The 72,089-nt window shown below is 36.1% G+C and overlaps 1 protein-coding gene and 1 non-coding gene across 3 annotated transcripts; both read left to right on the forward strand.

Annotated features, from left to right (window-relative positions):
• Positions 1-24,544: 24,544 nt before the first annotated feature.
• NFKBIZ (NFKB inhibitor zeta) lies at positions 24,545-35,486 on the forward strand. 2 transcript variants are annotated; one of them, XM_012544476.2, is made up of 12 exons: positions 24,545-24,935; positions 27,614-27,753; positions 28,433-28,463; positions 28,574-28,683; positions 28,777-29,600; positions 30,659-30,764; positions 31,182-31,328; positions 31,558-31,621; positions 32,374-32,543; positions 33,168-33,278; positions 33,392-33,559; positions 34,084-35,486. In XM_012544476.2, exons 1-12 carry the CDS (start codon positions 24,632-24,634, stop codon positions 34,135-34,137), a joined length of 2,229 nt encoding a protein of 742 aa, XP_012399930.2. In that variant the 5' UTR covers positions 24,545-24,631; the 3' UTR covers positions 34,138-35,486. The 2 variants fall into 2 exon arrangements, with proteins under 2 accessions (XP_012399930.2, XP_012399931.2); XM_012544477.2 differs by having other exon boundaries at positions 28,577-28,683.
• Positions 27,321-27,455, forward strand: LOC111719683. Its single transcript, XR_002769702.1, has one exon. It is a non-coding gene; the product is annotated as a small nucleolar RNA SNORA2/SNORA34 family (small nucleolar RNA).
• Positions 35,487-72,089: the final 36,603 nt, after the last annotated feature.

Raw genomic sequence — 72,089 nt, forward strand, 5'->3', positions numbered from 1 at the left:
AATTAGTAAAAATGTCAACAAAAAACAAAAGTAGTTTGAAGGTCCTGCAATGGGGCATATGTGTAAAATCTATCTTCCAGTCCTCCCCTAAATAGGCTCTAACTCCTTGCTGGGTTCAGCGTATTCTAGAAACCAAAGTTCATCAGGGGCTTGCTATTGGGGGGCTTACCAGATATCAGGGTATCCTGTTAGACACCCCTGATTTGACTTTCCAAGTGTATTACACACTCAACCCTGTCCCCTCTACCTCTCAGTCGGGTGACATTATTCACAATTGTGAGGAAGCTTTAGATAAAATGCTTTTCTAAATTAGGCAGGGGCTAAGGGAATGCTGGGGCCGGTGTCAGTTTAGCTTTCGGGGTCCTAGAATCCAGATTCTGCAGAAATCAGCCATGCTCAGGAAAGTACATAGCTGTTTCTTTGAGTCGGTTCACTGAGTGACAAGATAGTCTGCTTTCTCTCTGCTATGAGGGAACAATAGGAGGTGGGAGTTATTTCATGGCCCAGATACTTAACAGATTGACAGACAATGTGGGCCTTAAACAAAGATACTCTATAGCTATGGGAGCTTGTTGAGGTCAGGAACCGAATGTTGAGGTGTAGACCACATGTTGAGGTCTACATTTAGGGTACCTAAATGAAATTAGGGTTTAGTTAAGGTCTAGTGGCAGGTTTGGGGTACAGGGAGTCAAACAGAGTTCCCCTGCAACCCCCTTAGATTCGGCGCAAGGATACGGCGGTATATGAGGTCTAGAAGCGTCACGGATTCCCAATAAAAGCATTTATTAGCCCAGAGAGCTAGATTAATAAAAGAGGTTTATTACTGAGTTTAGAAGTAGGAGATAGGTGAAGGTAGAGATAAGGAGGGCACTGGACAGAGGGTCCAGTGGGCAGAGGGTCCTCACATGGCGACCATGTTTGGAATCTCTGCAAAGAGGGGTTCCCAGTGTGGTCCTTTTAAGTCGGAGACTTAGCTCGAGGGACTTTGGGATGTAGCCCCAGAGTTGGCTCAGATCCAGGTGGGGCTGGGACAGGTCCGGATCTTCTATTGGAATTCAAAGGGACTAGGATTTGTGAGTCAAAGGGTAATTTACATTAGCTAGGGGGGTTGGGAATCAAAGATTGGAATCTTTCCCGTATCAAGCTCATAAAGGGTTTTTATGGCAGCACCCAGAGAATCCTCCTGGGTTGGGCTACAGATCAGGATGTCATCAAAATAATGGATGAGGCTGCCGTTAAGCAGATCCAAGTCTCTTAAATCTTTAGCTAAATGGGGAGGGGGTGCTGCCTCAGAAGCCTTGAGGTAAGACTGTCCATGTTAATTGGTGGGGGGTTAGATTCCTCCAGATTTACCCATTCGAAGGCAGAAAAAAAAATTGTGACTCTTTCTGCAGTGGTACACAAAATCGAGCATAAGATCTAAAGTACAAAGTCATTGTGTGTCCCCTGGCATCTGAGTCAGGATAATATAGGGATTAGGCACAATGGAATGAATAGGAATAACCACCTCATTAACAGCTCTGAAGTCTTGTAGGGTAAGGAAATCCCCATTTGGTTTCCTAAAGGGAAGGATGAGAGTATTACAGAGTATGAGTATTACTGGCAAAGATTCAAAAGCTTGTGCTTAAGAAATTTTTCAGTCAGGGTTGCAATCCCTCTTTGGCCTCCAGCTTCTTTGAATACTGGCATCTGTGAGGGAAATGCTGGGATCCCATAGGTGCACTAAATCTGGGGCAATATGAATGCCCTGCTGTTGGATTCCTGGGTCCCAGACAGGAATCTCCTTCCTCCCAGATTTCAGATGGAATATGGGAAGGCTTTGAGAGAAGCACAAAAAAGTACACCCAGAAGTCTGAGAAGGGAAAATTGGAAATCCTAATTTTTCATCAGGTTATACCCACAAGGGGAGAGGACAGGAGGAGATGATAAGAAAAGAGTGTTTGAACAGCAAATCATCAAACTGGAAAGGCAGAAGGAAGGTCTCAGAACAGTTCCTAAGTTTGCCTTTGATTCTCATCACCCTTTTGGGGGAATGATGAGTAGGGGCAGAGTATTGAGGCAGGACAGAATACAAAGCCCCCATGTCAAGGAGAAAGTCAATGGATTTATCTACTATATCCAAAGTTATCCTGGGTTCAGCCATCATGATAGAGTAAGGAGGAGTCTGGCCAACCCCAAGCCCTCCTGGTCCTGAAGAGACAGGAGGACAAGGCATTGGGAAGAGGCAGCTTGACTCCTCTGTGGGCAGTCTATCTTCCAGGACCCCTCCTGTTTGCACTTAGGGCATGGGCCTGGAGGTGTCCTCCAAGGACAGTTTTGAGACCAATGGCTCTGGCCATGGCATCTGAGGCATGAGCCCCCATGGTTTCCAGAGATGGCAGCAGCTGCAAATTGAGCCTGTTCTCTGTTCCTAGCCCCAGCCCTGCAGCCCTGATCCTCTGCTCCAGTTCATTCCCTATTATTAAAAACTCCAAAGGCTGTTTCCAACAGCTGTATCTGGGAAGTGTGAGGACCCAAGACTAACTTCTGCAGCATCCTCCAAATATCTGGTGCAGACTGACATAAAATGCTTGCTGAGGACAGTGGTCCTCTCTGGAGAAGTGTGGTCCAAGTTAATATATTTCTTTAGAGCCTCTACAAGGTGCCCCTGAAAGAGGGCAGAATATTCCTCAGCTCCTTGGGTAACTTCCTTAAGTTTTTTCATAATTAATCAGCTTCTTAATTTCCTTCTTTTAGTCTTCAATTAAGCAGACCAGAAAATGATCCCTTCTCTTTTTCTCTCTGCTTCCCTCCTCGTAATCTCACCTGGGATCTAAACTAGGACAGCAGTAGCCCCTGGTGGATATCTACCAGAGGAAAAAGAGGAGTCAGTCATATCACCCCCAAACTTCTAGGCTAAATCTCAGATTTTCTTTTTCTCCTTTATGGGGCAGCAAGAAGAGATACTGATATTAACATCTACCACCTAAGATCAAATTGGAGGGAAATGGCTTAAAAGCCCTCAACATAGCTAACGACCAAATTTTTCCTTAATTTGGGAAAGGTCTGACATTGAAAAAGGCATATGCATCCTGAGTGTTCCACTCGGATAGTCTGCTACTTCTCTCAATGGGCAGACTTTAGGAGGGGTGCCTGAATCAGGATCCTGAGGGAAAGAAAAAAGGGGTCCTGCTCCTTGTATGGGAGGGACTGAGGAGTGGAGGTGGGAAGTTTCAGAATCTAGCTCAAAAGGTGAGGATCCAGAGGATCTGTGGGAAGGGGACTGAATTGAAAAACATTGCTGACATAAGAGCTGGATCTTGATAAGGGAGTGGTTCTGGAAGGGATTCTCAGGCCACTTGTTAAGGACTGCATGAGGGAGCAGACAGAGAATCCTGGGTCCCTGGAACAGCGGAAAGGAAGGGGTCATCTAGGAAGTCAATGTCTACTTTCAATTCCCTTACAGTAAATTTTACCAGTAATGTCATGCAGTGCTATCTTAATTTAGGATCCTGAGACAAGGTTATATAAGCTTGGACATATGGAACTTCAATCCACTTGCCTTGTCTGTGGCAAAACAAACCAAGCTGCAGGATAGCATTGTAATTAATGGACCCATTAATTAATTACAGCCCAGAGGTGGGCTGTCCCATCTTTACCATGAACCTTAGAATTCCTAGTCCTATAGGACCTCATTTCCTTGGTATCCCAGGGAGGGTGAAAAAGTCAGGGGGGAACTACTCCAGGATTTTCAAGAAATTCCAAATCTGGGTGTCTCTAGTCAGGAGCATGGAGCTCCTGATGATCCAACAAACTTCCTAGGTGCTTGGGGTATCCCAGCTACAGGATAGGCGTGAAAGGAGGCTTATCTTAATAAGGAGTACATACAGTTTGGGGCTTTTCATATGGGCCATTAAATATTGAGGTGTAAGGCACCCCAACAATATTAGGGTTTCAAGGTCAGTATGGAAAGAATTTGCAAACTCTGTCTCCAAATTAAGAGGCAAAGATATACAATGAGCTAAGTTCCAAAAGAAGTTAGCAAAGAAGCAGGAACAAGAAGATAAATTTATAGGAAAAAGATCAAGTGCTTCTTGTCACTGATTTACTAATTTTATGGTTTAGAAATAGAATTGAGGAGTGATCTGAAGTTCTATATGTCCAAAGTGAAGTTGAGGAATGGTCTGGTATGCACTTCATTATTGTCTTAAAAACTTATTACTGACTCTCAGATTGTTATCTGACAGCCAGCATTGTTTGTGAAACTACAGCACTCCCAAGACCAGGTAGCCTTAGAGTTATTGCTATATTCTCCCTAGGAGCATACCACATCAGTGATGATAATACTAATAATGATCACTTCCATTTACATAGTACTTTATGGTTAGAAAGTGCTTCTATACATGCTATCTTATTTCATCTTCAAAACTTCAATTTTATGTAAATGTTATTATATCCATATTTCCTATAAGAAATTTAAGGCTTAGAGAGGATAAATGACTTGTTCATTGTTACACAGTCAAGTAAATATTGGAACCAAGACTCAAAATCAAATCTTTCAATTCCATGTCCAATGCTCTTGTCCTAAAGATGTAGAGGGTGGTCAAAGATATTTATCTTACCTCACATTTTTACTTGAGGCTAGAACTATTGTGGTAGAAAAAAAAATTCTTAACATGACAAATAATATCTATCTAAAACGAAAAGACAGCACTCTGAGCAATGGAGAAATGCTCAACTCTTCTAGCATATGGGTTAAAGCAAAAATGTTTATCATCATCACTACTATTTGCCACATTACTACAAAGATTAGCTATAAGACAAGAGAAGAAAGACATGAATGAATAGAAAGATAAGACATTAATAAGAAGTTGAAGGAACAAGCTTAGGCAAATAAGAAACAAAATTTTTACTTTTTGAAAATGATAGAATTGTATATCTAGGAATCCTTAGAGATTCAACTCAAAAAGTGGATCCACACAGATTGTCATCTTTTTTGTAAATTATAAACACAATCCAATAGCAGAAGACCAAGATAATTCCATTTAACTACAAGTTGTATGAAAGGGAGTCCACTTACCGAAATACACATGCAGTAGTGAAATTAATTACAACTACAAAACTTTCTTTACAGAAATAAAGAGACCTGAATAATTAAAGACATATTAGTTATTCATGGTTGGGTCATGTCAATGACCCAATAATGAGAATTCTACTTAAAATAATTTACTTATGCAATACCATACCAATCCATCAAGAGCTAAAAAATACAGAATTCATATGGAGAAACAAAAAGTCAAGACTCTTGAGAGAAATAATGAAAAAAATGGAAAGAATAAGGGTATAGCCATATGGTACTATACCATGCAAGAGTAATCATCAAAAGTGGTTGTTATTGGCTTTAAAAAAATTAAAAAGTTGATCAGTGGGACAGATTAGGAACACAATATCCATAAATGAACAAACACAGTGGCTTTGTGGTCAATAATTAGACAATCAAAATGAACTAAGTACCTAGTATATACCAGACAATGTATTGCTTGCTGATAAACAAAGAAGGAGAAAAACAACCTCTGCCTCAAAGTGGTGTTCGTTTTGATGGTGGTGGTAGTGGGGAATGTAAATAATTAATCATATACAAAATGCATGTATATAAAATAATGTGAGAAAGAAAGTCTGTAAGAACCGGGGGAGCAAAAAACCCAAAAGACCTCCTGTGGAAGGTAGTGTTTAAGTTGGTAAACTCAAAGATCTCAAATACTGGGGTAAGAGTTCACTATTACACAAAAGTTTCTTAGAGAACTAAAAAGTAGGTAGGTAGATATTAGGTATAGACCAACACCATACCATATATCAGCATTAACTCTAAATGTATATATGACCAGGATATAAATGTCATATCATAAACAAATCAGAGGAACAGGAAAGGATATGTCTTTAACAACTATAAAGAAAGGAAGAGTTCCTGATCAAATAAGGGATAGAGATGAAAGCAAGACATAAATTGTTGGTTTTAATTATACAAAATTGAAAAGGTTTTGTACAGACAAAATCAGATCTGCTAAAATTAGTAGAAAAACAGTTACTTGAGGGGATAAGTTCTTTGATAAAGTTCTACTATTAAAAGTATATTGGAAAATTATTATTGTATCTTTGATTGCAAAGTTAATAACTTGCTTTTAATAGTTTTGATCTCTTTAATAATATTTTGATTACATAAAAATTGAGATTTGTTTCACTAATGGTTTGCTGGTAGAGCTATGGATTTATATAGCAGAACGTTTTTAACAATGCATTGATTAGGCTTTAAACTGAAATAAATGAAAGAAGTTAAAGAAAACTCAGCTACGAAAGTATCAATAGCAGCATTTATGGCAAATAACTGGAAACTAAATGGGAAATAGCTGAACAAAATATAAATGTATTGTAAATGCAATGAAATATGATTGAATGTGAAAAACTTATGAAAAGAGTAGGGATAGAAACCTTGCCCCAAACAGTATAAATAAGAAAGCCCAGCTTTCAAAGTGTTTGAATCAAAAAATCAAAAGTATAAACCAATATAAAATGAATCCTTAAAAAATTTGAAAGGAACTGAAGTAAATTGGTCATTGGAAGTAAGCAGATGACATCACATAGGAAATATTTTGTAAAAAGAATCAGTCATACTTTGTAAGGAAAGCAGTTTGGTAGGAAAAGAGAATATATAAAGGGGATTAAAGTGAAATAAGACTAGAAAGATCGACTGAAGCCAGATACAAAGGGCTTTATATGCCAAACTAGAGAGTTTATATTTTCTCCTAAGGATAATAGGGAACCAGTGAAAATTTTTGGCAGAGGACTGACATTTTTAAATTGAATTATAGGAAGATTATTTTAGGAGCTGTGTGGAAGATGAATTGGAAAGGTGATAGCCTGTTAACAGTCCATGTAAAAAGTAGGAGGGCCATGTGAGAGATGAAAGAAACAGAAAGATAGATGCAAGAATTGGTATGGAAGACTCAACAAGGCTTGTGTTTGGTTGGATATGGATGGTGAGTGAGAGGGAAGATTTGCAGATGATTCTGAGATAATAACCTGGAATGACTAGAAAGTACCTCTAGTTTATAGATGGGTTTAGCAGAGAAGATGTTGAGATCTATAGTGGATACATTGTATCTGAAATGCTTAAAGGGAATTTGAGTAAAAATGTCTAGCAGGCAGTTTATGATGGTGGATTGGAGATACAGTGTAGTTGCATTTTATATGAATAGTTAGATTTTAAAGTAAGAACAAGGTGAGAATTAAAAGAAAATGGTCTACTGAAAAGCAGATGAATCTTGCTATGGAAATAATTAAATATAAATTTTATTTTTTCACAGAACTCACTTAAATTATTGCCCAAGAGACAGGCAGGTACCAGGGCTTCTTAGACATAACAGACAAGAGGAAAAATACTCCTGACAATGCTTGATATATAAGCATGATTATGCAGCTTGCCCTAAAAGTTTCAGTGCAGTTTTAAGCTTTAATAATTTCAGAAGTATAAATGTTACAAACTTACAAAAGTAATTTTGAGGTTTAATTATTTAAATTTCACTTATACTTATTTAGTTTTTTTTAATTTTGAATGATAAACTTTTAATTTTAATAACATTTTCTGGGTGATACTTTTTCAGAGCAGTGGATCTCAAGAAAGGAGCTTGCTTGACCACCTTGTTCACTAAATCTATCTCTATTTGACTTGTGCAGTCATATCAAAACTGTCACGTATGTCAAAACTTCGTCCTTTGAATGATCTTCAGGCTGGGATTATAAATGTAGTGCTTTTAGTGATTAAACAGCACCTGAAGAAAGTTTTTACAAAGTTCAAAAACTGGTCAAAGAAATCTATAACACAAGATAGTAAAATTTTAAATAGCCTTTCGAATAAAAAAAAATAAATTTATAGCATTTAAATTTCTGAAGTAATTAAAGTTTAATTTTACATAATTAATATTAAAGTTTAGTATTGACTTTTGGGACAATCCAAGTTAGTAGTTGATTATAGTACAGCATATCAAAATTTTTTTTCCTCCTGATGAAGCCAGAGGGGACACAAGGAAGTCACAGGGAATCTGATGGACATTCTTGTAGAAGAGGAATGCTTAGAAGGCTAACTAAGGCTGTCCCTTTCATTAGCTATATTAGGCTAAAAAGAAGGGATAGCTTATCCTTGGTCATGTTGAAAGAAATTTCTGGAATCACTCTCAGGTAACTGAGATGCTTATGCTATGAGAGATATGGGAAATTTGTACTTACTGAGGGAATTCTATATTCATATTTCTTATTCCTCTTTAGATCATATCATAGAATGATGGTCCCTTTTCTTTTTCTCTCTCCATTTCCCCTTTCTCCTCTCATTCAAGATACGTAGTTGAATTGGAATCTGCACAAGTTAGATGTGTGTTTGATACAAACTATATAAACTTGAAGATCAATTGAATAGAGATTATTATTATATTTATGGGAGGTGATAGCACTATAAGAGAATGTTAAGAAAATCAGAAGGTCCAGGATGGAGATGTGGAGGACATTTGAAATAAAAGCTAGCATTTATATTATGTGTTAAGTTTTGCAGAGCTCTTTACTATCCCATTTTATCCTCACTACTCTGGAAGATTGGTATTATTATTATCCTCATATTTTCAGGTGAGGAAACTGAGGCATCCAAGTAAGTGACCTACCCAGGGTCACATAGATAGCAAATTTCAGGGATTGCATTTGAATGCCCTTCTTACTGACTGCAGGTACAGCCCTTTGTTGATTGTGCCATTTAGCTATCCATTTTCAAAAGGTGGGACCTTGATGCTATCCCCATGGAGAAAGAAAAAATGACCATATAGGCAGGAAAATCAGGAGATAGCAAAGCCATGAAAAACTGAAGAAGAATAAAGTAACAAAGAAGAGGAGATGATTTACATCAGCAGCACTCAAAGTTTTTGGTCTCAATACCCATTTTATTCTCTTAAAATTATTGAGGAACCCTACTTCATCAAGAGTTTTTGTTTATGTGGATTATATATGTTGATATTTACTGTGTGATAGATGAAAATGTCTTAATATTATGCAAATAGTTTTGACCTTATGGATCCCCTGAAAGGATCTCAGGGACCCCCAAGCCTCCCTGGACCACATTTTGAGAGCAGCTGTTGTAGAAGATGGTGCTTGAATTGAGTCTTGAAGGAAGACAGTCATTCTATGAGATAGAAATGAGGAGGAAGCATATTCCAGAGATGGTAGAAAACCAAAACACAGTCATGAGAATGGGAAATGGAATATCATGTTTGAGGAACAGAGAGAAAGCCAGTTTAGTTGGATTGCAGAGTAGGGGAGAGGAAATAATAAAGACTGATATTGGAAAGATGGCTGGAAGAAAGGCTTCATATAGGCGAATATATTTTTCCTAGAGCCATTCATATTGAGTAAGGGTGTTGTGATTAGATCTACACTAGGAGAAAATCACTTTGGCAAGTAGTGCGTAGGCTGGACTGGAATGGGGCAAAACTTGAGACAGGTAGACAATTAAGATTGTTGCTGTTGCAATAATCTAGGCAAGGGTTGATGAGGTGTAAAAAATTAGGGTAAATAGGAATTGGATGTGAGACATGTGAAAGAAGCAGAAAGAGTAAGATTTGGTAACTGATTAGATAAGTGGGATAAGGGAAAGGATTTGAGGATAATACTGACATTAATAACTGAAGAATGGTCACACATGTGTTAGAAATAGGAAAGTTTAGAAGAAGAGTGTCTTTGAAAAGGGAATTAGGAGGAAAAGCTAAAGCCATTCAGATTCTTTGTGATCCTTTCCTAGATATTTACCAGCCCTTTCTTAATAATCAGTACCAAAATTTTCCAGAAATTGAAGTCAAGTTCTATAACTTATAATAAGTAGACTATTCTAACTTTAAAAAAAAATCTGAATATGTGTCCTTCTTCAATTCCATAGAACCTTTCTCATTCTTCAGGATCTTTCAAAAATAACTGATGATGGTCTAATAATCATAGCTGTCGATTATTTTAGTAGCTGAGGTTTTCTAGCTCAGGATTTCTTAAATTTTTCCCAATTGTACCCCTTTTTGTTCAAGACATTTTTAGATGAACCTGAATGTATGGTATGTAAAATAGGTATACAAATCAAACATTTACTGATAATTTTGCGATGTCCACATTCAGTTATATAATTCCAAATGAAGTTGTGACCATAGTTAAGAAGCTGTGATCTAGCTCATCTGGATCTAAATACTTGAATCCTTTTAGTGTTCTTTTGTTTTTGCTCTACTTAATTTTTGGTTTCAAGTATCTATTAGTTATACTTATTCTTTCCTTTCAAGCCCAAGGGCTATTCTTCTTAGCAAAGAACACAAGCAAAATAAACATTGATTAGTCCTCCTGGTTCTCTGTTGTCAGTTATCATTGCCCCATTCATTCCAAGGTGCAGCCTTTGATCTTTTTCCCAATATAAATAACTCTTCTCCCTTCAAAATGCCCATTTTGCTGTTAGAACACTTTCCATTTTTCCAGCTGTTTTTGTTAAATAATGAATTCTTCCCCCAATAACTGGGATCTTTAGGTTTATCAAAGACTAGGTTACTATTCTCATTTACTTCTGTGTATTGTGTAGAATGTATTCCACTGTAGTCTTATTTCTTATGTCTTTTTTGATTTGTATTCTGATATTTAACTGGAGACTTCAGATTTATTTGTTTGTTTTTTTCTAGTTTCTAGTTTTCTAGTTAGTTCTAGTTTTCTAGTTTCTAGTTCTAGTTTTTCTAGTTCTAGTCCATCTAGTTTCTAGATGGAATCTAGTATAGTTGTTGTTGCATATTCAATTGATTGATCTGCTCTTTTTCTCTTAGATTGATATAAACATGTATAGATCTAAGTTTTCCCTTGAGTATTGCTTTGACTATCCTCATAAATTTTGGTATGCCATTTCATTCTTATCTTTATCCTTAATTAAATTATTGTTTCTATGATTTGTTCTTTGATGTTATTAGGATTAGATTATTTTAATCCATGTTTCCAAGGCCCTGTATTGAATTTAACTTAATTTAATAATTGCAAATAATTGCATTATGTTCTGAAAGGATCATATTTAATATTTCTGCTTTTCTGTGAGGTCTTTTTGCCCTACAATTCTTAAAGTGATCTTTTCTCTGTGTATTTTCTAGGTAAGTTGTTTTTTCCAGAGATATTTCACATTTATTCAAATTTTCTTTTAGTTTTTTTTTTTTTCTTAATGTCTTGTGGAGTCATTATCTTTCAATTCTAATTTTTAAAGAGTTGTTTTCTTTGGTAAGGTTGTGTAACTTTGTTACCATTTGGCCAATTCTGCTTTTAAACAAGTTTCTTTAGTATTTTTTGTGCCTCTTTTTACTAATTTATTAATTATTTCCCCCCCAATTTTCTTGCATAAGGCTTATTTCTTTTTCTTTTCTCGTTTAACTATTTTTCTCTAGTATTTTTACTTGAATTTTAAAATCATTTTTGTGTTCTTAAAAACAACAACAAACTCTTCCTTTTAGCTCTCCTAGGAATTTTTGTTGAGCTTGTGTCTAATCTGGATTTTTCTTTCAAGCTTTGCTTTTAGATGCTTTCAAGTTATTCTCTTCTGAATTTGTCTTGAGTTTCCAAGTTGCCATAGTATATTTTTATTTTTTAAATTTAATTTTAGATCAGTTCTATTTTGTTGTTGTTGTTTGCTCATTTTCCCCCTAGCCTGTTTCTTTGGACTTTATGTTAGAGATGGAATCTGCTTATCCCTGGGAAAGATGACTATTCTGGCTTTTTATGTCCTGATGTTGCTTTCACAGCTGGGTTTGGAGACCTATAAAATTTGGGCTTTTAAAGAAGTGTGATCTGGAGAGACGTCTGCCATTATCCTCCTGGTCTGTTCTTTGGTTCTTATCTGCGTAGGGCTCATGCTCCCTCATGACTGCAACTGTTTCTCTCTGAACTGGAATTGTGATCTAAGTAATGGGTGACCGAATCTCCAAATGGTGTCTGATCCTTCACCTAGTGCTAACACAGATATCCCCTGGGACCGCTTTACGAGAGGATGTTCAGTCCCTTTACTGTCTCCCACTGCCACCTCTACTGTTGTACCTCCAAAGCTCATATAGCTGGTGCTATTTCCCCCATACTAGATATTTGGATAGCCTCCACCATAGTGTTTGTAGACTTTCATTTATGTCTCTCTAAGTAGACCTTTATTTATGTCTTCCTAAGCTGCTGTGGGATATAAAATTATAAATAATGATTATAATTTCTTGTTGACTTTTCTGCATAGATTTTGATTAGATGCATTTTAAAAAGTTGTTCGAGAGGGTGTATTGGGAGAGCTTGGGAAAAATATTGTTCTCTCTCTGCCATCTTGACGTCACTCCCAATATTTGGTTTTCTATTTCTATTTGAGTTAGATAGTATTAGTCTAGATTACTGTATGAAAAGATTATGCATTCAGCTTTCTTTGGCCCCTACCTTGCAATGTGAACATCATCAGTTCTATCCAGCACTTCTCAGCTTCCAATCTGTGGTTATTTCTACCATTTGCATGGAAGATGATTTGAACTTCACCTTCACTACTAGGGAGACTTGACAAACCTTACACTTGGAAATGATACCTCCAAATTAGGGCAGCATTGTAACTCAGAACACTGGCTCTGCATGGGTACAAAGTTCACCCACTCATGTAGACACTCCAGAGCAGCCAGCCTCTGGGTCAGCTGTGGAACAGGTAAGTCCCAGTGTTTTATAGGGAGGGGAAGTGTCTCAGCTGATTGCTTTTCTATTTCTGATGTCAGAGTTAGGGTGAGGCTGGGGAGTGGTCAGGAAATGGCACCTGACTAGCAATCATGAAATATTTAAGGAAGATTTCAGAGAAGGAATGCAGTGTGGCTTTAGCAGAGACAGCCTATTGCAAGAAAATTGTATACCCTCCTATCCCCCAAGAGAGATTCTTCTCCCACTCCCCCAAAACCCCTCCCCACAACATTACAATTGTCAGTTCTCTTTACCAGTTACCTGACTCATCATAGGGTTATAGATATAGAAATGGTAGGGACTTCAGAATACATCTAGTTCAATCTCCTCATTTTTACCGATAAGCAATGGAGGCCAATGGCAGTTAAGTGACTTACTCTAGCCCATGAGGCAGTGTCACAGATGGAATTGAAACTAGCTCTTCTGACTCCAGAATCAGTTATGAAACAGGTAATCCACTTCCAAAATAACTCAAAACTAAAGTAAATATCTTTGCATGATCATATTATAGAATAATAGTTTGGAACATAAGCTTAGAGGTCATCTCAAGTATTGTAATATGATTAGTGATTGGATTTGCAATCAGAGGAATTGCTGACTTTTAGTCCCAACTCTGCTACTTAACTGCTTGTGTGATATTGGGTAATTTTCTTTTCTTTTCTGGGCCCCATTTCCTCATTTGTAAAATGAAAGTGTTGGATTAGATAATGTCCAAAATTACTCCCAGCATTGAATCTGTTATCCTTGTCCAACTTCCCTTTTTAAAGATGAGGAAACAGTTTTAGACAGGTAGAGTCACTTGCTGTCAATAAATAGTCTGGAAAAAGAAACCTGTTATAATCTCTAAAATATTGCAATTTTATTTTAAATATAAATAACCAGACTATTTATACTAGTTGCCTCAAGATAAAGGAGTGATGAGCTGATGGGGGGCATCTTATTCCATTTGACTAATTTTTATCTTATTGCTGGTTACTGGAGCTTATGTAAAAAAAAATAATATCATGTGGAAGTTCTTTGAGAAGCATAAATTGCTATGCATATATGAATGTACATGTATATGTATATTTTATCTCAATCAATCAATAAAAACTTTTAGGTACCTATTCTATGTGGGTACCTGTATGTAGCTAAGTGTGCACTTACTAGCTGAGTGACCCTGGACAAATAATTTAACTCTGTCTCAGTTTGTTCATCTGTAAAATGACTTGGAGAAGGAAATGACAAGTCATTCCAGTATTTTTGCCAGGAAAATCCCAAATGGGGTCAAGAAGAGTTGGACATGATTGAACACATGTATGTACCCAGTACTTATAAATGAAAGTTATTATTAAATGTATTCAATACAAATTAGTTCATTTTCCTAATTCAAAATTTTCTCCTTAGTTAAGAGAGGAAGTCTAAACCCAAGACTAAGAGTTTAAAATGATATTTAAGAGAAGGTACAAATTATTTTAGAATGTTTTTTAATCTCAATTATTAGTGCCCAGAGCATTGATCTTGGAAGGCAGAAAACTACATTCAGCTCCTATGTTTGATAGATACTGGTTGTGGCTCTATGGTGATCCTTGTCCTCAGGGGATTTTCTAATTAAATTGCAGAGTAGCTGCAGATTTGTATTGGTAGAAGAAGTATCTTTATTAGTAATGACATACACCAATGACTATATACCAAAATCAAAAAATTATAGTTTGCTAATACAAGTGCGGATAAGGGAGTTGTATTCAGAAGGGGTAGGAAATTGCTAGCTAGTGTGATTTCAGGAATCCTGTGATACCTTCTTCGCAGTTACTCCATTTCCTGATAGCGTGTAGGCACTCTGAAACTTTCTCTGGGAGATTTACTTGATTGTCAATCAAGTCAAGATTGTCAATTGTCAATTGATAAAAATTGTCAAATTGAAGGTCATTGAGTAAGCTGTCTGAAAACACAAATACTTTATTCTTTTTGATAATTAATTATTTATTTTTCTTCTGCCTGCCTCTTCCCACAACTGAATAAAAATGGAAAAGGAAAAACAAAGTTTCTTGTAACAAAAACATATAGCCAAGCAAAAGAAATTTCCCTTTGTCCATATCCATGTCCAAAAATGTCTCTTACTTTCTCTTGAATCCATCACATATGTCAGATGGTGAAAAGTCCAATTCTTCAGCTCTCTGGAATCAAGTTGGTCACTGCAATGGCCAAAGTTCTTAACTCTATTAAAGTTGTTTGTTTTTATCATGTTGTTATAGTATAAATTAGTTCTGTTTACTTTATTACTTTACACCATTCTTCTCAGGTTTATCTGAAATCATCTGTTTCATCATTTCTTATGGCACAACAGTATTCTATTTCCCAATTGATGGATACTATCTTATTTTCCAGTTTTTTGTAGTCACAAAAATTGCTGCTATAAATATTTTTGTGCATATGGATCATTTTCCTTTGGGGTATAGTCTTGGTCTTGGTATATCTAAATCAAGGAAAATTTTAATGACTTTTGTTCCATATTGCTTTGCAGAATGGTTAAACCAATTTATAGCAATGCCAGTAATGCAGAATGTGCTTGCTTTTCTACAGTTACTCCAACATTTATCACTTTATTTAAAAAAAAATCATTTTTGTTAATCTGATGGTATGAGGTAGAACTCTGGATTTGTTTTAATTCCACTTTCTCTAATGATTAATGATGGAAATTTTTTCATATGGCTGATAGTTTGGATTTTTTTCCCTTGAAAACTCAAATAGGCTGATATTTCAGGCTGAACTTCTGCAATTGTATCAGATAATTAGCTTTCTTTACTGGCAGCTCTAGGAAGAAAAATATGGTAAGTAGGAACAACAAAAAGGAAAATAGAGTTGATATGTAAGGAAGGTAATACAGAAAAAGCATAATAATAACTATAATATCAAGATCTAAAGAACATCTAGAGTTTGAGTATAAATGAGTAGAGAAATGTAAGAAATACCAAAAAGGAATAAGATGGAGCAATGAATGGAGCATCAGGTAGACTTGGAGTCAGAAAGATCTGAACTTAAGTCCTGTCTCAGATCCCTTCTAGCTCTAGATTAGTCATCAAATCTTTTCATGCTTTAGTTTTCTTATATGCCAGATGAGAAGATTGGATTCTATGGTTTCTAAAGTGGCCTTTGGCTTTATAATACTGTATGGTCCCAAGGCAAATAATGTTCACCAAATATTAGGCATGATTTTTGATCAGGGACTAGTCCATTCAGTGGAATATGAAAAACCAGGAACAAAGTACAGAAAGCATTAGGAGCTGTAACTAGTTAGCCAATCATGGGGCTAGGAAACAATGAGTAAACAAGGAAACATGAGCTTGGATTCCATGAAGCACCCAAGTAGCAGAATGATGCTTTCTTTCCATAAGGACTATATGGAGTCATTTATTCTCTAAGCCTTCCTTACTCACATAGAGTTGCTGAACATCAGCTGGTACTGGCAGGGTGGGAAGGTTGTAGTGAGTAGCATGAGTAGCAAAGTGTGTGTGTGTGTGTGTGTGTGTGTGTGTTGTATATGGGTGTGGGAGTATAAAATAAAAATGGAAAACTCAGGAAAGATGTGATACTGAAGACAAACTTAACCTTTACTTTCTTAGTACAGGTAATAATAATAGTAATTGACATCTCTATGGCCCTTCCCAATTACCAAATGCTTTTATATACATGATTTCATTGATTTTTCAAAATAGCTCTGTGAGATACTTTAGTATAATTATTATCCCTGTCTTAAAGAAAAAGAAATTGAGGCTCAAGGAGGCTTCTTGATTTCCCTAAGGCCATATAACTATAATAACCATTTTTATGTGGTATCTAAAAACTTTCAAAATCTTTTGCTATATCATCTCAAAGAGCTTCCCAATAACTATGAGATAGATGATATAATCCCTATTTTATAGATAGGGAAACTGAGGGTCCATATGAGGTAGATGATATAATCCCTATTTTATAGATAGGGAAACTGAGGGTCTATATCTACCCAGTTAGTAAGTATAAAAGGTAGAATCTGAAACCAGGGTTTCTTGACTCAGGCCCAGTACATTATCTACTTGTTTTCCCATGGTTGGGGAGGACACAAGAAGGGGGCTGTAATCTGCATTAATGGAAGGAATACACACACAGGTGAGATTATGTCTCTTGGACCCAATGAACATTATTATGCCCAATATTCATTTTTTGTAAACTAAAGACCAGGAAGCATCCAAATGAAGAGTAAAGGGTTTGCTACACTGCTTTATATACAAGCTCAGGAAATATACAAAAGAAAGAACTAGTCATAGAAGATAGATATGTTTTTTTTATTTAGAACATTTCACAGTAAACTCTAAATATTAGCTCATCAGGATAAGGCTCCTCTTCTCCTTGCTCCCTCCCCCTCTCTCCCCAAGTCTTCTCATATCTTATGCTCCTCTTCTACATCCTCTTTACTCCAGTGACACTGCCCTCCTGGCTATTCCATATACAGGACACATCATTATTTCTCAGCTCCAGGTGTTCTCTCTGGCTGTCCCTCATGACTGGAATTTTTTCTCTCTTCATTGCTACCTATTGGTTTCCTTCAAGTTTCAACTTAAATTCTGTCTTCTACAGAAACCCTTTCCTGGTCTTCCTTTATTTTATTATCTCTTGTCTTTGGAGATTGATGATCTCCAATATTTTCCATATATATATTTGTACCTTTGTATGTTGTCTCCCCCATTAGGCCGTGAGATCTTTGGGAGCAGAGATTGTCTTCGCCTTTCCTTGTGTCCCTTGATCTTAACAAAATGCTTGGCAAAGAGTTAATGCTAATAAGCTAATGAGTGTCCAGAAGAGTATGACTAAGAGGTCTTTGAGATAAAGGGACCATTGATTTAGATGGTTTAGATGGAATGTGGTTATCTAGTCAAACCCTTTCCTTTAATAGATGAGTTAACCAAGGCCCTGAGAATTCAGTGATTTTGCTGAACATAGGAAGTGCCACAGCCGAAAAATGAATCTAAATCCTCTGACATCAGATCCAAAATGTTTTCTATTGTACCAAGTTGCAATATTGATTGAATGAAATGGAGATGTTTAAACTGAATAACAGATTTAGTGGGAATGTGACAGCTTTCTTCCCATAGATGAAAATATCTCACATGTGAGAAGGAATAGACATATCTCCATGGCCTCAGAAGGCAGAACTAGGAGCAATTGGTGCAAAAAGACAATTTTAGATTTAGCATAAGAAAAAATTCGCTGACAATTAGAACTAACAGTGGGATGGGCTGCCACTTGGGAAAAAGAGAGTTCTTTGTCACTAGAGGTCTTAGACAAGAAGCCAGATGATCCCTTATAGTTTATACTGTAGATGGGATTCATGTTCAAGAATAGATTAGGCTAATTGATTTCTGAAGTTCTTTCAATTCTGAGATTCTAGGATTAATTTATTGCTGTATTGGCAAGATGGAATATTGTGAAGCAACCATGAAGTAAAGGTAGCAGCACCACTTCTTGGACTGAACCAGATACATAGTTTATTTGGATCATGTAATCATGAAACCTAATGAGGAAAAAGAACATTTCTTCATACATAGAACTTACCTCCTTGGAATTTAATGGATTTTAGAAGGTCTAGTAAATTGAGCTTATAAAATGAATCTTCCCTTGTTTGGATCTTCTTCATACCCTCTCCTACAAAGTTGAGACATTTTCATGAACCCCTGAAAAGTTATTATCTCATAGTTAGGACCAAATAAACCAAACTACAGATAGATAGTTCTTGCTTTATGTAAGTAGACCTTTCCATAGATTTCCATGTAAAGTGATTTTTATATAAGGCAAATTTACCCCTATTGGTTCACTTATTTAGCCTCTATATCAATGGAATGAACAAAATAATACCTTTATGCAAGTCACTAAAATGAAGATATATTAAATACTATACCATGGTAATAAACAGATATGAAATGAGAGCAAAGTTAATGATAGTGTACAGAATACTGTATAGTAAAGTTAACATAGGTGTGCTGCCCCTTGTTCATCCACTGCATCTAGCCTTTATCACAGGCCTATATATCTTTTTTTAATGAAACTATCAAGAAATTTTTGGACAGTGTCTCTTTTTTCCCTTGTATGTCTGACCATAGCAAGCAATAGTATCCTCAATTAATCTGTAGACTTTTAAAAATTTTGGAGTATTCTTTCAGAATTCTTTACATAAAGTTACATTTATATGTTAATTTATGTAAAGTGAGAAATGTCTGTATATAGTGTTATATCTTTGTATGCCTGAGTAAGAATACACCCCTTAACTTTATAATAACAACCCAAAATGAATGTTCTGATATAGGCCGACCTATTGTTATATAATGGAGATACTAAATGGCTTCAAAATTTATTCATGGAGGAAAGAACTAGATTGGAAAAATATACTGGAAAGCTGTACTACTTATTCTGACCACCAGTTGGCATTCATGTTTTGCTGCAGCAAAAGAGCAGGCAACAAAAGACTTCAAAAGCATTTATTCAGTCTCTTGTTTGGGCTAATGACTATCATCACTGCCAAAAAACAGATGACTTAGCTTTTATAAGGTACAAATATCTTTTGCTAACCATGACATAAACTATGATGTCAGATACTTTACTAATTCACTTTTCTTTGCTGAATCAATATCAGTTAACATTCATAAATAAATGCTCAAAGAACTTTGAATAGAATGTTCTAAAAGTATCTTTTTGTTATTGTATATTTAACTGTTTATGCCAAAAATTTGAGGTTTTCTTTGATTACATTCTTTGTGTGTGTGTGTTTTGTTTTTTTTTTGTCGAATTCCACATATACTACAATTTTGAGAAATGTTTTTTATAAACTAAGTAGTATTTTGGGAGGGAAATTTTATTTTTGAGGAAAAGTTAATTTTGAATATCAAACATATCTTTGGATGGGACAGTTTTGTCCTGTAGATGAAGGAACCTCACTGGAGGGAGGAGGAATAAACATATCTTCCTTGGCCCCAGAGAACAAGAATAAGAACAATGGCTGAAGAGATAAATTTGGATTTAACATAAGGAAAAATGTGCTGATAATTAGAATTGTACTAACAGTGGAATGCGAGATAGAAGACTCTCTATAACTGGAGGTCTTTGAGGAGAAGCTTCTAAGGTCCCTTATTAGGGTATACATGGAATTCATGTTCAGGAATACGTTAGGCTAACTGACTACTGAGTTGGTCTGTTCTATTAAATACAATGTGCTAATGGGTGAAACAATTAAAAAATGAAATTCTAAATGTCTTATTTGGCTTCTTTCTAGATTTTTAATTTCTGTTTTGTTTCCTAGGCTAACAATATGTGAATATAAAATATGTACATTGAGTGAATACTAATGAAATTTATAGTGAAGTAGCTTAGTAAAATTATGTAATACTACATGTATTTTGCATGCATCTGTTTCAGACTTTTAGCAAGATGAACAAGAATTGGGGGAGGGAAGTATGAAGGGAGCAATCAAAAGCATCAAAAGCAATATGATGAAGGACATGAGAAATGAGGAAATACAGGATGTCCCAAAAGTCTTAGTATAATTTTAAACTTTTAAGGCTTGAAAGTGCTTTTAGGACTCTTGGGATAGCCTATATTTACCTTGCAAAAATTGTCTTTTATTCTTTTAAGAGACACTTCCCAGCTTGAATGAGGGTCTTTTGTAGCTCCAAGCCCTGAGACATAGGATTTTTCTCACAATAACTGAGACTTGTGGGTGCAAATATATTTATCCTCATTTTGTAGATGTGAAAACTGAGGAGGGTGGAATGACTTCTTCATGCTAATAAACCTTAGCTCATGTGAAAACTGGGGTTCAAATCCAGGAATATCTTATTTCAAATACAGGACTTTTTTTCAGAACACTTCATAGTTTACAATGATTACTGTCAGTTTATCATTCACTGATTTAGTCTTCAGGCTCTTGCAATCTGACTTCTGACCTACTTTACTGAAGCTGCTCTTAATTATCTGGAGTGGCTATTCTGATGGTCTCTGTCTTCCTGACCAACATTTTACAGTGATGACTATTTCTGGATACTCTTCTGCCTTTTGGTTACTATGAAATTATTCTCTCTTGGGCCATATCCTATCTCTTGGATAATCCTCCTCTGCTTACATAGCTGATTTATCTTTCTCCTTCCACTCTCTAAATAGCAGAATTTTATTCTCCTCCTAATTCTGTTTTTTTCTTTCTGCAGTGGAAAACCATCCACCTTCTATTGTAGGCTAATCTAGGAGGCTACTTTCCCTGGAGAGAAAACCTATCACAACATCACCCTGGAGTATCCATCTCACTGGAGAATCAGTTAGTCTCTCTACTCCCCGCCTTTTCTCCCCTTGTTGAGTTTCTCATAGAGCCTTCATTTTGTGGAAGGGTCTGATCCTGATTGTTTTCATTCTCCTCCCAGGCTTGCTCCTGACTTTCTAGACTTCAAAACCATGCTCTTCCCATAGTACTTTCATTTTCTTGCTATCTAATTTATAAAGTCTTTTGGCACAATGCTCATACAATTGGAGCTTAATAAATCCTTCATTGACTTTTTGTGTGTCTTCTAAGAATAAAGCTCTTTGAGGTCAGAGAATATCTTTCTTTTTGCTTTAGTATCTATCCCAGTTCTTGCCACATGGTAAGTACTGAATAAATGTTTTTTTTTTTTTTTTTTTTTGTCCCTCCTTCCTTTCCTTCTCTTCTTTCCCTTCCTTTTCCTCCCCCTTCCTTTCCCTCCTTTCTCCTTCTCTTCCTGCCTTCCTGTAGTTGTCAAGCTCAAAGAGCATCAAGAGACTGAAGAGACTCACTCTGCTGTTTCCTACTCTTATCAGCTATACTTCCACTTTATCCTTCACACAGGTACTTGGCCATTCATCTCCACCAATGAGGAGAGTCCTATAACAATAAACTTTGGGGACTTGGGTTAGTCATTAAAAACATCATTCAGAGAAGGGCTTCAAAGACTTCACCAGACCGCTAAAGGAGTCCAGGACACAAAAAAGTTTCAGAACCCCTGCTCTATATAGTCTCATTTTTTCCAGTCTGTCTCTGTTCTACTTCTTCCCTCCCTCTGCCTGTATCTTTCTTTCTGTCCTCTCTCCCTTGATAATCTCATCTGCTCTCCAAGATTTCAGTGATTTCTTCTATGAAAATGATGTTTCTTTTTCATTCTAATAGGGAACATTTACTACTATTTTCAAGATACTGTGCTGGTCAGTAGGTTTATTTTTTTTTTTTTTAATTTTATTATAGTAACTTTTTATTGACAGAATCCATGCCAGGGTAATTTTTTTTTTTTTTTACAACATTATCCTTTGCACTCACTTCTGTTCTGATTTTTCCCTCCCACCCTCCACCCCCTCCCCTAGATGGCAAGCAGTCTTATATATGTTGAATATGTTCTAGTATATCCTAGATACAATGTATGTGTGCAGATCCAAACAGTTTTCTTGTTGCACAGGGAGAATTGGATTCAGAAGGTAGAAATAACCCGGGAAGAAAAACAAAAATGCAAACAGTTTACATTCATTTCCCAGTGTTTTTTCTTTGGGTGTAGCTGCTTCTGTCCATTACTGATCAACTGAAACTGAATTAGGTCTCTTTGTCAAAGAAATCCACTTCCATCAGATTACATCTTCATACAGTATCGTTGTTGAAGTATATAATGATCTCTTGGCTCTGCTCATTTCACTTAACATCAGTTCATGTAAGTCTCTCCAAGCCTCTCTGTATTCATCCTGCTGGTCATTTCTTACAGAACAATAATTTTCCATAACATTCATATACCACAATTTACCCAACCATTCTCCAATGGATGGGAATCCACTCAGTTTCCAGCTTCTAGCCACTACAAACAGGGCTGCCACAACCATTTTGGCACATGGTCAGCAGGTTTATAAAGACAAATATAAAAACTGTCCCTTTCCTCTAGGAATTTATAATCTGAATTTCCACATGGCTGCAGTTTTTTGCAGTGTTCTTTAGGATCTCAAGTTTAGTAGGTTCAAATTTGAACTGATCATTGTGCTTTCCCCAATCTGTTTATCTCCCATATTTCAGTCATCCAGGAGCAGAACTTTTAAGTTTTCTTTTCAACTCTCCTATCTCTCACTCCCCACCCCCACCTCATTTCAAATTACATATTTATAAAGTACTTAGCATCGTGCCTGACACACTGTAGGGAGGTATAAAAATGCTTATTCTATTGTCTTCCAGAAACTTCATCCTGTCAATCGCTAAATCCTGTTGATTCTGTTTTCACATCTTTCCTCTACTCATTTATTAGGACTACAATCTCCTAGTGTAGGCCCTTATCACCTCAGCCTTCCACTATTGTTTTAGCTGTGGAGACTAAATCAACCCCTTCCTCCTCCCTTTCCTCCTAACAAACAAACAAAAGACAACTACTATTGACGCTCCATCCTTTTTAGGATCAAATGTAAACCCTCCTATTGCAGCTCCATGATCCAGCTTCAACCTGTTTTTTCAGTCTTTATTTGGAATTATTCTTTATTTTTCTCAGTCTGCTTCTATTGGTGCCCCCCTCCCCATCTTATTCGGTCCCCCTTTCCCTCCGCGAATTCCTTGGGCTGCTTCTAATGGCCCGAGGACATCAGCTCCTCACTACCAGGCGCTGACATTTTTTCTCTTCTTTTAACTCTGACCCAGTTCAGAGGCCATGTTGTCCATGACCGTCTTTTCCGGTCCCCCCTAGAACGTGTCATTTGTCGTTGTCACACTTCACTGATATGGGACGGATCTGTGTGCGCGTCTTGGCTGGTTAACTCGTCCCTTATAGGGACATTGTTAGTACCGATCAATCAATCGAACAAAAAAGCATTTGTTAAACTCGGGAAGAGCGTTGGGGATTAAAAAGAAAATTAAAATAAAAAATCCCGGACCCCAAGAAATTCGCTTTCTAATGGGAGAGTCAATGACAATTAAATAAATACAGTTTTTATAGAGTAGTCCGTGGATAATCTCAAATCCAGGGTGGGGAGTGGGCGAGCTGCTCTCGGTGAGGAAGGCCCTAGCATGGGGAGGGGGTGGGGTCCTGTAAAAGGTGGGGGCTGAACTGGCTCGGAGGAAATCAATGACACTAAGAGGCAGACTCCGAGCCTGGGCGACGCGGGACCCAGCCCAGAGCGGAGGCTTCGTGGACGTTCCCCGAAGTGAGTTCCTGGCAGAAGGGAGGGCCGGGCGCGCTCAGGCTCCTCAGGCTGCAGGGACAGCTTTGTGGGCTTGGCCAGACAGCAGCAGAGAGAGTCGGGTTCCCGGCCGCCTCTCCGCCCTCCCAGCCCCAGTTCGGGGAGTTCGCGCCAGGTCGGCAGCGAGCGCCCCTGCAGCCTAGGAAAAGAGGAGAGTGCGTGGGGGCAGGGAGCGGCAGGTGGCGGCCAAAGGCAATTCGGCCTGGACTCGGAGCGGGCTGGGCGGGACCCCGAGGGGGCGGGCCAGGGAGGGGGAAGGACGGATGAGGGCGGAGGGGAACATTGCCTCATCCTGTACATTTTACGGGAAACCTCGTGTGCATCCGGAGGAGGAGCCGCCGGGCCGTCGCCCCGCGCGGCCGCCCAATGGGCAGACTCGTCTGGGCTGGTCCGGCCGCCCCTCGCCCACCTCTCCGGCCCTCCGCCCGCCTATATACCGGGACGTTCTCGGGCGCGCCCAGCCCAGTGACTACCTCCCAGTTCTCTCCCCGGCGCAGCTCGGCGCGCAGCCCCAGCCAGCCAGCGCCCGGCGCAGCCCCAGCAGGCCAGCCAGCGCCCCGCGCCGCTCCAGACCGCGTCTGCAGTCTCACTGGTGCCGGGGGTGTGCGCGGGAAAGTGGCCAGTGGGGGCCCCGCCGGGAGCGACGCGTGGCCTGCCCGCCAGCATGATCGTGGACAAGCTTCAGGAGGACGGCCGCGGCGCGGAGGGCCTGCTGGACGGCGCGGCCGGAGAGGGGGGCCTCATGACCAGTCCCCTCAACCTGGCCTATTTCTACGGAGGTTCGCCGCCGTCCGCCGCCGTGGGGGCGAGCGAGGCCAGCTTCTCGTCGTCCGGCCACTCGACGCCGGGCTCCCCAGGCTCCGACTCCTCCGATTTTTCTTCCTCTTCCTCGGTGTCCGCGGCCTCCTCCTGCAGCGCCCCGGGAGAGCCTCGGAGCCGAGGGGGCTCCCGCGCGGACCGCGCGCCAGGTAGCCCGCGCCCCGATCCCGTGACCTGGGGACCGCGCCCCCTCCTGGGGGGCGCCTGGGGGAGGGGGAGCGTGGCTCCGAGACGCGGGAACGCGGGGATGTGAGGGGGGGGCGCTTGGCGCGAGCTTCATGAATCTTTATCCCCCCCTGACTGGGGGAAACTGAGCCCGGGGTCGCGGAAGTGACTGGCCGGGCTGACGGAGCCCGCCTGGTCGTGTTCTTCAGTGTTTCGGTTGCCCCAAGGAGAGCATAAGGAATTTTACAGGAATGGTTTGTGCCTATGAAAGTCTTGTATTTTTCCGAGTTGTCATAAAAACACATAGGTGCAATGTCTAGGAAACCGTAAAGCACCGAACCACATAGAGCAAGATCATAAAGGAATATACTGCATGTAAATTTGTGATGTGATCACGACAAATTTGGGGCATTATTCTAGCTTGAATTCTGGTGCTGTCAGTTACATTGATATTTAGTTACTCAGTAATAGAGCGACTTAGAATGATTTAACCGGTTCTCCTTATTTTAATTATGAATCGGATCTACAGTGTTTTCCTCCACCTGCCAGTTCCATGATAATAAACCAGTTTAGTTTTCTTAAGGAAACCGGTTTTTGCTGTTTTGAGGAAGGAGGTCGGGAGGTGGTAGTTTTCTAGGAGAAATAAAGATGCAATATCATTCTTATTGTATGTAACTCTGAAAATTGCTGGTTTAAAAGAAACTTCTTTTGGCTGTTTTCCCCCTTTCCTACTGAGTTTATTGAAATTGCTGGCTTTATAATTTTTTATGAAATTTTTCACTTGGAAGTCTTGTTTTTAAAAATCACTCAGTTGGCTTATTTTAATAAATTATGGCTATTCATTAAATGTCAACTAATAGGATTGGACGGGTATCGTGGAGATTATCTAGTCCTCATTTTACAGATGAGGAAATTGAGGACCACTTTGGAATGTGCAAGGGCCAGTGTACAAATTAAGATAACTGTGCCTTTCCCCCCTCACCCCAATATCTTCTAATCCAGTTCCATTACTCAAGTAGGCAATACTGATAGGAAGATTATGAACGTTTGGGTTTTGGAATTTGAGTTTTTTCCTTGACTTTTTTCCTTTTTCAGTTATGTTATAATAATAATGTTTTAAACCAAATTTTTTTTCTTTTCCTTCCACTTTTGACTACTGCCATGCCTTGGTGTGCCTTAATCCCTAAAACTTTTCATGTCAGATTTTGTATGTAACCTCTTGTGTCGTTTCAAAGCTTAACAAAACAATCTCATGAACTTTATTTACCCACCATCCTCTGTTTTTATCTTTCCTTCTTTCCCCTCTTCAAATCAAGTGGCTAAAATGTTCCACTTCCTGGCTTTTTTGCTTATTTAATGAACAACAAGTCTAAGAGGTTATGACACAAGTGGTCATAAGTGGAACGCTGAACTCATCTCTGTTTCTAACATTGTCAAGTTTTGGCTCAAGTTCCAAAACAACAACTTATTTCCTTTTTACTAGGAAGACCAACAGATGGTTCTGAAAATTTTTTTAGGAGGGGAAATCCTCGAGTGTTTTTTTTTTTTTCTTTAAATATTAGTGCACAAATGTAGATTTCTTTGTAAATTGAGATCACTGGAAAAATTCTGTTTTTGTCAACCTTATAGGGGGTTAATGCCCGACATTGATCTCCAGGGGAATATAAAAACCTTTATTTGCCTAGGGGATATCAACTAATAAAATTGCTTTAATCCTTATAGCAGGCTCATGTGATAAGGGGATAACAAATTTTTTCTTGTTTTATAGAAGATTAGAATTTGAGAGGCAGACCTGGTTTATATCCTGGTTTAAATAACTTATATCAAGGGTTGCTACCATCTTTTTTGTGAGGGAAGAGCTATTTTTAATTTTCTCAAAGCTTTGAGATTGTGTGTGTGTGTTGTATTTGATGGTGATAGTAAGGAGTCAGGAGTAACAATAACAGCTAAATTTTATATGAAGCTTTAAGGCTTGCAGAATACACACACACACATAGATGTGTATATACATGTATGTGAGTATTATATACATTTATGCACACTATGTTTACATACACATACACAAAATACATATGACACTCATTTGACCTTTATAAAAACACTGTGAGGTAGACAACTATTATCATCTCCATTTTATGGATGAGGAAACTGAGACTTAGAAGTTTATTTAGAACAGTTTATCCAGGGTCACATAGGTAATAGGTATGGGTGATTGTTGAGTATTTAAAGCCAGGGGATATTTACATCAAGGGGCTTAACAGCAATAGCTTCAAGATAAATCAGTTGTCTGGCCCTGAATCAAGGCCAGTGATTTGCTGTAACTGTTGTCAGGCCCTGAATCAAGGCCAGTGGTTTGCTGTAACTGTTGTCAGGCCCTGAATCAAGGCCAATGGTTTGCTGTAACTGTTGGTTTCAAACAGGAGCCCAGAAGAATGTCTCCCCATGGTCTGTTGGCTTTTCTAAATTTGTAGTGGGAATGGCCAATTCAGTTGGAAGAGACAATTACCAAAAAAAGAAAAGGGAAAAAAATGGTTTACCAGTAGGTCTTGATCTATTGGTTGTTTTCCCTTATATGTCATTGCATAATAACTTTAGAGGTTATTTAGATTTTTTTTTTAAGTTGGATAAATTCAAATATGGTTTCTTTTTTTCCCTTGGATAGGTGAGCACCATATGGCTGGTGGAAGACAACAGAGAGGACCCTTTCAAGGTGTTCGTGTGAGAAATTCAGTGAAGGAACTCCTGTTGCATATAAGAAATAATAAGCAGAAGTCTGCTGCACCAGCTGTGGAGGATTTCAAGGTGATGCCTAGGTTATTGTTTTTTCACATGGATTCTGTACTTACAGTATGCTTCTAACTGGATTCACTTAATAGGATGTGAGAGGGAATTTTCATGGAAGGAGAGATAATAATGAGGTAGTAGTGAATTAGCAGCACATTAAAAATTGGAAATTAAGTGATTGAACCATATTCATTTAAACATGAATTGAGACTAAGATGAAGATGAGGGATGAAGTTTGTGAGGGGGTAGAAAGCAAAGATGAATGTTAATGAATTGATGGTTGTAAACTCTAGCACTGGATTAATTATTTGTACTGAGAAGTGATTACTTCCGTATCTGTATAAATATATTCTGTATATGTATTATTCTGTATAAATACTGAACGTATTTAAAAGAGCTTTCATCAGATGTCTTTTTGGTTGTGTTGTGGAGATGATCCTTGCTGTGAAGATGCAAGCTCCTATTACCACATTTGAAAAGTAAAGGCTTATGACTTTACTTTCAACAACTGATCTGAACTAAGTACAGAAAGGCTTCTTACCAAGTTGTCCCTAATGTGATGTCTGTTTTGGCCATAGGAAAAAAGACATCATAAAACAAGGCTGTTATTTACATTGGTGGAGGAAAATGTTTACACTAATATTTCTTTAAAACTTAAGGCATGGAAAATTAAATGTGTTTTTCTTTCTCCTTGTAGGCACAAAGTGTGACAACAGAGCCATTTACTGGTAAGAGATTTTAGTATTATAGTCTAGAAAGGTCTTAAGAGCAAAAAAAAAACTTTGCTGCCTACATCGAAGAAATTTTAAAACAACTGATTCAGAATTCTCTTTTTCAGCAGAGCTAAAGAATATATTGGCACATAGTGGAAAAAGAAAGGGGGCTGATGCTGGTTCTGATGGACCAGCTTGCAAAAGGCCAGCTGTATCTTTGCACACGCAGTTTTTGGTAAGTTATTTCATATCATCACCTGTGAAACAAGTTACCTATTAGCTTTTTACTTTGGACCAGTTTCAGATATGATAATTTTCTTTTTTCCAGACACCACCTCAAACTCCAACTCCTGTGGATAGCATGGAAGATGTTCATATTAATGAACCTAAACAGAGCAACAATTCTGATCTGCTTCAGAACATTATGAATATTAAAAATGAATCCAATCCTGTTTCTTTGAATACCGTTCAGTTTAGCTGGATGAGTCCAGTGGTTCTCAATCAGAGCTCCCCTAGAGAGCAGTATCAGGATTTCCATGGAGGGCAGACTCTCACTCCACCACAGAAATACCAATCATTCCAAGTGAGCAGTTCCCCACAAATGATGGATCAGTCTCAGATATATCAGTTTTCTTCACCACAGAGCCAGGATTTGCAACAGCCCTATGGTCACATTTCAGTCCCAGAATGTAGTCCATATGCTGGAAAACCTCCTTCTCCTAACTATGAACCAAATTTATTTGATGGGCAAGAGATGCTATTCTGCTCAAGCCAAAGCTTTGCATCTCTCCTAAATAGTCCTGGGGAACCGGAGAATATTGCTCTTCCCATTCAGACTTCACCCAGTGCTCAACAGCAGCAGCAACAACAGCAGCAGCAACAACAGCAGCAGCAGCAGCATAGACACTCAAATGAGATTAACATCCAGAATTTTAACCTGGGGCCAAGCAATCCCTGTGATGTCCTGAGTGGCCAGGATCTAGGTTTGACACCTTTAAATGTTTCCCTGCCACTCCAGAATGTGACTGGAAATTCAATGAACACTACTCAGTTAGGAAAGTCCTTTTTTCAGTGGCAGGTAGAACAGGAAGAAAACAAACTGGCTAATCTTTCCCAGGACCACTTTCTTTCCAAGGATGCAGATGGAGATACGTGAGTACAGCTTCTTATTTTACATAATTAATTTTGGCAATAATGACTAAACATAATAATTTGTTTGGAGTAGGGAGCCCAGAACTCCTTTGAATGTATTTGCTGTAATAAAGATGCGGTTTAAGTGGTTTAGAGGTTAGTGGCTATAAGAGAGTTATTAAGAATCCCCTTTAAATCGGCCGCAGGTTTTAGGAGTGAAAGAATTCACTCATTCCCGAATATTAGTTGCAAAATAAAAGTTTATTGTTAGATAGAAATCAGTTTACCCAGAGACTGACTTCCATAGTGGCAGATCTATGGAAAATGGAGTTATACACTGAGAAATGCAGTTTTCAATTCAGAGAAGGTTCTGGCAGTAAAGGGAGCTACCAAGGTCCATCTGCAAAAGACCTTCTAAGATGGAAGCTATTATATTGGGTCTTAGTGGGGTTTGGGACAGCCGGGCAGAGCAGAACCAGTGGGGGCTGGGGCAGCCCAAGCAAGTCAGACCTAGTGGGGCTGGGACAGCCCAAGTTGGCTCAGACCCAGTGGGGGCTGGGACAGCCCAGATTCCCTATTGGAATTCAAAACTATGCTTTTTGACCAGCATTTGTAATTGAATCAAAGTCCCTGGCTTCCTGGAAAGATCTTATCTAGGGAGGATATGCCTTCCCCCAGAATCGACTGAGAATCTGAAAGAGATTACATATCAATAGGAAATAACAGTTTCTTAAAGGAACCACAACCAGTTTCATTTAGATCCCAGTGTTCTTAAAGTAAAACTAGTTGCCCTTGAAGATCATATGACCTTCTTTAAAAATAATTAAAATATAAGTGTGTTCTGTGGATTGTTATATATTTAAAAGGCTAACACAGAATTTATCTAAAAAACAGATTGTGTGTCCCATGGATTATTTGCTTTAGTCGAGTATTAGTAAAATATCTGAAGGGATCATGCATATATACTGTGCTTTAGATAAGTTGAGTAAGTTTGTCCATTACAAAATAGAGGGGGCAGAAAGATGAGTAGACCTAAAAGAAATTTATTCTCTCTTTTTTTTTCTCTGCCTTTTCTCCAGGTTGCTTCACATTGCAGTTGCCCAGGGACGAAGGGCTCTGTCTTATGTTCTTGCAAGGAAGATGAGTGCTCTTCAGATGTTAGATATTAAAGAACACAATGGCCAGGTGAGGTTCTTGCCAGGTGTCTGAAATAGACATTGGGCTCCTGGTGGGAGGGAGATCTTTGGGTTTAAATGCAGAACATGATCTTTGAGCATTTACCTTATATACTCAGGACCCAGCAAGGACATTAGCCTAGGTTTTGAATAATTGCTGAGACTAAAGAGAAGCTGTAGAGCAGTAAAACTAGTACTTCCTTGTCTTTATACACATTGTTTATTAATCAGCAAACACCTGCTAAACACCTACTGTATGTGAAATACAAAGACAAAAATGCAATCATTCCTGCCCCCAGGAGCTTGTTAGTAGAGTTTTTTTTTTGGACAGATGGGGAGAGGCCTCTTATTTCAAGCCATATTTCCTGTTAAAGTAATTGCATGAGAAAAACAAACATTGACATTTTTTTCCCTTCTCTGACCACAGAGTGCCTTTCAGGTAGCAGTTGCTGCCAATCAGCATCTCATTGTGCAAGATCTTGTGAACTTGGGGGCCCAGGTGAACACTACGGACTGCTGGGGAAGAACACCACTGCACGTCTGTGCTGAAAAGGGCCACTCGCAAGTCCTTCAAGTAAGGAAACTATCTGGACTAGACACTGCTCTGAATGGTAGAAGTGTAAGCACTAGTATTAGTTTCTTCTCTCCCTGGGGAACCTCTTTTAGACTTGACCAGACTCTTTATCATTTGGTTGACCTGGGAAGTTAAGTTGAGTGTTCAGCATGTACATAATTGTACTTTTTTTTCCACTTTCAAAGCCTACTGTTAAATATTTGTTTCTATTTTAAAAAAATTTTTGCAGGCAATTCAGAAGGGGGCCATCTGTAGCAATCAGTTTATAGATCTGGAAGCCACCAATTATGATGGTGAGTGTAATTTAAAATTTGCAAGCTTGCTTGTTAAAGGCTGATCAGAGCTTATGGAACTAATCTTAGGCAAGTCCTCTGCTTATTAAATATTATATAACTGAGGATGTGGAAAGACTAATCTTTTTTCATGGCATGCCAGGTACAGTAACAATAACTGCAGTTTATTAGGGTGTAAGCAGGGTTTGTTAGGGTTTGGGCAGCTGGGTGGCACATACTAGTAGATAGAGCACTAGGCTTGGAGTCAGGGAAGATTCATTTTCATGAGTTCAAATCCACCTCAGACACTAACTCTAACCTAGTATCTGGCAAAGTTAATTGACCCTGTTTGCCATAGTTCCTCATTTGTAAAATGAGATGGAGAAGGAAATGGCAAACCAATCCAGTATCTCTGCAAAGAAAACTCCAAATGGAGTCATGGAGAGTTGGACACAAGTGAAGTGACTGAATTACAACAGAATGCTTGTCTCTTTTTTTTTTTTTTTAAAAGAGACTTATTAGGAGGCATCATAGACAATAGAACTAATTGAATTATTTTCCAGATAAGGAAATTGAGTTTTATAAACAGTTTTTAGAACATCTCAGTTCTGACTCTGGAAAATGACAGGGCTGGACAGTTGGACTCATTCTAATTTTGTATTCCCTTAAAACCCAGACTTATATCATTAATTACCATATGAATACCTGGAGAGTTTCCAGACTTTGGAGTCAGATGAGTCGCTGCTTCATGATTTTGTGATTTCTTGCTTTAGGTCTGACTGCTCTGCACTGTGCGGTGGTGGCCCACAATGCTGTGGTTCATGAGCTCCAGAGGAACCAGCAGCATCACTCACCTGAAGTCCAAGAGCTTCTTTTGAAGAACAAAAGTCTGGTTGACACGATCAAATGCCTAATCCAGATGGGAGCCACTGTGGAAGCTAAGGTAAGGTTATAGAAGGTAACTTGGGTTCACCAGGCAGGTAGCCTGGTGAAATGTACAGGGGCTGGGCAAGATTATTGACCTCTATGGGCTTTAATTACTTCATTTATAATTAGGGGTGGGAGATTTGACTTAATGGCCTCTTTATATTTTCTTCCTACTGTGAAATCTGCAATCCTTTGGCCTCTGACGTAGAGAAAAAATTTGGTTAGTTATGACACTCAAAAGTTCATGAGTTTTTCCCTTAAGCTTTATGAAATGTTCCATTCAGTATTGTGTAATATCTGGAAAGATAGCAAAGCATCTTTCTTTAATTGTAGACAAATACCTCATAACATTTTTTGTTAACTCTTAACCTTACATTACTTCTCCCTTTCCTTTTCCCTCCCAAATAGCTTATTTCGAATTAGATTATTCTTAATGGAAAGGAAGAAAAAAAATCCCACTTTCTCTTGAAATTCAGATGGAAATTTAGTCTTTCTTTGTCATTCACTAGGGAAGGTTGCATTTTTCATGGAAGGGAGTCTTATGAATAATGAGTGTTAGGTTCCTCACTTATGTTTGTGTTTTTTAGAAATTGGCACAGAATAAATGTGTTGATATTTTTCCTTTCTTTCCTTTGATTAGGATCGTAAAAGTGGTCGAACTGCACTTCATTTAGCAGCAGAAGAAGCCAATCTAGAACTGATTCGCCTCTTCTTGGAGCTACCCAGTTGCCTATCTTTTGTGAATGCTAAGGTAACTTTCTAAAGCTTCCCATAGCAGAGAGCTGGCAAATAGGAACAAACCTGGCTCTGGAGAAAAGTCTCTCACACTGATAGATGCATATTATTTCATTTCTTCTTCCTCAGGCTTATAATGGTAACACTGCCCTCCATGTAGCTGCCAGCCTGCAGTATCGAGTGACCCAGTTAGATGCCGTCCGTCTGCTGATGAGGAAGGGAGCTGATCCAAGTACAAGGAACCTAGAGAATGAGCAGCCAGTTCATTTGGTTCCAGATGGCCCTGTTGGAGAACAGGTAATGGCAAAATGGGAAGGAATAAATTTAAACCTTTAATTCATTTATATTTAATAAAACATGTATTGTATGTTTACTATGACCAAGGCTCTGTGCTAAGCTCTGGTGATTTAAAAAAAGGCAAAAGGCAGTTCCTGCTCTCAGAAATTTATATAGGTTTTGTTAGAGACAGCAAGCAAGCACGTATTGTACAAAGCAAGCTATTTATGGCACAAATGGGAAATAATTAAAAGAGGGGAAGTACTGAAATTAAGAGGTTTGGGAAAGGCTTACTGTAAAAGGTGTGATTTTTAGTTGGCACTTAAAGGAAGCCAGGGGAGGTCAGTAGTTGGAATGGAGGAGGGCAGCCAGAGAAGATGGCATGTTATATAAAAGATGAGAAAAGGTTTATTTAGGACACTTATAATTTATAGCTTAAATTCTAAATAGCTCAGACAAGGTATATGAGGAAGGAATGCTAGTCACTTAGTTGCATTACCTCCTTAAAGAGAGAAACCTGATGATGCTTTTTTTTTCCCTCCCAGATAAGACGGATCCTGAAGGGGAAGTCTGTTCAGCAGAGAGCACCACCATATTAGCTCCATGTGACCTGAAAGTCTATAGTCAACACTCACTGTCAGTTAGGCAGTCCTGAAGTATCTGTAAATAGACCATTTGCCTTGTAAATGGCAAATGAAAGTTGTTTCTGTGAAACAAAGGCATTTAGTTCACTATTATATAGTGGGTTATGTTAAAAGAGAAAAATTTTTAAAAATTATTTCCTCTTAACATATTGGAATTTTATATTCCCAGGTGGCTGGGAGTTAAACACTTGGACTTGTTATTTTTTAGTGGTTAAATTGACGAGGAGAAGATTTTTTAATTTGTTGTATGAGGCATTTATCAGTTTGTTGGGGCCAGTTTAAAAGTGGATACTTCACCAAAAAACAATTTTGGGAGGGGGAGGAATCAAAGCATTTAGAAGAAAATGAACCTGAAAATATAATTGTTGCTGCACTTTAATTAACATGGTACCACACAATTAAACATGCAACATTAATATAGGTGTTTAGCCTTATGAATGATACAAACACACAAAGGTGGTTGAAATTTGCAGTGTATATATTTGCCCTTTTTGTTCAAAACTAGATTAAATGTACATATGCTGCTAAGACAAATTACTACTCCCATTTTTAAGTGAATAAAGATTTTTAAAAGTAATTTATTATCACTGATACATATCTAAAGAAGCTTTTGTTTTTGAACCAACCAGCAAGTTTCTGTAACAAAACTAAATGGAGTAATTGGATCACTTCGATGGAAGATAAACCATGATTTTGAATGTGATAATGCTGCTCTCATTCACTGAGCTTCTAATAATTCTGCTTGTAAGACCATACTCTTGAGGAAAGCATTTCTTTCCTCCAAGGTTTTTTTTCTCATCTCAGAGGAATGGCAAAAGACAAATCAGCATCAAAACAATGTTAGTCAACCCGATTTTTTTCTCTCCTTAATAAGTGTACTCATGATAATGTATAGTCATGTTTTATATATATTGTATAGTGAAAAGCTTCCTATTTTATTTTTCAGTTAATTGTTAATATACTCTGTTAACACTGCCTGATCTCCAGGGTGGGGAATTTAACTTGTACAGCTATGATTGCACACTAATTCTTTCTAATGGATTTGATTCCTTTAAAAAAAAAATTTAAAAAATGTTCTTAAATGATGGGAAACATCACATGTGACTGATCTTTGTGACTAATCTAAATCCCTTTAAAAAGATAACTTTTGGTTTGATCACATTGTTTGACCAAGTATGTCTTGTAGACAAAAATTAATTGTAAACATTTGGTGTCAATGAATGTAGTTGTGATGCATATAGTTAAGTATACTTTGAATAACTTTGTATGAATTTAAATAAAATTATTCAGTTATTCTACTTCCTTCAAAGTATTTTCTTTTGTCTGGAGGGATAGCAAAGATTTCTATTAGATTAGCTATTTAAACAGATCATTGACTTTGTTGGAGAAAATGAAATATTAAATTGTTGTCACTATTATGTCCACCCCTTATTGATTATCAGATGCTAAATGTATATGGCAAGCAGTTTGTGTTTTGGAAGTTTGTATATTAAAGTCTCTTAAATCCAGCCAGAGAAGATCTTGATGAGTTTTGGATTTTTTTTAGATTTTTGATTACTGTAATTTTGTTGGGGTAGGTGGGAGATGCTGAGATTTAGGGTTGGGGTAAATGATTCTTCTGCACTCTGCTATCATACCTTTCCTGAGTGCAGGAGTCAAAAGGACCTGTGTTCAAATCTGCCCACAAACATTACGTGATCCTGAACGAGTCACAATCCTGTTTGTCTCAGTTCCTTATTTGTAAAAATGAGCTAGAAAAGAAAATGGCGAACCAACGCCAATATCTTAAAAAAACATCAATTGGGGTCACATAGAATAGGACATAATCTGAACGCCACCTACCAATGATTTGGAACATTTTTCTTATTACTGTTAATCGTTTGCAATTCTTTAAAAAATATTTGTGCATATCTTTTGACAATTTATCTACTGGCAAATGGATTGTGATCTTACATAGTTCTGTTACTTGCATATCTGACTTTATTTAGAAATATTTAAAATAAAGTTGTGTTGTTTTGTCTTTCCCAGTCTTTCCCAATTTTCTTAATTGTGTTTTCACATAGTGGACATTGGTAATCAGTGTATAAAGATCCCATCACCTACTAGCTCCTCTAAGAACTGTCTGACTATGACTTTCTTTCCCTTTTTAGAAGGAAGGGAAAAGCTAAAATTTTGCAATGGGTAGGAAACGTGTATGAGGGATCATAAATCATAAATCTGTAGGTATTTTGTTTGTAAAGGGCAGTTGAATATATTACACACATACACAGAGAAGGAAACAAAATCCCTTGCTTTCCCCAGACTGAGATTTGAAACCAACCCAAAAGATTTTATTGTGAAATTTTATTGTAAACTCCCCCAAATCGGGCAAAAAAAATAAATAAACCAAGTGAATCAGGACTGTCATGAACTAGCAATGGATTTGGAAGAAGACTTGGTAAGGGAATGTTTTTTTTTCAAAGAAGCTTCAAGGCATTTTTCTGTTTGTAGGGTAGGTTCATTGGAACCTCTTCCCCCAAAGGGTGAATTAAAGACTCAACTAGACAGAATAGGTCCTGAAGAGAAGAATTTTGGGGTTTGTGGTGAGAGTGAGATAGAGGGAATAGTTACCTCATTCTCATTCACTTTTAAACACAACAAAAAGTTTTTCGATTTCAATTTAAAATGATTTTATCTTTTATAATTGTTTCTATTCCTTGTTTGGTTTAATAATTCACTCGTAGTCATAGCTGTAAAAAGTACTTTATCTGGTCTTCTAATTTTTTTAATGGTATGATCTTTAATATTCAGTTCACATGTCCCTTTTGAGTATCATTCAATATACTATTTGTTTGAATGCTGTGGATAACTTCACTTACCTTGGCAATATATTTGCCAGGGATGTATACACAGGTGATGAGATTAATATCTATACTGCTATAGCTCAATGTTTGGGAGGCTCTGAAGGAAAATGTAAAACAAGTATTAGGCTGCCTGTCAAACTGAAGGTCTAAAAAGCCATTGTGCTTAACTCAGTGTAAGCCTGTGAAAGCTGGACAGTGTGTCAGTACCATGCCAGCTTCTGTTTGAATTGTCTTGGGAAATTCTGAAGATCACCTGGCAAGATAAAGTACTAGACGCTGTGTTCTTTTCCTAGCTGAACTGCCAAGCATTGAAATTCTACTGTAGAAAGGCCTTGTTATTCAGGTATCAGAAATTTGTTTGCCTAAAATACTATTTTATGAAGAATTTATACAAGACAAATATTCATGTGGAGATCAGAAGAAGCAACCCAAAGACACTCAAAAACTCTCTGAAGAACTTTGGAATAGATTGTGAGATAAGGCATTAGGGCAGGACCACCTGATATGGCATATCTACATCAAAGAAAGCACTGTCTTCCATGAAGGAATCAGAATTATCGTAGCTCGAAAGAAATGTAAATTTAGAGCTATCTCCACCTCATGTTCGTGTGAATTAATTGTGACTAATCTGTAATGGAGACGTCCAGACTTATATTGATCTGATCAACCAGAGTCGGACACGTTGTACCTTGATCCCAACCCAGTGATACCATTCTGGTCCTACTTAAAAACAAAGAACAGCCGTTTTGAATTTATTGTGGCACATGGTATAAAATGTTGGTAAAGATATGTGTATCCAGGTTACTTTCTAGTTTTCCCAACAAATCTCATTAAATATGGGGTTCTTTGTGACTCTAACAATGAGATGATTCAGGCCAGTTCCGATGATCTTGTGATGAAGAGAACCATCTGCACCCAGAGAGAGGACAGTGGGAACCGAATGTGGACCATAACGTAGCATTTTCACTCTTTTTTGTTGTTGTTTGCTTGCATTTTGTTTTCTCATTTACTTTCCTTTTTGATCTGATTTTTCTTGTGCAGCAAGAAAATTGTATAAATATATTTGCATATATTGGAATGAAATATATTGCATATATTTCATAGAGAAAGTCACATGTTTAACATACTGAATTGCTTGCCATCTAGGGGAGGGATGGGGAGAAGGAGGGAAAAATCTGAAACACAAGGCTATGCAAGGATCAATGTTGAAAAATTATCCATGCATGTTTTGAAAATAAAAAGCTTTAAAAAAATAAATAAATATGGAATTTTTTCTCTGTATTTTATATTTCAAGTTTATCAAACAATGGATTATGAAGTTTAATTATTTTTTATTCTTCCTTATCTAGTCTATTTCATTGCTCTATCTTTCTACTTTTTCAACCAATCCCTGAATAGGCTTGATGATTCCTGCTTTACAGTATCAATTAAGTTTTATAAACTGCATTCCTCATTTCCTATCTTTTTCTTATTATTCCCTTGATGTTCCAGATTGTTGTTCTTTCTAATTAATTTCATTACTTTTTTTTGTAGGGTCTAGCTCTCTTAGATAATTTGATTGCCAAACATAAAAATCTACAAATTACCTTTTGTCTCATTTTCTTTTATATTAACACGCCCCAATAATGAATATTGAATACTTCACCAATTATTTATTTTTCTTTATACTTTAAATATTTTATTATTATGTATCTACAGGTATTGAGTATACTTTGGTAGACTGAATCCTAAATGCTTTATGTAATATTTTGAATAGGATTTCTCTTGCTATGATTCCTTTCTGCATTTTGATATTGCTACCAATGCTACCAATTTTTGTGGATTCATTTTGTAACTTGCTACTTTACTGAAGATGCTGTTTCTTTGGTGATTCCTAAGGAAGTGAACCATCATACTATCAGCAAATAAGGACAGTTTGTCCCCTCTTTGACTGAATTTATTTTGATTTTAATTTCTTTTTCTTTCTTCTTGTAATTGCTAATATTTCTAGAACTATATCAGATAATAGTGCAGAGAGAAGGCATATTACTTCTTTTATTGGGAAAGTTTCTGGTGTTTCTCCATTGTATATCTTGAATGCACAGTGTGGATATATGCTAGTGTTTTCTCATTCTAGTTTTTGGTTTTAGATATTTAAAAAAATCATATTAAAAAAGATTCTTCTATGCTTTCCAGGGTTTTCAGAATGAACAAATGATATATTTTATCAAAACTTTTTCTGAATTTATTGATATAATAGTAGGCATGCCACTGCTTTTGAAGAAACATTTCTTAGAAAAGGAGATTTTTATATTGTTCTGTGAACTACTGATACCTTGATACTACTTGCAAAGTCACTGAGAGGTTACTTGCTCTTATATATCTTTAGAGAATATTGTCAATGTGTAGAAGCATTCTTTGATTGATATCTTTTCAATTAGCACTATTTATTAAATAATAATATTACAGTCTTGTTCCCACTAAAATATGAGATAGAATCTTTTTATAAAATTCTCACAGTGTATTCTTTGAGGTTCTTTTTCCCCCTCTTCTGAATACATACTTTTAGGTGATTTGACTTGATTTTTATGACTTTATGAGTTCAGAATTCCTCTAGTTTAATATGTCAGTTTCCTAACTTGGTGCTTGATATCCTGGCAAATCTAGGTATTTATAAATGTGACAAAGTCGGTATTTTGGTTAAGTGGCTTTACTTTTGTACCTAACAAAGTATCTGAAGATAAAGTTAAGATCCTAAGATAGAATACTGAAAGTGTTCAAGGAGAGGCAGTGATTTTCCTGTCACTGATCTTTAAGTAGAGTTAAAATTCCCCATTGTATTTCTTTCTTCTCCTCTCCCAGAGAGCCATTTTAAAAAAGAAATAAAATACCTGCTTGACTTTCAAGGTTCTGTACTATCTCACCCAACATAATATCTTCCATTTTCTCTGAGCATACATTTTCTATTCCACTGAGGCAGACATTCTTACTTTCCTCCAGATAAGTCACTCTTTTACTCTATTCTCTCGCTTTTTTATCATCCTGGCTAAGTCCTTCAGAATCCAGCTCAAATATCATCTCCTTCATGAAATTTTTAGGATTCTAGACTGATCATCCAGTCCCTTTTCTCAACTGAGACACTTTTGCAACCAGGACATAATTTTCTCTATATTTTATGTAAATCAGGAGCATCATGGTGCAGAGGGAAAAGTCCTCTACATCTCTTAGGAAGCCGGAATTTGGATCTTGGATCTTATACATACAATTTTTTCCCCTTAGCCTCTGTGAGCCTTAGTTAGCTTATCTGGGAAATAGGGATAATATTATTCACATTAAAGTCAGAATATTGGCCTAGGAGGGAGGCAGATTTTTTTGGTGTTGAGTTGTTTCAGTCATGTACAAGTCTTTGTCATCCTATTTGGGTTTTCTTGGCAAAGATACTGGAGTAGTTTGCCATTTCTTTCTCCAGCTCATTTTAAAGATGAGGAACTGAGACAAACGGGAGTTTAAATTCTGCCTCTGACACTTAGCCATATGACTCTCTGCCCGTCTATGTATCTTATACAATTGCCAAGGGTTTATCTATTAAGTCATAAGCAAAGTAAAATGTGTTGGTGGAGGAATTTCCCTTCCCATGGTTATAAGAAAAGTGTTACTCCTTCCCCAAAATAACAAAGGATAACAGCATCTCCTCATCTTTCTTTAATATTCATTGAACTCCAATTATTTGTTAAATATCTACTATGGATATGACTTCCTTGACCCTTCTCTTTGACTACATATCATAACAAATCTGATGAATGTGATACACAGAATAATACCCTTTGATCCCTAAATTTGTTGTTTTGAATACCCAGAAAGTATTAACAGATGACAAAAAAAGCTACCTGAAAAAAGATTTTCATAATAGCATCATACGTAATTATAAAAATATCTAAATCTTCCATGGGGGCAGTGGGTGATAGTTAAATACATTGTAGAACATTAATATAATGAAACTTTAGTACAATTAAGGTAGATAGGAAAAAGGTATGCAAAGAAAGGGCTAAATAAAATAAAGCCAAGCAGAAAATGCAACAACAGAAGAATGGAATTAATACTGTTTTCTACCCCAAGGATAAAAGTAAATAAGAGTGAAATGGACAAAAAAGTCAAGTAAGGAACTGGAGGAAGTGATTGAAAAATGACTATATTTTGTGCCTCAAAATCAATTAATATAAATGTAAAGTTACTAAACAAGTTTAGTTGGATATGTTTATATTTGATGTTAATTTTTAGATAAAACATTTAAAAAACCAGTTTAATTTCATACTTCTCCAAGATGTCCATAACTAATAGAACCTATTCTCCAAGTATCTTTTACTTTGTGTAGTCATAGATTTAAAAGTATATCTTTTCATACTATAGTGATTGATAAAGTAATTTTGTATTTCTGAGATGATATAATTCTTCTACTCTATTATATATCAAAGAGTTGCATAATTGGAAGGGACTTAAACTTTTTTATCATACTCCAAGTGAATGATAAAGTTCTGTACAGTTTATTGGTTATCTTGCCTGGATCGTGCAAGATAACTTATTGGATCTGTATTTTTAAGTCTTAAGCTTAAATTATAATTGACACAGTAAAAAAATTGTTTCTTCTTTACACTTAAGAGATTCAGATATTTTAAATGATTCTATATATTGTTTATTTGCTAAAAAGAGTGCTATTGCATATTTCTCAAACCCAGTTATTGTAGCCAATAATATTTTTCTCTCTTCTGATTGTAGAGTGGTAAATTATTTATTAGTCACTAACTATGTACCAGACACTTTGCAAAATATGGGAATACAAACAAAAGGAAAAAAATAAAGATAATGTCTTTCTACAAAGAGCTTTTCTAATGTGAGAAAGAAAACACTTGCAACAGAAGGAAATTGGGGAAAAGTCAGCAATGGATCTAAGACTATTCATGGATAGATTGGATACTTTTTGAAATGATGGTGCTGAGTAGGAACTCACCAATCAGAGGAGGGGACCACAGGGCAGAGGCATTTCCAGAGTAAGAAGGTGGTTGCAAGGAGGCAGAAAAGTCTAGAGAGTCAGAATGTTTACCAGATAAGAATGCTGCTTTGAGTTATGGAATCTGATCAATCAACCAAAGATATAAACTAGTTGCTAAAAAGCCCTTAATTTGGATGATGTGAAGTGCTTTGAGACACTGGGTAAAATCCTAAAGTATATAAATTAAGATTGAAAGAGATTCCAGTACTGAAGTGGTCCTGGTTCAGGAGGGCTATGAGAAGGCATACTCTCCTTGCACCCACACCAATGGGCAGTGAAGCAGGGATGAGAAAGGGGGAGTGAGCCTAGAATGAATATCATAGTGCCCCTTCCACCATCTATGGACATGTCATCAGAGTGATCAGACTAGTAATAAACAATGCATCCTTCTGGGGTGACTTCAGGGAGCTTGAGTTTTTAAGGGTATAGAAATATGCAGTTGTGAATAATAGAAATAACTCAGAAAAGAGCTATACCTAAGGGTTACTTCATGAGGCTCCACAAAAGGGAGAAAAGTATATATAGTGATTAGAGGTTGCAACCCCTTTGCCCCATGTTTCCTTTTAGATTGAGCCCACTTTCCCCAACAAAACTATGAATAATTGTAGGAAAATCAGCAGGAAAGATTGTTTTGTTTCAACAATTTAGTAAATACTTTTAACCACAAATTAATTAACCCTGACTGGTTAATTGATAATTAGTTGGGAGCATAGAAAATGGGACTTAAGTGTAACAGTACTAGAAATCCTCCCTCTTTCCCCAGCTCCTTATAATTATTCTAGATATTGTCATTGTCTACCTCTCCTTCTCCAAGAGGAGATGATCACCATTATGAAGGTGATTTAAAGTCATTGTCCTTCTTTCCTCAAGAGTCATTCAGTCCAGTGGCAAGACAAAAATCAAGATGATTGATGATGGCCCCAATTATCCTAAACCCTTGTAGGAGAAGTAATCACCCACCCTCTGGAGATATGATCTGCCAATGTTGGTGGGAATCTGCAGAATACTCCTATAGTAGATGCTATACTAAGAAAAGGAAAGAATGAAGTACAAGTCTAACTAACAATATGCGGAAATAACCCCAAAGTCTTTCTCTAAGGTATTGACTTGTCCAGCACTGGAATTTTCCACATGGAAATTATATGACTAGTTGTGGATATCACGCAGGGGGTTCCTGTTCAGGTTCAAAGTAGATTGCATGACTTTCCATTGTGAAATTCTATGATTAAATCAAGGGGATGTAGGTATTGATCTTCTGCAGCCTCCTTAGAAAGGCATATTTGGAATGTAACACAATCCTCAGCAAATATTTATTAAACATTTACCAATGGTTATACCCTGAACTAAATGCTGAGGGTGAGACAAAAATAAATGAGGGCTCATCCTTGCCTTCAAACGAATAGTCTAGCAAGGGAAATAAGACATACAAATAGCTATAATACAAGATAGATTATATTAAATATTACGTTACACATGCTAGCAGAATTTGAAACTTCACTTATTTTGGGGGAGTCCACAGTATAAGTGATATGAAAGTGAACAGTGAGAGAAAGCTGGAAAAGTAGGTTGGAGAAAAATAGTTGAGGGCTTACACCATACTTGAGTATATAAAGGACTGAACACACATTGTATGTGAAAACAGTTTTAAAGCATGGGATTGAAGAGGATGGTATTGTGATCAGAGCCTTAAGTTTTGCAGCACGACACCCTGGTCTCATTTTCTCAGGGCCAGGCAAGATATATTTGTCCCTCTTAGTTCTAGGGGATAATCCTGTGGGGATTCAAATTTATTTCTCTTCTCCACTGATAGCTTGAGCCCCCATCAGCTATGTTCACCTTATTGTTAGAGGCCTATAACTAGCCCTTCAGTTCTAATTGATGATGAGCTTTTATGAAGTGATATATTCTTAAAAGATATAGAAAGAACAAAAATACCCACATTTTTCCCCAATATCTTGGGAGCATGCTCTCCCCACTAACACTTTGGTCTCTGGGACAATGGAGTAAACTCAAAGCTTAGCTCAGGTACTATTATAGCATGTGTTCCACCAACTTCATGTTCAAAAACAGCATTATTTTCTGAATAAATCCTCATCTCAGATTTCCTTGGCAAGGATACAGAAGATTACTCCTTGCTCCTTGAGATACTGATGTTTGAAATGCAAGAGTGCTGAGTTGATTTGGGATTTTGTTGGCAAAGATAGTAGTTTGTCATTTCCTTGTTCAGCTCATTTTACTGATGAGGAAACTGAGGCAAACAGGTTGGGTGACTTGCCCACGGTCACACAGTTAGTAAGTATCTGAGGTCAGATTAAAACTCATAAAGCTGAGTCTTCCTGTCTTCAAGCGTGGGATTCTATCTACTGAGCCATCTAGCTGCCCTGAAACATCGAGCTGCCAAGTGATTCCTTGGCATGTCAACTCTGCCATTAGGCTTTTATAATATTGTAGTATTTTATCTAAATATTTAATTAGATATTATTAGGTATATAGTAGCAAACATTTTAAATCTTATTTTATGTACACATTTATTTAGCTATTATATATCTATAATATTAGAAATTTTAGATATTAATATTACCTTATTATTTTGTTGAGAATATTTTACCTAAATACTTATTTAGATAGTAGGTATGATGGCCTTAGCTAGTTCAGATATTAATTATTATTTTATCTAATGATTATTACATATTGTGGCATATATTTTAAATATTTTATGTTTCATTTATTATTTTATCAAATTATTTAGATATTAAGTATGGTATTTGAAATTTAAAATATTACATATTTAGGAGCTAATATTTGAGATGTGCAACAGAAAAAGATTTCAAATAGCTTATTTATATAACAAAATTCTTCAAACATTAACTGTCATATGGGATAGAGCATTATATTTAGATACTGGAACTAAAATCCCCAATGCAAGAGCAGTAAAAAAAAAAATGAACATGCTAGATCAAGTCTTTACTAGTCTTTTTTCCCTTTACCAAACCATCTTATAAAATTTTAAAAATAATTATGTGTATGTAAGTGGATATACCTGTGATTCATAGAGAGCACTCATTTTACAAAACTAAAAATGCCTCTTTATAAGATGGAGATGGAAAATTGACTTCTTTCATGTAGAGAATTTGGCAAGAAATATTTACAAGAGACTAAATTGGTTAACTAGGAAAATATTTAGCATGTGTATTTCTTAAATCTTATGTTTCCCTCTAAAGGTTATATATTTTTTAATGACCATGACCACCTTTGTATATGCTAAAAACTTGCACTAGGAACCTTAGGAAATTCAATGAATTTTTTTGTTGTTGTTGTTGGCACAATAGATTCTCCATTTGTTTCTACTTTTTGTTGTTGTGGTTGTTATCTAACGGAATTGTTTACAGGAGGCAATGTGATATCATGACAAAGTGTTGGATTGGGGATTAGGGAATGTGGGTTCTAGTATTAGAATGGACACTGAACAAAAAGCCAGGTGTGGAGGAAAGTACTCTAACCTTGGAGTCAAGAACTTGGGTTGAGATGTTGGTTCTGCAGCTGGACAACAGACTAGTAACCTTGTATGACCTTAAGGCTGTCATTCTCTCTGGGACTGTTCCCTCACATCTAAAAAAAAGTTAGACTGAATGACTTCTGAGCTCCCTCCCAGCTCTAAATAAATGATCCCATGATTTGTGTTCAAATTTTGGCTCTGAAACTTCTTAAACAAGTGATCTTGGACAAATCCTTTAACTCTATGGATTTCAGTTTCCTCAAATGTAACATGAAGGCTTTAAAATTTTTTTTCCCCAGTTATATGTAAAGCAATTTTTAACATTCTTTTTTTTTTTTTTTTTAAATTTAAGTTCCAAATTCTCTCTCTCTCCTTTTCAAACTTCCTCCTTAAGATGGCAAACAATTTGATATAGGTTATACATGTGCTATCATGCAGAACATATTTCCATATTAGTCATGTTATGAAAGAAAACACAGATAAAAAAAAAAAACCAAACCATGAATAGATTCAATCTGCAATCAGACTCTCAGTTCTTGATCTGAATGTGGATAGCATTTTTTATCATGAGTCCTTTGGAATTGTTTTCCATCATTATATTGCTAAGTCTAACTAAGTCATTCACAGTTGATCAGTATACAATATTTCTATTATGTATAATATTCTCCTGGTTCTGCTCACTTCACTTTGTATCAGTTCACATAAGGCTTTAGGTTGTGACTTTGGAAGTATCTTCTAGTTCTAAGTCAATTATTCAAAATCACTTAATTTCTCTGAGTTTTTAAAAGATTCAAATATTGCCTTTAAGCATTTTGTCACTTCTTCAGGAAAATAAGCATAGAATCACAGAATTCTAAAGTAGGATAGTACACTGGGAGTTATCTAGTTCACATTTCCCTAAATAAGATTTTCTTCTGCAATACAGCTGACAGCTAATAGTGTGATGTAACGGAGTCATTCTAAAAGTGTGGTTTAAGGACTTCTGGGGGTCCTGGAGATCCTTTCAGGACTTTCTTGAGGTAAAAACTATTTTAATAATAATACAAAAATGTATTATTTCTTTTTTTGAAATTCAACTCAAATTTTTTTTTAAATTAATGAAAAACTGCTCTCCACTTTGTCACCCCTCCACTAAAAGAAAAAAAAATACTGTTACTATTAAGGACCATGAAGAGCTTCATTCTACAGGTCTGAGTTAGTCCTCCAGCAGCCACTGGCAGGTGACTCCCGTATCACAACATGTTACAAACATATATGGTCAAGCAAAAGAAATTCCTCCATTAGCCTCATCCAAACAAAATATCAGTCTACCCTCTGGGTCTAACTTCCTCTGTCAGAAAGTAGATAGCATGGTACATTCACTTCTCATATGGTAAATATCAATAGAAATAATGCACAGAAATGAAATCTCTTTGAAAGGTTACTCAGTAATTTTTAAGAATTTAAAGGGGTCCTAAGACCAAAAAGTTTGAGATCTCTGATGCTGTGGATTGAATCCTGAACTTGGAGTCAAGAAAATTTGGGTTCAAATTCTATATAAGACATTTCTTAGTGTCTGATCTTGAGTGAGTCCTTTAATTTTCTGATCTTCAGTCTTCTCATCTGTAAAGTGAGGAACTGATTTGATCTTTGGGGTCTCTTTAAGCTCTAACCCATTCTTTGCTTGAATATCTATAGCAAAGGGAAACTGTTAGCTCCTAAGGCAGCCCATACCAACTTTGGGTGGAATACCGTTCATTGTTAATGTGGGAAAAAAAAAATTTGTCTTTGGTATTTTAGCCAAAAACTGTCAGAAACAATTTATTATATAAGCATTCCTAACTGAAGAGACCTGAATGGGCAAAGTTTCACAGATAATTGAAATTCTCTCTCCCTCAAGTAAGTTCTCATTACATTTCATAATAGTCTTTAAAACAAAAGATAAAATCCCACTGCAAAGTGAAACAAAAAGTATACAGTTTAAATTTAATTTTTGTTTTTTTAATTTTTAATTTATCAAATAGAAGTGTAACAATGCTCTCACCCTTAGTGAAAATAGCTTTCTGGAAGCCAATCACTCCCTCTTTATTCTAGAATTTCAATCTAGTCAAAGATAAATGAAAAGAACTTTCTGATAATTGTATCAAGCAAAGACATTTCCACTCTTAATTTGTTCACATAAACGATTCCATGTCTCTTAGGGTCCTTTCTTGGAACTGTCATCTCTTCAAGGAAGATTGATTAGGTTTAGATTCAGATTTCGGACCAGGAAAGGGTCATATATTCTTTCTCAGTCCTTTATGATGTAAGCCTTAATACTATTATTTTTCTACATTTGCCAATTTTCTACATTTTCCATACAAAAGGTATGGAAAAACAGCTGGACTAGTAGTAGTTTGGGATTTGCTTTTTTCCCCAGAAAAACAAAATTATAGTTCCTACCCTCAAGAAGATCATTTTATCAGAGAGAGATAACATACAAACAATGATGTGTATGCAAGATATTTGCAATGTAAAAGGGAGGTAATTTCAGAGACCAGGCACTTTCAATGGCTGGTCAAGAAAGTTGGATGATTTGAGTTAAAACTAGAAGGAAGCCAGGAAACGAAGGTGAAGAGAGAGAGAGGTGTCCCAGGCACAGACACAGTCAAGGAAAAGGCAAAGAGCCTAGAAAGAGTGTCAGGAGAGAGTGTTGTGTCCAGGAAAAGGCAATAAGGCCAGCATTGCAGGATCATAGAGGACATGATCAGGAATAAAGTAAAAGATAGAAAGGGGTCAGATTGTGAAGTGCTTTAAAAGTGAAATGGAAGAATTTTTATTTGATCCTGTATTTGTGAAATTAATTTTTAAAAATTCAAGTAGAATAGGCTACAAGATATGTAGTTTTTAAAAATTAAAATGGATACTATTTGACAAAAATTTCTGGGAAAATTGGAAAATAGTATGATAGAAACTAGACCAACATCTCTCACCTTATAACAAGATGAGGTTGAAATGGGTTCATGATTTAGACATAAAGGATGATACTGTAAGCAAATTAGAAAAGTAAGGGATACATCTTAGAAAAAGAAATAGAACAAGCTATTAACCAACTCCCTAAGAAAAAATCCCCAGGACCAGATGGATTTACATGTGAATTCTACCAAACATTTAAAGAACAATTAACTCCAATGCTATATAAACTATTTGAAAAAATAGGGACTGAAGGAGTCCTACCAAACTCCTTTTACGACACAGACATGGTACTTGATACCTGAACCAGGTAGGCTGAAAACAGAGAAAGAAAATTATAGACCAATCTCTCTAATGAATATCAATGCTAAAATCTTAAATAAAATATTAGCAAAAAGATTACAGAAAATCATCCCCAGGATAATACACTATGATCAAGTAGGATTTATACCAGGAATGCAGGGCTGGTTCAATATTAGGAAAACTATTAGCATAATTGACTATATCAATAAGCAAACTAACAAAAACCATATGATCATCTCAATAGATGCAGAAAAGCATTTGATAAAATCCAACATCCATTCCTAATAAAAACATTTGAGAGTATAGGAATAAATGGACTTTTTCTTAAAATAGTCAGGAGCATATATTTAAAACCATCAGTAAGCATCATATGCAATGGGGAAAAATTGGAATCTTTCCCAGTAAGATCTGGAGTGAAGCAAGGTTGCCCACTGTCACCATTATTATTCAATATTGTATTAGAAACACTAGCCTCGGCAATAAGAGTCGAGAAAGAGATTAAAGGAATCAAAATAGGCAGTGAGGAAACCAAACTATCACTCTTTGCAGATGATATGATGGTATACTTAGAGAACCCTAGAGATTCTACAAAAAAGCTATTAGAAATAATCCATAGCTTTAGCAAAGTTGCAGGTTATAAAATAAATCCCCATAAATCCTCAGCATTTTTATACATCACCAACAAAATCCAACAGCAAGAGATACAAAGAGAAATTCCATTCAGAATAACTGTCAACAGCATAAAATATTTGGGAATCTATCTACCAAAGTCAGGAATTATATGAGCTAAATTACAAAAAACTTTCCACACAAATAAAGTCAGACTTAAACAATTGGAAATATCAAGTGCTCCTGGATAGGTCGAGCGAATATAATAAAGATGACAATACTCCCTAAACTAATCTATTTATTTAGTGCTATACCAATCAGACTTCCAAGAAAATATTTTAATGATCTAGAAAAGATAACAACAAAATTCATATGGAATAATAAAAGGTCAAGAATCTCAAAAGAATTAATGAAAAAAAAATCAAATGAAGGTGGCCTAGCTGTACCTGATCTAAAACTATATTATAAAGCAGCAGTCACCAAAACCATTTGGTATTGGCTAAGAAATAGATTAGTTGATTAGTGGACCAGGTTAGGTTTACAAGACAGAATAGTCAACTATAGCAATTTAGTGTTTGACAAACCCAAAGATCCCAACTTTTGGGATAAGAATTCACTATTTGACAAAAACTGCTGGATAACTGGAAATTAGTATGGCAGAAATTAGGCATGGACCCACACTTAACATCGTATACCAAGATAAGATCAAAATGGGTCCATGATTTAGACATAAAGAACGAGATTATAAACAAATTGGAGGAATATAGGATAGTTTATCTCTCAGACTTGTGGAAGAGGAAGAAATTTGTGACTAAAGACGAACTAGAGACCATTATTGATCACAAAATAGAAAATTTTGATTACATCAAATTAAAAAGCTTCTGTAAAACAAAACTAATGTAAACAAGATTAGAAGGAAGCAACAAACTGGGAAAAATATCTTCACAGTTAAAGGTTCTGATAAAGGCCTCATTTCCAAAATATATAGAGAGCTGACTCTAATTTATAAGAAACCAAGCCATTCTCCAATTGATAAATGATCAAAGGATATGACAGACAATTTTCAGATGATGAAATTGAAATCATTACCACTCATATGAAAGTGTTCCAAATCATTATTAATCAGAGAAATGCAAATTAAGACAACTCTGAGATACCACTACACACCTGTCAGATTGGCTAAGATGACAGGAAAAAATAATGATGAGTGTTGGAGGGGATGTGGGAAAACTGGGACACTGATACATTGTTGGTGGAACTGTGAACGAATCCAACCATTCTGGAGAGCAATCTGGAATTATGCCCAAAAAGTTATCAAACTGTGCATATCCTTTGATCCAGCAGTGTTTCTACTGGACTTATACCCCAAGGAGATACTAAAGAAGGGAAAGGGACCTGTGTTTGCCAAAATGTTTGTGGCAGCCCTCTTTGTAGTGGCTAGAAGCTAGAAACTGAGTGGATGCTCATCAATTGGAGAATGGTTGGGTAAATTGTGGTATATGAATGTTATGGAATATTATTGTTCTCTAAGAAATGACCAGCAAGATGAATACAGAGAAGCGTGGAGAGAATTACATGAACTGATGCTAAGTGAAATGAGCAGAACCAAGAGATCATTATATACGTCAACAACGATACTGTATGAAGATGTAATCTGATGGAAGTGGATTTCTTCAACAAAGAGACTAATTCAGTTTCAATTGATCAATGATGGACAGAAGCAGCTACACCCAAAGAAAAAACACTGGGAAATGAATGTAAACTGTTTGCATTTTTGTTTTTCTTCCCGGGTTATTTCTACCTTCTGAATCCAATTCTCCCTGTGCAACAAGAAAACTGTTTGGATCTGCACACATACATTGTATCTAGGATATACTAGGACATATTCAACATATATAGGACTGCTTGCCATCTAGGGGAAGGGGTGGAGGGTAGGAGGGAAAAATTGGAACAGAAGTGAGTGCAAGGGATAATGTTGTAAAAAAATTACCCTGGCATGGATTCTGTCAATAAAAAGTTACTATAAAAAAAAAAATGACCAAAGGCAACAAAACTTTGTTAAAGATTAAAACAATTTTTAAAAGTTAAAAAAAAAAAAAAAGAAAAGTAAGGGATACTCTACCTGTCAGATCTTTGGAGAAGGAAAGAATTTATAGCCAAAGAAGAACTAGAGAAAATTATGAAATGCAAAGTGGATAATTTTGATTACATTAAATTAAGTTTTTTTATGCAAACAAAACCAAATAAACCAAGATTAGAAGGGAAGCAAAAAAGCTGAGAAACAATTTTTACAGCCAGAATGTCTAATAAAAGCCTTATTTCTAAAATATAGAGAGAACTGAGTCAAATTTAAGAATACGAGTTCTTCCTGAAATAATAAATGGTCAAAAGATATGAGCAGGCAATTTTCAGATGAAGTAATTAAAGCTGTTTATGGTCATATGAAAAAAATGCTCTAAATCACTATTGACTAGAGAAATACAAATTAAACTATCTCTGAGGTATCACTTCATATCTATCAGTATTGGCTAAGATGACAGTAAAAGAAAAGGGTAGATGTTGGAGGAGATGTGGGAAAACTGGGACATTGCATTGTTGGTGGAGTTGTGAAATGATCCAACCATTCTGGAGAGCAATTTGGATCTATGCCTATAGGGCTATAAAACTGTGCATGGCTTTTGATTCAGCAGAATCACTACAAGGTCTGTAGAACAAAGAGATCATAAAAGAGGGAAAAGGACCACATGTGCAAAAATGTTTGCAATAACCCTTTTTGTAGTGGCAAAGAGTTAGAAATTGAGTGGATGCCCATTAATTGGGGAATGGCTGAATAAGTTTTGGTATATGAATATAATGGAATATTATTATTTTATAAGAAATGATGAGTAGGCTGATTTCAGAAAAACCTGGAAAAACTTACATGAACTGATGCTGAGTGATGTGAGCAGAACTAGGATGTCATTGTATACAGTATCAACAAGATTATGTGATGATTAACTGTGATAGACTTGGCTCTTCTTAGAATGTATTGATCCAAGACAATTCCAATAGACTTGGAATGGAAAATGCCATCCACACTCAGAGAGAAAATTATGGAAACTCAATGTAGATCAAAGCATAATATTTTCACCTTTGTTTTTTGCTTTCTTGTCTATTTTTCGATCACAACATGGAAACATGTTTAAAAATATTGCACATGTATAATATATATCAGGTCATTTGCTGTCTTGGGGAGGGGGGAGATAAAGGAGAGAGGGAGAAAAGATTTGGAGCAAAAATTCTACAAAAATGAATGCTGAAAATTATCATTATATATATTTGGAGAAGTAAAATACTATTGAGAAAAAATAATAAATTAAAATGGAGAGCAATCAGAAGTTATTAAACTATTGCTCAAAGGATATAAACTACTTATATCCTTTCACCCAAAGATATCTCTACTTGAGAATCTCTGGATTCTAGAATGTTTATAGTAGCTCTCTTTATAGTGGCAAAGAACTGGAAATTGCAAGGATGCCCATCAATTGGGGAATAGTTGAACAAGTTATGGTATAAGATTGTGATGGAATACTACTGTATTCTAGGAAATGATGAGCTTGATGATCTTATAAAAACATGGAAAGACTTGCACAAAATAATGAAGAACTAAATGAGGAAAATCAAGAGAACACCACATACAGTAACAGCAATATTGTTGTTAGTTTAGTTTAGCTTTGAGCAAATAAGTTATTTTGTTCACTATAAATGCTAAAATTAACCATAAAGGACATGTGAGGAAGGAACTGAAAATTCAAAGAAATATGAAGAGGCATTAAAAACCCAGAGAAAGAATAAAATAAATCAAATTATTTATAAAATAATTTTTCATATCTATCTATCTCTCATCAATTCATATTTATTTGTTTCTAATGGTAGCCATCTTTAGTGTGGGAGAAAGAAGAAAAGAGAAAGAAAAAATTTACATTGAAATTTTGCTGTATATTTCAAAGGAATAACCGAGTTGTGTATAGTAGATTTGCATGTACAATCATCTTTTTTATTGTACTATTTTGTAGAAATGCTTGTCTTATTCCATAAATTAAAATAAATAGAAAATTAAAATAGAGAACTTTATATTTATTCCTGTTAAATTTAATCTTATTCAATTCTGCTCATTATTCTAGTCTGTTGAAAATCTTTGTGGATGTAAACTACATCATTCTGTGTTGGCTCTCTCCTTCCTATCATTAACAGTTTTGAAAAATATATCCTCTATAATTTTATTTGATTTGTTGATATCAGTGTGGAATAGAACAAGCCAATTGTTGCATCCCTGGGTCACTTCACTGGAGTCCTTCCTTCATTTTGACATCAACACATATGATAGTCAACTTAGTTTGGGTATGTCAGTTTGGAGTTTACCTCAACTCTATTTAGCTAACTTGCTTAAAACTTGTTTAAAAGGGGAGAATGAGAGCTTTTGTCAAATGCTTTGCTGACATTTAAGTTCATTCTATTAGAGAATTTTTCTGATCCACTTTCTAGTGACTTTGGTACTTCATAATTTCCTTAATGAGGATACTTTGTCCAACAGTACAGTTTATAACCCAACTATGCTTTCTTTTCATTCTTTGCAACTCTTATTCAAGTTTTTTCATGTAATATCCATTGGAGATTCATCTGAAGTGTTGGAAACCTTTTCCTTAGTTCTAACATTCCATGAGAGCTGTTGGCCTTTAAACTACCCTCGTGTTATCCCTTGATCTTATGCTATGATCTTCTCATATCTTTCCCCTTATCCCTTATCATCTGTATAGTATCTTTTAACAAGTTATTCAGCTGAAGTCATCACTGGTGATGTGATACAGATTACTTAGTCTCACCATTTACCACTTCATTACTCATAGGATCACAGAATTTAAGAGCTGGAAAAGACCTCAGGCGCAATTGAATACAACCCAGTCTCTACTATAACACATCCAGCAACTGGATAATCCAGCTCTGCTTGACGATCTTCTAGGAGGGGGGATTTACCAACTGTTGAGGCACCTATTGCACTTTTGAATGGCTCTAACTGTCAGGAAGTTTTCCTGATATCAACCTATATTTGCTTCTTCTCAGCTGCCACTCATTCCTTCTAGCTCTGTCTTCTGGGCTCCAAAAGAACACATCTGAACACTTCAGATACTTGAGAACAACTATTATGTCTACCTCCATCCTTCTTTTCCCTAGGCTAAATATCTTCAGATCCTTCATCAATCCTCCTATGATATAGAATCAAGGCAGGGCCTGATATGTTATTGTTCAAACAATTTAGTCATGTCCAACTCTTTGTGACTTCATTTGGGATTTTCTTGGCAAAAATACTGGAATGGTTTGTCATTTCTTGCTACAGCTCATTTTACAGATTGAGGAAGTGAAGCAAGAGGGTTAAGTGACTTGACCAAGATCATGTAGCTAATAAATATCTGAAGCCATATTTGAAGTCATGAAGAATAGTTTTCCTTATTCCAGGCATATAATAAATGCTTGCTTGCTGAGAGACTGATTGATTGACTACACATTAGGTATAACATATAGGCTTTCATTATTTAGTTATATATTAGCCAGTCTCTGCAGTCCCTTTCAGTCCTGAGATTTTTATGATTTTGTGTTTTTCAGTTCCAAGGTGAACCATCTTAATGGACTTTTCTGTTCAATCAACTGCATATTATTCCACTTGCTGTGGATCTTCTGGAGTTCCTGATTTGAAGTCTCTTCATGTGTACTCTTATTACCTATTCACTTATCTTTAGTTTAAGTTTCTATTAACTACTTGTGCTTATTCTTTCTAGTCCATAGATGACTTCAATACTCATTAGAAAATTAAGGCTAAAAAGAGGTCGTAGCTCCATTAGGGAACTACAAAATATTAGAAATCCAAAAGGCTACCACTAAAATGCTTAGTGTTTTCATGTCTCTATTGTTCACTTTAAGGAGTACAAAAACATCTTTTTTTTTTTTCCTCTCCCTTTCTGGTTCAAAGAAATAAGCTTCTACTAAAGACCTGCTGTTTTTAGCACTTTTGCAAATGTTTCATTTGATGCTCACAGTAAACATGTAAGTTAGGTGCTATTATTAATCTAACTTAATGGTTGAAGAAACTAAAGTGGAAAGAATTTAAATACTTATATAGCACCTATTATGTGACAAGCACTTACAAATATTATCTCATTTAATCTGAATTGAAGGAGGCAAAAATTAAGTGAGTTGCCTGGAGTCACACAGACAGTAAGTGACTGAACACAGATCTTCTTGAAGCCAGGCCCAGCACTATGCCCCTCAAGGATATTTAGACCTATGGTTGTATTGATACAGGGAACTCCCAATGATACAGGCAACCATTAGAAATAAAGAAGAGAAAGACAGGGAATGGGAACAGCAAATATGAAGTTCCCATTGGTAACTAGCTAATTCTAAACTTCCTCTCCCTTGATGGAGAAAAGAAAGGAAAAGAAAGACAAAGTACTGTGTTCAATAAGGACAGGGGTATGCTGGAGTCAGTCCCTACTACTTCAGGAAAGTGGATTATTAAATTTTCTGTGTTAGCATTTGTACCTTGGAAATTGATGCTAGAAATTGGAGCTTAATTTATAGTTTTATTGCTTATTTAAACTTAAGAAAGTGATGGAGAAAATGTTAATAATGCAAATTAAACTTAAAAATGTGTCATGCATATTTTTTTCCTTTGGAGAGCTGGCTGTTAAATATTTACTACACCCTTGTACAAGGATCCTAGAACTGTTTATATTTTACATCTATTACAAAGATATCTCACTGCACTTTTAGCCCAGGGCTCTTAGTCATAAGCTGCTTGACAAGTGAATTCTTGGTCCTTCCTATTACAAATAATTTTTAGTTTTAGAGACTTTATTCCTCATGAGAATGCTACTGTTATACTATCGTGGTTTTGGTTAGTTAATTCTAGATGTGTCTGCTTGAAAGAAAATGAGAATTTGATTCAACATTTATTAATTAGAATTAATTTATGAATTTGCTATATGTAAGTTACTATGCTGGGTTTGGAGTATATGATGAAAAAAATGAAACATTCTTGCCCTCAAGGAAGATAAGTTGCTTTCACCTTTCTATAGAGCTAGAGCAATGGTTTTGGAGAAAGACTTCTTTCTCTTGTCCATGAGAAGCTGGAGTAAAGGGGAGAAGTATTAGAGAGAATTTCTGCTGAGGGAATTCCTTTAACTTTGAACGTTAAGACCTTTTGGAGTTAAAGATTCCTGGTAGGAATATGCCTTTTTAAAAGAGTTACATTGATTCATATATCTCTCTCAAGTCTCCCTTAAAACAAACATACAGATAAGAAAAATGAATCCAACACTTGACTCTAATCAACAAGATATGTCTCATTTCACACTTACAGCATGTTTAGAGTACTAGATGGAGTTAGGAAGTTCAAATTCAACCGTAGATGTCTATAAACTGGGCAAATCACTTAACTTCTGTCTGTCTCAATTTCCTCAAATGTAAAATGGAATAATAATAGCTCCTACTTTACAGAGTTGTTGGAAAGATAAAATGAGCTAATGCTTGTAAAACACTTTACAAACCATATAATGCTTTGTAAATACTAACTATATCATCATTACTATTATTGTTGTTATGTTTGACATGATATTCCCTATTCCACATTTATAGTGTATTTTCTCTCTGTTGAGAAGATGCATTGCTATTTCACCATCAATCCTTTGAAATCACGAGTAGTCACTGCACCAATCACAGTTCAGAAATCTGCAACTGTTCTGTTATTTCTTTTACATTTCTGTATCATTGTGTAAATTCTTGGAACTAGATGTGCTTACTTCACAGTAATAGTTGTGAAGTTCTCCTGGTTTCTTAAATTCTTCATATTTGGTGTTTTTGTCATGCTAAAATATCCTATTATATTTACATACCACAATTTATTTAGCTCTTTCCCATTTGTTAGGCACCCAAATTCTTTCTTTGCTATTTAAAAAAAAAAGTGTTATAGATATTTGTGAACATATGGGATCTTTCCCTCTGTCTTTGCATACTAAGCGATAGATATGTTTTGGAGTGATATTGCTTGCTAAGGAAGTTTGACTTTGCTAGTATAATTCCAAATTCATTTCCAAAATGGTGGGATGAATTCACAACTCTGCCAATGATGCATTAGTGTGTCTGTTTTCCCACAGTTGTTTCAATGTTGACCATTTTTGTTTTCTGTCATTATTGTCAACAAGGTGAAACCTTAGACTTTAAACATTTTTTCATAAGCTGTTTATGGCTATATAAAGCTTCCTTATGTATATTTACTGGACATTTGTTCTCTATATAGATTTTAAAAACTGATTTTACTTATTTGATCCTCACAACAACTCTAAGAGATAGGGGCTATTATTATCTCCAGAGAAATTAAACTGCTTGTTCAGGGTCATATAGCTGGTGTCTGAAGCAGGCTTTGAACTTAGATCTTATTGACTCCAAACCCCATACTCCATCTATTGTTCTGCTTAGGTGTCTTTTATCAGTTAATAGATTTGAACTTTATCTGTTACTAAATTTTTGGAAACAGAACAGATCTTTTGCATAGAGAACATATATAAATGGGAAACTCCCTTGCCCCTTTCCCCCCCTCCCCAGGAAAGGTTAAGTTTTACAAATGGGAATGAATAGTCATTCAATTAGAATTACTTCCTCATGCTTCTACATGGGTTATTTAAATGTTCAGTGAACTGCGCATTCATCACTGAGTCCTTTTGCCCAGAATGTAATAATGATTATATTTGCAGTATCAGCCTTGTTTGGGTGTGTTTGAGTTACATGATGGTTTCACCTTTCCTCCTTCTTCCAATATACACACACAACACATATACACTCTTTATATAGTTATTTTTTTTTTTTTTATCTCCATCATGGTGGAACTTCTTGAAGATAGTTTGACTTGTTCAATTTTGTATTCCTGAAGGCTTTTTAAAACCCATATCTATTAAAGGAAGCAATAAAGGAGTTTCTATTATACACAAACTTCATGAGACACACTGTGGGGATATTCATTATTCTATGATACAATCAGGACACTTGGGTTTGAAGCCTTAGTCTGATAGTTGTCACTTGTGTGATTGTGGCTAGCTATTCTGAGAAGGTTTCATAGATTCACCAGACTGTCAAAGAGATCAATGACATAAAAAAAGATTAAGAACCTCAGTTTCTTTATCAACAAACTTTGGTTTTTCAAATACAAAATAGGAAAGAGAATGACTGTATTCTCTCCCTTGTTAGAGTATTGTAAGGAAATTAGTTTTCTAGATGTAATAAAGCACTTTAGAGATGTGAAATATTAGTGTATAGCTTGAATCAAACTTTACTTCCTTCCTACTTGAGACCTTTCCTAATCTTTTCCATTATTAGCATCTTTCTCCAGGGATCAGAAAGTGATGTTGTAATATTCTATATTGATTTATCTATGTATACATATTGGTCTACTCATAACCCCATTACAATGTAAGTTCCTTGAATGGAAGTGGTATTTAATTTTTTTATCTTCTAGGCTCAGTGCCCAGTAGAGTGTCTAGAAACATAGATTGTGGAACGAATGAATGAATGAAATGTATAATAAGACCATGTGTGCAATCATTTTCTAGGTATTCTGTAGGTCATGTTGAAGAGGGAACCTCCAAACTCTGAAAATTCTTAAAGGAGAAAACCTCTTTCAACTCTGCCTCAGTTTCATCTTTGTTATCTGGGTGAGATCTGCTCAATCCCCAAACCCATGAATTCAATCAAATTCTAGCCCTAGCTGAAACACAGCAAGGAGCCAACCTGGGACTCACCCACGAGCCCCCTTCAGCTTATAGCCCAAATCCCCTATTATAAAAGAGCCAAACTAAAACCCTCTCTTTGCAGAGGTTCCAAACATGCCAGCCCTACACTTGGCATGCCAAGGGTTTCTGCCCACTGGAATACTGTTTCCAGTGCCCTCTTCTCTTTACCGTCACTTATTTCCTTAACCAGACTTTAACCTTGCTTCTAATCCCCATAATAAACCTCTTTTTATCAATCTAGGTTTTCAGGTCTGTAAATTCCTTTACAGAGGATCTTGCCCCGCTAGAATGGAGTTCCCCAAAACTCCTTACCCTTGTGCTGCCATTAAACCTTATTTAACTCCCTGACCTCCAGAAACTCTAATTTCATTTGGATACCCCAAATCTAAACCTCATCAATGGGGAACAGCAAAAAAATGTATAATATTCTATAAAATTTCCCAGTTACACTATTACATATTGCCAAAGTTTGGAGATGTTTCTGCAGACTTTAGTATCTCTATTTTTCAACAGATATTTCTTTGTACAGTGCAAGGTACATAGTAGGTGCTTAATAACACTTGTAGACTTCATGGAGCTACAATATAGAGTTAGAACTGAAAAGACCTTAAAGATCATTTAGTTCAAATCCCTCTTTTTACAAATGAGAAAAATGCATCTCAGAGAAGGTAAATGGCTTATCTAAGATCACATAGGTAGTAACATAGCCTGGCTTCAAACTTGAATCTTCTAATGCTAAATCTAGTATTATGTCTATGACACTAATCATGCTAACCTTGATCTTTTTCATACTAATTTTTTGAGATTGGTGTAGTTGATAATATTTCATAGAGGACTAGAGATTAAGCATTCTGGGTTCTTGTACCAGCTTTGACAGTAACTTATTGTGACCTTTCATTTTCCACATTTATCAATGAGGAGTTTGAATTAGGTCTTTGATATTTGTTCCAACCCAAAGCACATTGAAATTTAGTTCTTTTAAAACAAATGAATTCTAATTGCACATATATTGCCTATGTAAGGTGCTTATGTCCACTTGGGTTGTCTAAAAGCAGTTCATGGAGAAGGAAGAATGAGAACAAGAACTGTCTTTTGCCTCTTTTTGATGTTTCCATAGCTTAACACAGTGCCTGGCATATAGTGGGTGCTTAATAAATGCTTAGCATTGAATTACTGAATTAAATATCTTTGAAATCTTATTTACCCACCCCTTTCTAAGGGAGATTTTGTTGGAGGCCATCTGAAGGGAGGCAGAAGGAATTATTCTCTCCTCTGGGAGAATGGGATTCCAGACTAGAATTTGATCTCTCTGTTCCTTTAAATATTTCTGGTCTAGGCACATGATTTTTAAATTCAAAAGCCACCAAATGACTAAGCTTCCTACGTTAATATGCCTTTAAAGAAAGAGTATATTGTAAGCTTTCACCTGTGAGCTGATACATTTATTTTGCTCTGGGAAATAGATATCAAGAAAATGGAATGGTATACACCCTCCCTCTCTATAATTGAGGGGACTGATATCTAGTCAACTTGTATAAGCAAAGTTCAAACTTAAGAACTTAAGGGGGGGGGGAGAAAGAGAGAAAGAGAGAGAGAGAGAGAGAGAGAGAGAGAGAGAAAGGGAGACACATAGAGAGATACACACACAGGCAGAGAGACACAAAGAGATACAAAGACAGAGATCTCACTCATCAATGGACTAATTGATGCTCAAAGATGAAGATAAATCAGTAAATTGTAATTTCTCCTTGAAATGAATGAAGGTATCCTCTATATTTTGCCATAATCCTAAAGCAAAGTTTATTGTATGAGAACTTCTCTGGTAGGATGAAATATCTCTTTGCCTCATCTGTACTTATCCTTCTTCCTAATTCTTTACTTCCTATTATGTCGTGTCCTGGTGGATTGACCTGAATTCAAATTCTGCCTGTGACATATACTGGCTGTGGGAACCTGAACAAGTCACAACTTTTCAATTCTCTAAGACACTCCATTGAGATTCTTAGTTTGCAGAGAGGGTGCCTGTTTACATTGGTAGGGAGAGTTTCCTATATCAGTGATATGAGAGCCACTCTGATTCCCAATTCATTTTATAGCTATTTAAGAATGTGTTTCTCACTCTCTGTCTCTGTCTCTCTGTCTCTATCTCTGCCTCTCTCTGTCGCTCTTTACTCTGTCTTACTGTCTGACCCTGTCTGTCTCTGTCTCGCTGTCTGTCTGTGTCTCTCTCTCTCTGTGAACATGTGCACCCAATTTTGTAGTAGACATATAGTAGAACACATGCAGCAGGATATGTCCCTTTCAAAGGCCTCATATACACATTTCAATTTTACCTATTTCAGAACAATTTATGATTATTTGCAAATCACCAATAATCTCTACTACAAATCCTTAATTGGGGCCCATGAATATGGTCTAACTTTAAAAAAATAACTACATTTTAATATAATTGGTCTACTCTGCAAACCCATATATTTCATTTTATGTATTTACCAGTCATTCTGAGAAATGGTTTATAGATTCATTACACAGCAAAATGGGACCATGACATTTAAAAAAAAAAAAAGATGAACAACTTCTGCTCTTTTATCTATATTTTGGGAAGAACTCTTTTAGAGTTTCTTTATTTTCTTAAGACCAAAAAAAGCCACTAAGACTAAGATATCTTTAGGCCAGATTTCTGGGTAAAGTGGGGACCAAGAGAGAGCTTGAAGTAGCAAGAGAGTGGGATTCTCTGCCATCCATTCACTGTTGCCTTGGGGCTATTCAAGTTGTGTAGCTGGGAACAAGAATGTCCTTTAGAAAATAAGTGAACAAAAGAGAATTTGAGACTGGGTATTAGTATTAATAGTGTAGACTAGTATTCCTTATAAAACAGGATTGACAATACAAGGAATGATAGGCCCTACAGTAAAGTGAACCTCAAAACCAGTTTAAAGGAATGGCTTACAGACAAATTGTTAGTATTCAAACAAACTCAATAGTTTGCAGAAATCACACGGGCTCTCTCTACTTTAGCAGGTGTTAGTGTGGTCAAATAAATATTTTAATGGATGTCTTCTTTCAACACTTCAAACTCTGCTCTCCAAAGAAAATGTTTGTTCCTTTGGCAAATGTTTTCCAGAGGATACAGTCTATTCTAATCTGCAGACACAAATCTTTGTTCAGTTTCATTTTTACTAAGTTTATTTTAGTTAAGTCTCTCTATATTAGTGGGAGGTAATGTAGTATTATTATTGACCTCCCTCTATTTCCCTTTACTCTTTTCTTTCTCCTCTAATCTCACAATTTTTTTGAATTTGTATACTTGTCTTTTCTCTTTCTCTGGCTCAAAATATTTGTCTACTTGAGGACAAGAGCTACCTTTTGCCTTTTTTTTTTTTTTTTTTTTTTTGGTATTATGGAACAACCTGCTGTTCCAGATAACAAGTAAGATAGTACAAGAAATAGGGGGTGTAAGTAATCTTGTCCCTGTTTTACAGATGAGGAAACGGAGGTTCATAACAGTTAAGTATCTTGCTCAATGTCGTAAAACTAGTATTAGGCAAAGCTAAGGTTTGAAGTCAGGTCTTCTGATTCCAAAGCCAATATTTTTTTCATTGAATCCTAGGGCTGTACTTTGTAGCTCCATAGGCAACACAGTCCATTAGACAAATAGGCGCTTAATATGTATTGAATTAAATTAGATAGAAAAAAGAAACTGGGGAATAGAGTGGATAACTTTCACAAAGGGAGGAGTAGAATTGGGAATATCCCCTCTATTCTCCAGTTTTTTTCTTCTTTCTAATTTTAAAAAATAGACCTGGAACATTGCAAGTGCTTAACCGTTTTTTGAATGATTAATTGATTCATAAGGTTTTATGCTTTAATCTGCTATTATTCCATTAGTATTGTTTATCATGTCATCTCCTGAAAACAAATCTTATATTTTCAGTGATTTAAAAAAACTTCACATAAGAACAAATACTTTCCTTTCAAATATCACCTATTTATATTAATCAGAAAAAGACTTTATGGAGTCTGTAAGGACTTAAGTATAAGTAGAATTAGGAAACTGAAGTTAAGAAAATATAAAAGAGGATATTCCAGTTACTAAAATTAATTGTGATTTGAATAATAATGAATTCATTCCACACTCTCTCAGGAAATCATCTAACTGAGAGTAGCTGAAGGCTATTTTGGGACTTTGCTGATCTATTGGCTACAAACAAACAAAAAAAACCCAAATGTTGAAAAAAGAAATGTCATGTTACTTTTAGTTCCTTGTTGTAGTTGTGGGGGAACTTGAAGCACATTTATCCTAAATTTAGTAAATAAATTGCTATTGAAAAGGAGATTAAAAGCTTTATTAGGAGCAAAAAACATTTAAATTTTTTTGTTTGAAAATTTCAAAAGATTTTAGAGATACTAATTATTGGGTAAGTGGCAAGAGCACTGGGTTTTTAGAGGACAGATTTGAATTCTTCTTATATACACTTACTAAGTGTGCAATATTGGTAAGTTACTTGGGGCCTCAGTTTCCTCATTTGTGAAATTAAAACATGGATCTCTAAATGATCTCTAGGAAATCATTAGAACAGAAGGGGAACTTGGTCTAATATTTTCATTTTAATACAAGGAAAATGAAGTCCAAAATAACTTAAGTTGTAAATAGTAGTGAGGATTTGAAGGCAGATCCTTCAACTCTAGACCTCTTTCCACTATATTACAATACCCCTTTTAATTTTCTTAATTTCTTCTTATAGGCCAGTATTTTAATATTCAAGGCACCAATGAAACCCAGAAAACTATGAAAAGGGGTTGAGGTCTCATAATAGCAACTCCATAGATAATTGAGACTTAAGTCTAGGTTAACTGACCCTTAGGTTTATATTCTATATAGCAACTTATAGTTTTGAAAGTGCTTTGCAAAGATAGCATTGTAAGGTAGAACACATACAGTTTATTAGACCAGTTTTACAAATGAAGGAGCTGTGTTTCAGAGAGGTCAAGTGACTTGCCTACAAATGCACTTTTAGTAAGTATTCTAACCCAGGTCTCCTCAATCCAAATCCATTGTTCCTTCCATTGAGGCACTGAGGACCACCATGATACATTTTGTGGGAGAGAAAAATGAAGATTGCATACAAAGATTGCATACACCTTGTAGAAAGCAGGTTTTCAAATAAGTAACCAACTTCTGCCAGCCCAAGTTTGTTTTCATAGACAGTCTGTCCTCTTCCTGTCAAATACATAACATAAATTGTAATATTTCCTAATTTTCTGATTAATGTATCACTTAGTGTCATAGATTCAGAGGTGGAAGATAGTTTGGAAATCTTTTAATCCATCTCCCATATCCCTTCTTCCCCCAATTTGGAGGTGAGGAAGTTGAGGTCCAGAATAGTTAAGAAACTGTCTCCAGGTGAAAAAGGTAGGCTTTAAAACCAGTTTCTTTAACTCAAAGGTAACATTATTTTCCTTCTTTTTTTTTAATTATAGCTTTTTATTTGCAAAACATATGCATGGGTAATTTTTCAACATTGACTCTTGCAAAATCTTCTGTTCCAACTTTCCCCCTCCTTGGTAACATTATTTTCAAAGCACAACAAGAATAAGTTCTGGGGAGACAGCAGAGAGGTGGGGAAAGTGTAATATTTAAATAAATGAATAAACCCTTAAATAAAATGAAGTGGTCATTGTGTTGAAGATATTCTAGATTTCAACAATTTTCTCTTTTCAAATCAATACATTTACTTTAGTTAACTTAGTGAGTATTTGGGATTCTCCATAACATGAAAGGATATCAACAATAGAGAGATCACAACTCTTGATTTTTAGGGATGTATAGTCTACAAATCTAGAATCTGCATCTTTCTTCCAATGCACATTGGACTGTGCCGTCTTCATCTTATTTTAGTTAAGTTATAAATTTAGGTTTTATAAATGCTTAAGGCATAAATATGTATATATATATATATATATGCTGAGAGTACATATATGTATATATATATATATATATACTCGAAGCACACACACATATATGTAATGTACATTACATATATGTGTGTGTGTGTCTGGATGTTTATATATGCTAGAGTACTGAGAAATCAAAGTAGGAGATAGGCAAGATTTTGTTTACTGCAAAGAAGGCAAAGTGAAATTGAGGGGAAAATGATATATATTTTTTATCAATATGTTTTTTGTATAGTGCTGAGAGAACATTTTTACTTAGATTTGAAGAGTGATGAGTTATGTGTAAATACTCTAATATTTTTTAATTAATGGAAGAATAATGAATGGGATAGAGTATTTTGTCTTAAGTAGAGTTAGAGGTCTGATGGATCAGGCCATCCTCAGCAACGAGATCAACCAAATCATTTCTAATGGAGCAGTAATGAACTGAACTAGCTATACCCAGAAAAAGAACTGAACTAGCTATACCCAGAAAAAGAACTCTGGGAGATGACTAAAAACCATTACATTGAATTCCCAATCCCTATATTTATGCACACCTGCATTTTTGATTTCCTTCACAAGCTAATTGTACAATAATTCAGAGTCTGATTCTTTTTGTACAGCAAAATAATGTTTTGGTCATGTATACTTATTGTGTATCTAAGTTATATTTTAATATATTTAACATCTACTGGTCATCCTGCCATTTAGGGGAGGGGGTGGGGGGGGGTAAGAGGGTGAAAAATTGGAACAAGAGGTTTGGCAATTGTTAATGCTGTAAAGTTACCCATGTATATATCCTGTAAATAAAAGGCTATTAAAAAAAAAAAAAAAAAAAAAAAAGTAGAGTTAGAGGAACAAAAAGTTGCGAAACAAAAAGTAATGGCAGTTCTAGGTTTCAACTCCTGTTTTTCTGACAAGTTGAATTATACTTTTATCCCTTTTTAAAATATACACACACCCTTTCAACCAGGCATGCAGACTCACGTAAACAGAGTATCTATCCGCAAGGTGTGCTGAAGGCATTGCATGAGTATTGTTTTCTTTCTTTCTTTTTTAAATAACATACTAAAGTTTACACCTCCACATGAGTATTATTTCCATCAAGGCAGTCACTTTGGGTGACTCCACACTTACTCTACTGGTGTGGCCATTGCTTGAAATCTTTTTTGAAACCTTGCCTTTGGAATCATCTGATCTTATTGCCACCTTCTTTTGAATATTTTTAATCTTTGTACTTTAAGGAGCAACTTGGTTTTTGGAAAGAGTCAACAGCATTTCAGAGACAAGTTTGGCCAGTGAAATGGTGATCAAGCTGAATGTTCCTCTTGGTAAAACCCAAGGCCTGACTAAGAAGTACTAAGACTAAGTGTGGCTTTGTATGGCTTGTAAATTGATTGGTTCTAAAGACAACTCTAAGATTCCAGAAATATTTCTTCAGAAATGGCTATAATAAGTACTTACCAAGGGGACTACTTTGAAGCAGTTGGATAAATTTTATTAAAAATATTATTTCATAGCAATCTGTACCCAGAGGGAAGACTATGGAAACTGATTGGATCACAGCATAGTATTTTCACTTTTTGTTGGTTGTTGTTTGCTTGTATTTTGTTTTCTTTCTCATTCCTCCCCCCCCCCCCCTTTTTTGATCTGATTTTTCTTGTGCAGCATAATTGTGGAAATATGTGTAGAACGACTGCACATGCTTAACATATTTTGGATTATTTGCCATCTAAGGGAAGGGGTGAGGAGAAAGATGGAAGAAAAAATTTAGAACACAAAGTTTTGTAAGGATAAATGTTGAAAACTATGCGTATGTTTTGAAAATAAAAAGCTTTAAAAATATTGTCTCATTACTTTATAGTCATACCTCATAGAGAATATTAGTGTGAGTAAGAATAATATGAATTAATTTCCTCATGTTGTAAATGAGAATACTGAATATTAGAAAAGTGAAGTGGCCAAGGAAAAAATAATTTAACATTAATATACCCACTTGATGATCATTATAGGTATTTTGTAATCCTAAATACATGATGTATGATTTCTAAGTGAAACTTTGGGAAAAAAAAATCAAATAGCTTTATCCTGTCAGCGATTTATTTTCTAGAGATATGCCAGAAAAGTTTTCATGGTTTTAATGGAAAAATATAAAAGAAATGAAAATTAGGCCACTTCAAATTTCCTCAAATTGCCACATTTTAGTGCTGCCCTATAACACTGGACTTAGGGTTAGTTTGGCAGGTTCAATGGAAACAGTTAGCAGCAAATTTAAGACCAGCATTCTTATTCCATCTGTTTCTATCCTGAGTCTTCTGCAAGAGTATTATTCAGTTTTACCCAGAGTCTGTGGTTGTTATCCTTTGCTCCCTTCTTCTTGTTCTTTCTCCCACTTCCCCATTAATTATGTATGCATTGCCCCAGGGATTGTTTCATTTTTGTCTTTGTTATCACCAATATATAGAACATCACATGTCACTAAGAAGTTTAATATATACTTGTTAATTGACGGTTGGTTGATATGGGAAAAGAAACTCCTTTAAGTCTGTAGTAGTTACTTGCTAGGGAAACAAGCAATCCCTTCATTACATGGAATCTGGTTTGAGAGGAGTTTGAGCAGGGATGTGCTGAAACTAGCTTTGTTTGGGAGCAATTATTAAATGTTCATTGTGAGTATTTACGCCTCAGAAATTGCTGTAAATCAGGGCTTGCCTGAATAGTTTTTTTTTTTTTTTCTTCTTCTTCATTGTCTAGTGTCAAGAAAGTGATGACGAAAATTTTAATAATTAAGATTAAACTTAAAAATGTGTTGTATCTTTTTGGAAAGCTGGTTTTTAAGTTTTTGCCAAAATATCATAATCAGTATCTGTGCTTGTCATGAGACTGGTTGAATCAGGTAGTTGAAGTCAGAATAGTCTGTGTTTCTATGTCCTCTCCTAGTCTAAAATCCTTCCCAGAGACACATTTCTGAAAACACAGAAGTATAATGTTGCCCTAAAGGATAACTGGACACATAGAGAAGAAGATAATAGAGATTTTAGAGTAGATAGGCTTGCCAAAAGATAGAGGGAGAACAGAAAGAGGGGAAGAAAGTTGGCATAGCTCTGGGAAATGCTAACAAAGAGGGACTCGAACAAGGAAAAGAAGGAGATTGAGTTTCAATTCATAAAATTCATAAAATATGGAGAGAATCAATAGAGAGCAGTGTCACTGAATTACACAATGGTGACTTTTTTTTCCTGACAGTAAAATCCCAAAAGAATAATTAGCTCATCCATATGTCATTCCAGCCACTGAGTTCTGAAGAATCCATCTCAATGATTCTCATGTAAACTGATAAAATTATTAATCTAAATAAGTCATCTCTGTTTCATTAGTCACCTTTCATTTAAGCCATTTTGATCCCCATCTCTTATTCCTTGCCTGAAAACCATCATTTTTTTGCACCAAGTGTGGAGGAAGAGATAGAATAGGAGGTTTCTGCAGAGCTGGTCGGTGTTAATTTTAAGGATGAGGCACTTACTCATAAAACATATGAAGAAGCTAAAGCCCAGCACCTGGATCTGATTTGACCCTCCCTACCCTCAGGTGAGAATGAGTCACAGTTGAGAGGAGTTAGGCAGAAAACTCACAGTAAGGGAGGCTGGAGTACTCCATAGTACATATATAAAGTTGAGCTGCTCATAGCCTTGAGGATTCCCTTTAATTCTCTCTTGCCAAGTTCTGTCTGCTGTTCTCTCTGACTTGGTCAACATTTTATATTTCAGTTCTTCCCTTTTCCCAATCTCATCTTTATTCCCTAAAGCCCCTAGTACAGATTTGTTTGTAGTCATCCTTCTGATTTATTTTGATAAGATGAAATAGGGGAGATAAGGGCAAGGGTGTGCTAAAGCCATCTGAGAGCAATTTGTTTAGTTTTCAGTATGGGTATGTACATCTTGGAAATCAGCAACCATTGCAAATCAGGGCTTAATTTATTGTTTTGTTGTTAGTGTAGATTTAGTATGTTTGTTAATAATGTGGATTAAAATAAAAAATGTACGTGCCCTCGATTTTCCTCTCCAGAACCCAATTATTAAACATTTATCAACACATTCCCTGGATAAGGGAAAACTAGGTGGCTCAGTGGCTAGAGTGCTTGGCTCAGATTCAGGAAGACCTGAATTCAAATACTGTATCCGACAAATAGCTTTGTGACTCTGGGCAAAGCACTTAATTTTTGGCCACAATTTTCTCATCTGCATAATGGACATAATATTAACACCTATCTCCAGAGTTGTTGTGAGGATTAAATGAAATAATATTTGTGAAGTATTAGCATAGTGCCTTAGGCAATTTAAATTTATTATTATTATTAGAGGTAGACAGTAGCTCTGTGGATAGAGTTCTGGGTCTTGTGTGAGGAAGCCCTTGAATTCAAGTCTAACCTCAGATACTGATTGTGATGTGATCCTGGGCATGTCCCTTAATATCCATTGTAGAAGGAAATGGCAAGTCACTTTAGTATCTTTGAAAAGGAAACTCCATTGACAGTACTGGTGTGCTAGATAGTCTACTGAGTTACAAAGAGTTGGACACGACTGAACAACAATGATTATTATTAGAGAGCAGGTTTCCAAGGTAGTGAAGATGCTGACCAGCTGAGGAGTGAGGGTAGTGACAATAATCTATGTTGCAAGAAAAGGGAATAAGGAATACCAGTCAAGACATAAGCCGAGCTCCCTTTTACATCTTTAAGAATTAGGATTGGTACCACCTTTTAAAATGTATATGGTTCATTTTTGCTAATCTATGCCAAAGTGGAGTCTACTATTTCCTCCCCAACATACCCCTTCTTTCTTATGTTGCTTTCCAATATTATAAAGACTATAATACTTCTTAACAATAATTTACATTTAAATGGTGCTTTATAATTAGGTCCCCTCACAACACTGTGCAATGGGTAGTGCCAAGCATAGTGGATGGGTATTGAACTTGGAGTAAAGAGGAACAGAGTAAGAATCCTATCAAAATCACATACTAGCTGAGTGCTTCATCTATAAAATGGACATAAAAATCTAATACCACCAAACTCACAGTATCATTGTGAAGATCAAATGAGACAATATAAGCAAAATGTGATTTTGAAACTCATATATGTTGGTAATTTTCATTCCTATTTTAATAGACAAGCCAACTGAGACCCACTGAGATTAAATGACTTACCCAAGTCTTAAGATTTTCAAAATCCATTAAGACACAAACTTTAGCAGATCTTTCCAAAATGGAAAAGTTTTGTGTGGGGGTCCCAATGGGAATTATTTGTTTATTGTTTGAGTGTTAGAATTCTTACAAGGTACTAAGTCAGGGGAATTAATGAGATAATGATTCTCTAATTTACATGTACTTAGTTCTTACTATAATTCCACAAGATTCACATCTTTAAGAGAGCATATATAAGGAGGAGCTCTCAGGGCCAAGGAGGACAAGCCCACTAAAGGACAAGCCCACTAAAACAGAAGCCCACTAGAAACTGAGCCTTAGCCAGGATTCAGTTGAGAAGATTCACAAGCCAGAGAAGGCAGTTTAAGCTCTCGGAACCAAGTTGAGAGATAGGCCTCTATTAACACTAACCGGGTCCCAGGAAAAGAGAAAGACTTTGGAGGAGAAAATAAAGGATTTGGACTTTAACTCCTGGCTGCATTTAGGGTGATTACACTGAACTGAAATGAAGGCTACTTCCAGAAGCCCCCCAAGAAACCTGCTCCCAGAGAACAATAGATTTTAGAGAAGAATATTACATTTGAGGACCAGCTTAGCAGAGTCTGAAGGTATTCATTGGTGTTGATGTTTTTGGGGCACAGTAATTCATAAAGAGGGTCTGCTAAACTTTAGTAGGAACTACATCAATGGAGGAAGTACCCACACTGGAATAACTCTTTGAATTATTACTGAGGCAAATGCCATGATTAGTTATAGAATATATATATATATATATATATATATATATATATATATATATATAAATGCATATATAAATATACCCCCATATACAATTATAGAATTGAAGATAGAATTATATATATATATATATATATATATATATATATATATATAAATGCATATATAAATATACCACCCCCCCATATATATATAATTATAGAATTGAAGATGGCATGCAGACCACTTGTTGTATTCTTGCCAGGATCCATTTCCCTGTCTGAGATATCTCTGCTCTACTGAGGAAGGTCAGGAGAGAAGAACAGTAGCAGATTCTTCCCTTTTACTTCATATTCCTCTTCAGACCTCTTCTCTAGCTATTATCACTGAAACATTAGCTATTTATATCTTTCCTCTCTGCTGACAAAAAAGAAAAATACTTTTCAAGTTGTGACTTTTTCGTAGTTTCTTTCTTAGCTCTTATTCTTGAGATACTCCTTTTTCTCAGTCCAGAAGGAATCTCAGCCAAGTGAGATAAGAACAATGAAAAAAAAAACCCAAACTGGATGAAATCATGTCTTCATTTTCCTAGAACTCAACAATTTTTATATTGATTTTGTACTCTCCTTCATTCCTTCTACTGTCTGTGGGAAAAAAAACAATACTCCAATGCTGCCCTATAGGAATCCACTGATTGTATCACAGGTCATGCCAGTACATCTATCTCCCTGGCAAAGAATGGCAGATGAGATTGCCCCAATGGAGCTGGTACAGAAGAGACATTACACCCCTAAGGCATGAGTGGGTAGGGCAGAGCCTTCACAAAGAGTTTGGGCCTGTTTGTTCTTGGAAGGCAGGGTGGTGGGGGAAACGCCCAAGAATCCTGGCAGATGGAGAGGGGAAAAGAATACAAATCTCCCCACCTCCATATTTTCAGGGTCACCTATGAGATGGATAAGAAGTTTTCATAGGAGAGAGAAAATGCTTGTGACTTAGTTTTTCCCTTGTGCTCCTGGCCTGGCTTA

The sequence above is a fragment of the Sarcophilus harrisii genome, chromosome 3 (genome assembly GCF_902635505.1).
Source record: "Sarcophilus harrisii chromosome 3, mSarHar1.11, whole genome shotgun sequence".
Taxonomy (NCBI): Eukaryota; Metazoa; Chordata; class Mammalia; order Dasyuromorphia; family Dasyuridae; genus Sarcophilus; species Sarcophilus harrisii.

What these genes read in the sequence shown, in the direction of transcription:
- NFKBIZ (XM_012544476.2), top strand. Translation starts at nt 24,632, where the DNA reads ATGATCGTGGACAAGCTTCAGGAGGACGGCCGCGGCGCGGAGGGCCTG. An exon ending in CTTTGCACACGCAGTTTTTG is followed by an intron (nt 28,684 to 28,776) that starts GTAAGTTATTTC and finishes TCTTTTTTCCAG; the next exon opens with ACACCACCTCAAACTCCAAC. An exon ending in TTAAAGAACACAATGGCCAG is followed by an intron (nt 30,765 to 31,181) that starts GTGAGGTTCTTG and finishes CTCTGACCACAG; the next exon opens with AGTGCCTTTCAGGTAGCAGT.